Genomic DNA, 72,089 nt, shown 5'->3' with positions numbered 1-72,089 from the left:
TGCAAGAGTGGGAGCCGTAGTTCTGCACGCGGGGGTGAATGATGTGAGAATGCGGCAGTCGGAGATCCTGAAGAGGGATTTCAGGCAATGCATCGCCCACGGCGAGGATCATCGTATCAGGGCCGCTTCCTACTTACCAACGAGGGAACGAAAAGTTCAGTAGACTGTTTACGCTTAATAATTGGTTAATGTCATGGTGTATTGAACAGAAGCTGCTCTTTGTAAATAATTTTGATCTGTTCTGGGAGCGACCAAGGCTCTTCCGCCCCGACGGGCTGCACCCCAGCAGCATTGGAGCAGAAATTCTGTCTGACAACATCTCAAAGACTCTACGCACCATTTGACTAGTAAGTACAAATTTTAACTACAGTCTGTGTTCTTCTCACCCAACTGTTAAGAATGTTACTGCTTTCAAATGCATAGAGACTGTGTCTGTCCCCCGAATAATACAACCAAATAATAATTTATTTAAAAGTCAGAGAAAAAAATCTTATCATGATTAAACCAAAAGACAATATATTTAATGAGCAAAACCAACGCCTAAAGTTCGGTCTACTTAATATTAGATCACTAAATCCAAAGGCAGTTATTGTAAATGAAATGATCACAGACAACAGTTTTGATATACTTTGCCTCACTGAAACCTGGCTTAAGCTAAATAATTATTTTGGTCTAAATGAGTCTACTCCTCCAAGCTACGGTTATATTCATGAGCCACGTCCGGCTGGTCGAGGTGGTGGTGTCGCAACAATCTTTAGAGACTTTCTTACCGTTACTCGGAGAACAATGCATACATTTAAATCATTTGAAATGCTTGCGTTGAACATAACAGTTCCAAACAAAAGTAAAAAATCATTGGTCTCTCTTAGATTGGTTACTGTGTATAGACCCCCTGGGACTTACACTAATTTTCTGATAGAGTTCGCAGACTTCTTATCGGATCTATTGGTTAATGTCGATAAAGTACTGATTGTTGGAGATTTTAATATCCATGTAGACACTGCTAACGATCCATTAGCTGTGGCGTTTAAAGAACTACTAGACTCTTGTGGTGTAACACAATACATCAATAGACCTACTCATCGAGTTAATCATACCCTAGACTTGATTATATCTCACGGAGCCGATCTAACCAATGTCGATGTTATACCTCAAAGCGACGATGTTTCCGATCACCATCTTATAACATGTACACTGCGCACTGCAGAAATCAGTTGTATATCTCGTTATCGACAGGGTAGAACAATCACCTCAACTACTAAAGATAGTTTCGTAAAGAACTTGCCAGATCTGACTCCTCTAATAACCTTTCCAACTAATATAAAATCGCTCGATGACATGACCAGCAACATGGGCACTATTTTCTCTAATACATTAGAAGCGGTCGCACCTAGGAAGTCAAAAAGGATAAATGAAAAGAACATAGCACCATTGTACAATAACACCACTCGCGCCCTAAAAAGAGAAACGCGTAAACTGGAGCGAAAATGGAAACAAACCCAACTAGAGGTCTTTAAAATTGCATGGAAAGAGAGTACAAGCTGTTACAAAAAGGCACTAAAAGCAGCAAAAGCCGAGCACTTCCGTAACCTCATAGAAAATAACAAAAACAATCCAAGGTTTTTATTTAGTACAATTGCTAAACTAACAAACAAACAGACTCCACCTGACCTGGGTATTCCGCCGCACCTTGGTAGCAATGAATTAATGAAGTTTTTTTTACTGAGAAAATCTAAAAAATATGAGACAACATAGCTAAAACCAAACCTCCAAGTGTGTCGGAAGAATTAGTTTCAACCGTCACCCAAAAAGAAAAGCTAGAGTGTTTTTCTCCTATAAATCAGGAAGATTTAATTAAAATTGTTGCAACATCCAACCCGACGATATGCTTATTAGACCCCATTCCGACTACTTTATTAAAAGAGTTACTACCTGCTGTAATTGAGCCCATTTGTAACATAATCAACTCGTCAATTAATCTAGGACATGTCCCAGGACCCTTTAAGATGGCTGTAATTAAGCCTCTTATCAAAAAACCAAACTTAGACCCAAATGAACTTGGAAGCTATAGACCAATTTCAAATCTCCCGTACTTGTCTAAAATACTAGAAAAAGTAGTGTCAACTCAACTGTGTACCTTCCTACAAAATAATGACATGCACGAAAAGTTTCAGTCTGGCTTTAGACCGCATCACAGCACTGAAACTGCGCTTGTTAGAATTACAAATGACCTCCTTATTGCTTCAGATAAAGGTAACATCTCACTCTTGACCTTAGTGCTGCTTTCGATACTGTAGACCATAAAATACTACTAGATCGTTTACACCATTATATCGGTATTCAGGGACAGGCACTGCAATGGTTCAGATCTTACTTAACAGACCGATATCAATACGTCCATTTAAATGGGAAATCGTCAAATCTTACGCAAGTCAATTATGGACTACCTCAGGGATCGGTTTTAGAACCCTTGCTTTTCTCCATATACATGCTGCCCCTCGGCAACATTATTAGAAAACATGGAATTAGCTTCCACTGTTATGCAGATGATACTCAGCTATATATCTCATCAAGACCAGATGATTCCTTTAAGCTATCCAAACTGGCAGAGTGCATCGAGGACATAAAACATTGGATGACTAGTAATTTCCTCCTTTTAAACTCTAGCAAAACAGAAATATTACTTATAGCACCAAAATCAAGTAAACAGAATATCTCCGATTACAGCCTGCAAATTGAAAGCTGCACTGTTACTCCAACAAATACAGTTAAAGACCTAGGCGTTATATTAGACGGCAACCTGTCATTTAAAAATCACATCTCAAATATCACAAAAACAGCCTTCTTCCACCTTAGAAATGTTGCCAAATTACGAAATAGTTTATGTGTTGCAGACGCAGAAAAGCTTATTCATGCATTTGTGACCTCACGGCTTGACTATTGTAATGCTCTACTTAGTGGTTGTCCTGTATCATCGATAAACAAACTACAGTTAGTTCAGAATGCAGCTGCCAGAGTTCTTACTAGGTCAAGAAAATACGATCACATAACACCAGTTTTATCATCGCTTCACTGGCTACCCATTAAGTATCGCATTGATTTTAAAATTATCTTAATTACTTACAAAGCCCTGAACGGTTTAGCACCTACTTACTTAACCGAGCTTCTGTCACGTTACAACCCATCACGCTCGCTGAGATCTCAAAACTTAGGACTTTTGACAACACCTAGAATAACAAAATCCACCAAAGGTGGACGAGCTTTCTCATACGTAGCACCTAAACTCTGGAATAGCCTTCCTGATACTATTCGAGGGTCAGACACACTCTCCCAATTTAAATCTAGATTAAAGACACATCTTTTCAGCCAAGCTTTCACTTAATGCATAGTTAATGAACAGCAGCTATGCTAATTATTCTCTTTATTCTCTTTCCGCCTCTGCCTCGGGATGCCCATCCCGAGGTAGGAAGAAGTTCCACCATGTCCAGGCGACCGACAGATGCCCATCCCCAATTTGAGATTACACCAGATACAGCTGCAGACTGACTGACCATCCCAGCTCAGACCACTACATCCCCAACCAAGAGCAAAGACGGACTATTTGTCTTATTAATACTGAAGTTACAATATCTGGTATTAAATGCTAAACTAAAATCACATGTCACCAGTCTGAGTGCAGCTATGACACGTCATAGGGGATCTGGCCCTCCCGGTTGAGCCTGGTTTCTCCCGAGGTTTTTTTCTCCATTAATCAATCATTGGAGTTTGGGTTCCTCGCCACAGCAGGGCAGTGTTGGCCTGCTCACCGGGAGACTGCATTCATTCATTTATTTATTTATTTAGAAATTAGATGTTATTTATTAGAATGAACTTACTCGTTGTATAAATACCATGCACTGTGCTGTGTTTTAACTTTTCTGTTTTTCCTGTTTGCCCCTGTAAAGCTGCTTTGAAACAATACACATTGTGAAAAGCGCTATATAAATAAACTTGAATTGAAAGTTACAACAGCTCGCTGATCACATCACGGACACAGAGCAACAACACCCGGACTCTGTTATCATTATTCTTGGCAACTTTAATCATGCAAACTTACACTCGAGCTGCCAAAATACAGACAACACATCACATGCCCTACCAGAGACAAAAATATTTTGGACCATTGCTACACCACAATACAGAATGCATATCGCTGTGTCCCTAGAGCAGCTTTAGGACTGTCTGATCCCCTTATCCCAGCCTAAAGGCAGTAACTAAAATCTGCCAAACCTGTGGTAAGGACTGTTAAAAGATGGACCAACAGAACAGAGCGGGTCCTGCAAGCCTGTTGAGAGAGCACCGATTGGAGGGTTTTGGAAGCTGTTACCACCGATCTGGACGAGCTCACAGAGACTGTGACATCATACATCAGTTTCTGTGAGGATTTCTGCATTCCTACTAGGATGATAAACCCTCCCACATAGCAAAAGACTCCGGGGCGGATCCGTCTTCAAGTCAGCTGGTCCGCTGTTCTCTCAGATTCAGTTCAGTCATCCGCACAGAACATGTCCCGCCTCCACACAACGTGCTGTCAACTCGCGACGGACGCTGAGCGAAGTCTGACCGAACGCAGTCACTATCATCTCCTCACACAGTGGAAACGGTGGAGCCGGCTGGTCGGTGAAGACGGAACACGGTAAGAATAGTTAAATATGCTTGATTTGTAAGTTCATGTCTGTTGTATTAAGACCTTTGGCTGTTAGAAATGTATGTTGGTCAAAGCTCAAGCACATTACGTTAATGCACTTGTCCACCATATCAAGGAAGGCTTGGTGACCTGGTGTGTGTGCATTTGTGGTTAAAGTTAACATTTAATGAACACACGGTGTAGCTGCAGCTAGCAAAGGGGTTCACTGTTAAAGCTGACTGGAAAAATATTTTCAATTACTGTCAAATAAATGTCACCAAGACATGTGAAGCCTGACAACATTTAACTACAAACACATTATGTTGAAAACTATAAAAAGGAAATATGAGTGCAGATACTAACTGTGTGTGCAGAAGATGTTTTGACCTCCACTGAGGAAAGTCAGAATGAGGGGATGTCACTGAGTACATCACACTATTTCTTAAAGGGCCGTTTACCCCAAAATGACAGAGTAGACAGCAAATACAGGGACGCATGCAAATGCTGAATATTACTATGAAAATAGAATATAGATTATCCAAATTATTTGTTTTATTAAATACATTAATGAGGACAATAGGAACTTTCAAAAAAGATTTTAATGTTGTGTAATGTTTCCACTTTTTAAACTGACTGAAGGTAGTTAAGCAGTGTGAGGGACATGCCAAAATCACATACATCGAGTCAAAGAAAATTGTTATAAAATGATAAAACACATTTTAAGAATCTTCTTCTAGCAGTTGTAAGTGTGTAAATATTAGTACATTTATAATAAAACCTCTAAAAGCTATTTTGTCAAATACAGGGTGTGTTTAAATGCATATTCTTAAACTGGTTGTTTAATAAGCAGACAACCAAAGGCTATAGATATAGAAAGATGATTTACTACTATTTCTATGAATGGGAGAAACTGTGACGTGCAATATGGCAGAACAAGTCCCATAAAAGAGCCAATTGCTGCTTGTTTAAGTGACTTCAGCTGCAGTCATTAGAAGCTATATATACACTCACACTTACGACTGCTTATGCGCATTGTCGAGTTTAGCCTGAAAAATAAGCTTTTTAAATGTTCATTATTTTGGTATAAAAATACCTCATACAGGTTTTTCTTTCAGCATGAAGAAGTTTTGTTTGTGCAGCGTGTGTCACACAGTGTGCAAATAATATATAGTTTTTTTCACATCTTCCCTTTGTGCCTAAATGGACAAATTCACACAGATGTATCTCAAAATACCTGCCTTTGCACTAAGCATTACAGAAAGAACACATGTGTAACAGTACTGTATATTGGATCCGTCCATTTGTCTTAAAGGGATAGTTCACCCAAAAATGAAAATTCTGTCATCCTTTACTCACCCTCAAGTTGTTACAAACCTGTATGAAATTCTTTGTTCTGTTTAACACAAAATAATATATTTTGAAGAGTGTGAACAGTTCTTGGGCACCATTGATTTCCATAGTATTTTTTGCCTACTATGGAAGTCAATGGTGCCCAAAGTAAACTGGTGTAAGAGTCATCAGGTCACTGAACTTCATCCATAATCCTCTTGGCCTACCACCGGCACACATTCTTCCATACATTCTACATGTTGAATCAGCCAAAAAAAACAGACCGTGATGGCCAATGGTGCAGAACACATCGAAAAAACTTAGTCGGTCGATGTTTAAGAACGGCCCAACGTTGCCTGACAGTCGATAGTCAGCTTGGTATGAATATATGTAATTATTTAACCAGTGTTAATTATAAGAAATTGACAGGATTTTTTTTACATTTCAGATTTCCTCCCTGGCAACTATTGGGGGCCATGACACAAAACGTGTCACATGAAACATCCTTTCCCACATGTTCCATGATGATGTTTGGAGGAGGATCAACTGGAAGGGCATGAATGGGAAAACAATCTTTTAATCAGATGGAGTCTAGGAAAATCCTCATGTGTAAGTAAATGTAATGAAATTTGCCTGGTTTAAAGAATATGCACATCACTTTTTTTGGTAAAAAATGTATCTAACGAGCGAGTACATCATGTATCCTTCTTGCGAAGTTTGTTTTTGTCTTATCCTGAATACACCTAGGGTTTAAATAGTGTTTTACTGTTTAACTTTAACTTGTGTGTTCAGTGTTCGTTTACCAGTTAAGATAAGGACAAGTTTACTACTTTAAAAAGTATTTTTTAAGTTTATATTCATCAATCTTTTAAAAACCCATTTTTTTACAAAAATTATATTTAATTAAATGATTCTTGAGCTACATTAAAAAAAGTGTTATTTTCCTTAAATAAATAAAAATATTTGTACAATTTATGGTTGCATTTCATTTTCTGTAATACAATTGTATACATAAATACAGTCTGTAATGACCTATTTTTCAAGTTTAATTGTTACTGGCTAAAACGGGTGAATTTAGATTTATGTGTTTAAATAATTTCCTCATGTGTTATTAATATTAATAAAGGCAGGCATATTAAAAATGAAAGCAATCCATTCTACCCAAAGTTGGTCAATGATATTTGAAATATTTCTTTAGCTAGTTTTGGCCAGAAAACTATTAAATGAGGGATCTGAAGGTATCTAGAGAGTTTGACTAGATCCGTGGTGGATCAGCTGCTTTATAAACGGGTCCTGAACGGGTCTGCCCCAGATCTGGTCTGGATCCGCCATCCTTATCTGTTCTGGAACCGCTGCGCTGTGCATGTGGACTCCATTACGGATCCGTTTTGCACATCCGTTCCGGAGCTTGTGGTAGTTCCAGGGCGGATCCGTTCTGGAGTCAATTTGCTATCTGACTTTTGTACTGACTCAGAAAGCAGTGATGAACAGCACATAAAAGGACAACATCTCCCCACATTGTCTTAAAATCTTTCAGCTTCTTGCATTGTACAGAATAAAGGAATAAATACAAGAGTGTGCGGATGTCATTGTAATTACTTGTATGATATCACATGGAATGTACACAGTGGCCCAAAGTTTACATACACCTTGCAGAATCCTGAAAATGTTTTAATAAATTGTAATTTATTCATGTTTTTAATTTAGTTCTGCCCTGACAAATTATTTCACATATAGACCACAAAACAGAATAATAAAGGAATTTATAAAACAGAATCATGTTCATGGTTTACATATCACTTATTCTTATAATACTGTATAATGTACCTGGACAATCAATTACAGTTTTTGTGTGTCTGACTGTTGTTTAAGAGTTTTTGTTTATTTAACTTGTACACTGATCTTCATACAAATCCCTCAGGTCCTACACATTCTGATTTTCAGCATCTTCTCCAAGTCTGACCTCTGTCCAGCAGTAACTCTGATGTTGAGATGTTCTTTACACACGGACATATAATAGTTGTGTATGAGTGATTGTTGTCAGTCTGTAAAGATGAATCTAACATTGTATAGTCACAGCTGGACATTGGTCAAACATGCAGAAAATGCAAAAAAATCAAAGACCAGTGAACAGTTTAATGGACCAGGACAAACAAGAAACGCTTAAACAACCGCACACACACACTGGCATTGATTTTCCAGGTTATATTATACAGTATTAAGAATCAGATGTATGTAGACTTTTGACCACCATACTGTATATCTCTTCATAGGCCTGTCTATATGTCATGTGCATAGCAAATTTCAAAGTAAACGTAAGGCAATATGATACTGTATAATGCTTGATAATAATAAAATCATCCTCTGTGTGATAAGAGGAAGCCTCCTCCTGATTCATTAAAATTTTTGTGACGCATCTTGTTCATATTGATATCTTTGGTTTAGCTCCAGCCCCAATTAAACACACATGAAAAATCTAATCAAAGTCTTACTAGAGAAAACATTTTCCAATGTTACTACAAACTTCCAAGGGATGTGTAGAGGCAAGCTAAACTCTAGCAGAATAGTGCTCCTCCATGAGAGTGGACATTCCTGATGTAGTCACTGACTGCGTCTGAAACCTCTAGTATAACAGTACGTACTGAATTAGAATAATATCTACCTATTGACTTATAACACAGTACGTTCTATATAATATGTGTGGGGTAGTATGAATACATTTTGGACATACTGCATCCGCCATGTTTTATTGTCACGTGATGTGACCCGCATGCTCTTTGACCTATGACATATTAACAACAACCTGTACATTTGCGTTGCTAAAAACTCAATTTAGTCACATTTATGGGTACTTGCATTTGAAAACGGACATCTGCCTGAAAGTTTTCCCCTATTTTTTTCAGTAATTTTGGAAAATTTACCGTAACTCGGCTCCAATGGCATCATGGGATAGAGAAGAGTTTTCCGACACACGCACAAATCTTGGCCGAAACAGTAAACCCTCCGGGTATTTATCGCCTTCTGTTTTATGCACACTGAGGTTTCGGACATACCATTCAAGCCTCATACTTATTCTTGCCTACTATATAGTATAGTAACCAATGTAAAAAAATGTTGCGGCAAATAATGTGTGATTCTGTGGGTCCTTGCCTGTCAGAACAATCACAGATCATGGATTCGTTTTTATAACTTACACGTTTTCTCGCATGTTATGCCATTACTGTCAGACCTTTAGTACCTAGGTTGCTCCCTATTACTTTTAATTGTATTATTATTTGTAATATTGTATTACTATAATATTGCTGGGGTGGATAAATGCAAATGAGAACTGCATTGCATTTGCAACATCAGGATGGGCCTGATTTCAAAATAAGCTGCTTTTGTAAAGTATTTAAAATGTCAAAATATTAACTAAGTAAATATTGCATACTTCAGTTCTTTGTCAGATAGCATATTTTTACTGTACATGTACATGCTAATATGATCTCATAAAAATGCACATTTATTTTTTGTTTGGCTTGCACATTAGGTCTATTTATTGTGTTGATTAAAAATAAAAATCACAGTTCACAAGCTCTTTTTTGTGGGAGCAGGAAAGTCAAAGAAGTACAGATCCCATGAAGATGATTGAGATGATTCAAGCTCTAGTTCAACCTCCAGCTCCACCTCAAGGTCCACCTCCATTTCCTCACTTTCATCCTTATCCCCTTCAAGCTCAAAATTGGGAAAACCAAAAACCAAAAAGAAGAGGAAAGAAAAGCACTAACATCCTCTGGCAATGGCAAGAGGTACAGTAAACAGTATACCTTCTCTGTGGGTGGCAGCCTTTGTACATTTTGGGACATTGTGTAACTTTTCTACAAAGAGGAACGAGTACTATAAGAACTAATTCAGCATGTACAAACCCAATTCCCCAAAAGTTGGGACACTGTACAAATTGTGAATAAAAACAGAACTCAATGATGTGTAGGTTTCAAATTTCAATATTTTATTCAGAATACAACATAGATGACATATCAAATGATTAAACTCAGAAAATGTATAATTTTAAGGGAAAAATATGTTGATTTTAAAATTTCATGGCATCAACACATCTCAAAAAAGTTGTGACAAGGCCATGTTTACCACTGTGTGGCTTCCCCTCTTTTAATAACAGTCTGCAAACGTCTGGGGACTGAGGAGACAAGTTGCTCAAGTTTAGAAATAGGAATGTTGTCCCATTCTTGTCTCATACAGGCTTCTAGTCGCTCAACTGTCTTATGTCTTTGTCGCATCTTCCTCTTTATGATGTGCCAAATGTTTTCTGTGGGTGAAAGATCTGGACTACAGGCTGGACAAGTACCCGGATCCTTTTTCTATGCAGCCATGATGTTGTAATTGATGCATTATGTGGTTTGGCATTGTCATGTTGGAAAATGCAAGGTCTTCCCTGAAAGAGACGACGTCTGGATGGGAGCATATGTTGTTCTAGAACTTGGATATACCTTTCAGCATTGATGGTGCCTTTCCAGATGTGTAAGCTGCCCATGCCACACGCACTCATGCAACCCCATACCGTCAGAAACGCAGGCTTCTGAACCGAGTGCTGATAACAACTTGGGTTGTCTTTTTCACTTTTTATTCTGGATGACATGGCGTCCCAGTTTTCCAAGAAGAACTTCAAATTTTGATTCGTCTGACCACAGAACAGTTTTCCACATTGCCACAGTCCATTTTAAATGAGCCTTGGCCCAGAGAAAACGCCTGTGCTTCACGATCATGTTTAGATATGGCTTCTTTTTTTACCTATAGAGTTTTAGCCTGCAACGGCGAATGGCACTGTGGATTGTGTTCACCGACAATGTTTCCTGGAAGTATTCCTGAGCCCATGTTGTGATTTCCATTACAGTAGCATTCCTGTATGTGATGCAGTTCCGTCTAAGGGCCCGAAGATCACAGGCATCCAGTATGGTTTTCCACCCTTACGCACAGAGATTGTTCCAGATTCTCTAAATCTTTGGATGATATTTTGCACTGTAGATGATGATATCTTCAAACTCTTTGCAATTTTTTCTCTGAGAAACTCCTTTCTGATGTTGCTCCACTATTTTTCACCGCAGCATTGGGGGAATTGGTGATCCTGTGCCCATCTTGACTTCTGAGAGACACTGCCACTCTGAGACGCTCTTTTTATACCCAATCATGTTGCCAATTGACCTAATAAGTTGCAAATTGGTCCTCCAGCTGTTCCTTATATGTACATTTAACTTTTCCGGCCTCTATTGCTACCTGTCCAACCTTTTTTAGAATGCGTAGCTCTCATGAAATCCAAAATGAGCCAATATTTGGCATGACATTTCAAAATGTCTCACTTTCAACATTTGATATCTATATTCTATTGTGAATAAAATATAAGTTTATGAGAATTGTAAATTATTCCATTCCTTTTTTACTCACAATTTGTACAGTGTCCCAACTTTTTGTTTGTATATCACGTGTATATTTGCTCTAATATGTTATTGCATTAATGGTGAAGCATGGAAATGTTGTGTGATGTTTTAGAAACAGTAGAGCGCGTGCTTTTTAAATGTATTAAATATGATATTCAGCCATATAGTCTTTTGATCAATGTAAAGAATAGGCCAGTGAGTGTTGTGGAGCTTTTGGGAAAAGGTTTGAGTGATAATATATAAAGCGGTGTTAATATTTGTAGAACACACAGGACTAAAACACAGGATTTATGACTTTATGAGGATGAGAAGGTTCAGGAGTCCAGTGTGGAAGCTGGAGGAGCTGAACACGCAGGGAGAGTTTCCTTTAGCCTACAGTAGGTGGCGCTAATACTCCTGACGAGAGAACGAACATTAAACAACACGAAGAAGAAGAAGCTCAAAAACGAAAGTGAAAATATTCTGAAAATATCCGCCATCTCAGAGGCTCAAACTGTCGTCAAACAAACACAAACTACACGGTAAGAACTAATCGATAAACTTCCCTTCAGCTTCTAATATAATGTCTTTATATCTGATCATGTTTTTATTTCACTTGTTGTCGTGTTAATCGATCTGAACGCTTATTTAAACCGATGAGATGTTGAAGATCCAGACGAGCGCGAGGATGATCATGAAATCAAACATCACAGAATCACATCTGACACACATCACATCATGATAAAAGAGTGTTTGTTATTACACTAGACTATTAACATCTTTTGCTCTGTTTCATGGTGTTTTTGGTCATTCTATGAAACGACTTTACGATCACGTGACCAAAACCGTTATATCCCTGCTGAGAAAAACATTAGAAACACAATAAAAACTATTACAGAAACTCTAACGGTTTCTATTAAAATAACATTATGAACTATTAGCTTTTTCCATTGAAACCATTACAAAATTCAGTTTTGTAGTGTTATTTTGGTCATTCTTCCAATAGGAATTTTTTCGATTTTCTACAGTTTTTTTGGCATGATTCTATTGTTTTTTTTAGCTGGGATGTGTTATGTTTTCTTTTCTTTGTTTCAATATTCTACCACAGGCTTTATTTATTTTTATACAACATCTTTCTGGTTCTCATTAATGTTTCTGATATACATATAAACGTATGTATGTATCTGCACATGGGTGATAACATGTGATGCTATAGGACTTTCTTTCACTATCATATTATACCGATCACATTTTATCTTCCAAGATATGATTTCAATATGATGTCACATAATATGAATGCTTCCAGATAGTAAGGCATCCCTGCAGGCATATCTTTCTCCAAGCTGAAGATTGTTTGCGTGCTGAACTTTAACTGATGTTGACTGAGATCTAAATCAACACGTCAACAAACGTCAATACTGAAAAATGGCCATTAGGTGACGACTAAACACCATGATTTTGGAACACGCACACATGTCAATATTGGCTGTGTGTCTCTATTTATTCAAAGCGCTCATGATAAGAAATGACAGCCTGTGATGTAAGCAACAAGTTCATTTTTACATTAAAGTGGTGCTGTGCAATGGGATTAACACATTCTCAGTGATATGCCTTTTAAAAGTCTCTCACTTTCATTCACACGCACGCCCTGCCTCACTATTTCTCTCTAATAACTTCACTGAAGCAGCACAGCGCACATTTAAAAGACTTTTGAATTACTGCTCTTTCTACTTACTCTTACTCACTACTGACTTGGAATTACTCACTGGACTGCTCTCGTCTCGCATGAATACAGAAGAGAGACTAAAGTGATAAAAACACACAGCAGACTGTAGAGTTGCCCGATAATTCTCATCGTCAGATCGTCCGATCATCAGCCTGTCGATACAGGAGGGGCGGGACAATTATTAGCTTATTCATATTATTAAATATTTATTATTTACTTCTTTTCTTCATTTTTTAACAATTTTTTTAATAACTGACTCACTTTAATTTTCACGGGACATGACGCATGAAAATGACGTTTACTGTCCATCATTTTTCAAAAGTAAATGAGAATGGAGATGGTCGGAAAGAAAAATGTCACAATATTGGCAATATTTCGGCTTCAAACCAGATGAAAGAGGCTTTGACCACAGATATGTAGTATAGAAGTAGAAACATGGCCCCTTACATGTCTGTAACAGCCCATTATATTTCAGAGGATCATTGGAAACTAGAGGCAAAATGCCTGGAAACGACATTTATTCCTGAGGATCACACTGCAGATGTACTGGCTGAAGCGCTGACAGAGGTCATGTGCGACTGGAACAGACTAAAATTGCCTTAATCACAACTGACAATGTAATTGAAGCCATACGAGGGCTCGGTTGGCCATGGCTGAACTGTTTGAATTTGGCTGTCAATTATTCGCTTAAGGAGAAAGCTAAAACTGATGGCGCTTCTGCGGTCTGCCACAACATTAAAGCCGCATTTCCTCAGCTGGAGGAGACGACGAGAGCTCCGCAATGCCCAGAAACTGATCAATTTACCTCAACATATGCTGACGGTACAAAAACGATTGTCATTATTTTATATATATCTTGTGGCACCAACAGTAATGTAAATAAAAAGTGAGAAAAATCAATCATAGTCAGACTAGAAATAATTGTAGGTAATTACAGCAAATAACCACAATATTCATTAAAATGGTTTAGGGATGATCCGAGCGATCGGCCACAGATCGGAATCGGCCGATGATCACATTTCACGACTCGATCGGTACTCACGAACTTGGCCGATCTCACAAACTGATCCTTATTTGAGGACGTATGTTTGTCATGTCTTGTGTAAGAGTGAGCAGAGAGCCTGTGCACTTTCTCTGTCGCCAAACAGACACAATGACAAAAGGTCAGAAGACCAAATCCATGTAGCACATGGCACATGGAATATTTTACCTGAATGGAGTGCGAGTTGTGTTTAATAAACAGCTGACCTTTTCTTCTGTGATGCGCACATGACACAGGTGACATATCCCACACTTTAAATAAACGAAGATCTGTCCTTTCCAATGATAAAGTGCTTTCCGTGTTGACTTGTTTTGTGATTTCTGTCCTAAACACAAAGACACAATGTGTACTTAACGTCTGCTAATGTTCGATTGTTCGATGACATATTTGATTTGTTCAAATGAAGGGTTGAAAGAATTGATATGTCAAACAATGAACTCCGAAGACTCACTATCCTAAACCATCCAATCTGTCACTCAAAACACCTCAGAACGTTACTGTGCTTAGGCCCTTTGGCAACAGTGGCTGATAAGATTTAGTCTAAATAATCCACAGTATTTGCAGTTTATTCATATGAAAATGTGTAGTATATTACCTATAAAATCGTTAGACAGAAGAGGGGTGAAACCAGAACAAAGAACAAGATGGTTTTAGGAATTAATTTAAGTATGTGGTCAAAATAAGAACTGCAATATTTAAAAAAGGAATGGTTTTAAAAGGGGAAGTTTACTTTTAATTGCCCATGTATGATATGTTTGCAAACAGTGACTAGAAAGCTTATATCGCTAAAGCTTTAAGCATCGAAATTAGGATCTGCTGCAAAAATCCAGATGGAAGCATCCATAAAATGATTATGATAAGGCGCATTATTGCCATTTTAATTATGTTGGTATTGTAGGATTGTGCAACACGTTGGGGATCAATGTATGCCATGGTAGTAAAAGTCCTGGAACAGCTTCCTGGCATCAAAAGGGTTTTTGCTGATGAAAAGAGCCTAACGTGACATGGCAGGACATTGCTGTACTAGAAGCGGTCTGGGATGGGTTAAAGCCCGTTGCAGAATTCACTGATGTATTATCAGCTGAGAATTATGTGACAGTCTCGTCTCTGCTGCCCTTGCTGCTGCATATTAAGGACGCCCTGAAGGAGGTGGAGACCGATGTAGAGATAACGGCATGAATCAAACGGCCGATCCTGGAGAAACTTGACTCGAAATATGATGACAATACCCTCCAATTGATGCGCAAAGCTTCCCTCCTTAATCCACGCTATAAAAACGACCACATCGATGCCACACACCTTGATGTGATCAGAAGTCAGCTCGAGGTTGAGATGGTGGAACTCTGGCAAACAAAAATGCAGAGTGGAGGATGCTGCACCCGGGGATGAGGATCAACCGGCTAAAAAGGCCAAAACACTGGGTCGTCTAATCTAATCCATCCAGTAAAGCCATCTATGCCCACAATACCTGCACACCAGGGAGCAAAATCAGAAATCCAATCTTACTTGCAAGAGGAAGTTATAGATGGTAATGACAAGCTACTGGAATGGTGGAAAGTCAATGAAAGCCGCTTTCGGTTAATGGCATACTTGGCAAAAAATACCTGTGTGTTACCGCAACCAGCACCCCGTCAGAGCGTGTGTACAGCACGGCCGCCAAAATACTGACCTTCTCAATCCGGAAAAAGTTAACCGGCTTGTTTTTCTGGCCAATAATCTGAGAGATTGCTGAAGCATATCTTAAGCATGGTAAAGAAAGAAACATACTTGTGTCTTACATCTGTAGATAAGCAATGTTCACTGCACAAGGTCTTGGTCCCTTTTCGCTTATTGAAGCTGTTTGCTTAGTTATTATTCTTGGTGAATAAGCCTCAATAATAATTGATGTGTAATATTTTGTGTTACACAAGTTGTCATTTGAAAAAGAAAACAATGTTTATTTTGTGCAGCATTTAGACGTAAATCTAAGCAATGTTAAACCAAGATTGCGTTCATATTTAAGCTCTTGGTACCTTTTTCGCTTAATGAAGCTGTTTGGTTATTTATTATTTTTGGTGACAAAGCCTGAACATTGAATTGATGTGTAATATTTTGTGTTTAACAAATTTCAATTTTCATACCTGAATGATTATTGTGTGCAAAGTGTTCAGACGAATAAAGTAGTATTTGATTAATATTACTATTACTATTACTACTATGACTAATATTATTATTACTATATATTATTATTGATTTTTTTGCTCTGCCATTGTTTCACTTGCGTATTTAAAGATAAAAAATAAGCACCTTTTCTCAGCTGATTTAAAAATATTTCCTACATTCAAGAATTTGATCAAAAGTGATTATCAAAGAGACTGTAGCCTATACTTGTTGTGTCTATCTTAACAGCGTTTTCTTTTTTCTTAGATAAAACTTAAAACGAATATCAAAATAATATAAAGTTGGCGCTATTAAAATTATTATCATCATATCTACGTGTCTCAGGTGTATGTTTAATGCCGATAAATACGGAAACCTGTGGAGAGGTAAATTCATTGTAAAATGAATTGAAAAGCCAAGTATCGTCATTGACAACATACGATCCTTCACTGACATCATTAACAATCTGCCTGCTGATATAAAGTCATGTAGATGTTTCATTGAGTGTTTCTGTTTACAGATCTGAGGTCAGTTTATCATGATGGAGAACATTGATTCTGAAATGATACAGAAGAAGAGAAAGAGTCAGAAAACAGCCTCATCATCTCCAGAACCCAGTGTTGTGTCTCTGAAGAGTAACTTCTCCATGGGTCTTCCACCTAATCTCAGTGATGGACCAGTATCATCTGAACCTCTGTGAGTAGAAACATGTTGTTGTTTATCTGATGCTGTGAAACTAGGATTAGATCACAGTTTGCTTTGATTTGCTCACTTTCATTTTACTTCAAAATTGTTTGTTGATATATTTTCTCATGTAACAGAAAATTTGAAACATAATAACATTCATGATCTTTTTTATACATCATAATGAAACCATATGACCAAAATCATCACAGTTATCAGTGATTATCACAGTTTTGTTCAAATGTGCTTGAAATGTCCAAAAATACAGACGCACATTAGGTTGTATATTAATTTTACATGTTAAATGCACTTTTTGTTTCATAATCATCAAATACATCACATCAACAGTAATTATTGTACAATGCGGTCGTGAGGTGAAAGTTTCTCTTGTTCAAATTGAACAGTAGCTAAAGTGACCAAATCAGACGTTCATATAAACACAACACAAGTCAACAAACATCTGTCAATGTGCCGTGACAAATCAGATCTACTTCAAGACAGACGGAGTTCAACAGAGCTTCAAACTCATCAGATGACATCATTTAATAGAAAAGATTGGTCTGTCTAAAGAAAGATCAAGTTAACGTGCATCAATATATTGATGTTTCATGATAATTGACAGTGATGAACAGTGGTGGAAGTTTGAATCAGTCAAGTGATTCAGTTTGTTCCTCAAAACGATTCGTTCAGGTTCATTCAGTGATTTGTCCGTTAGTGTCATCCTCACGGACCGTTGTCTGAACGTCTGGTGCATACAGTACACTTCACTGAAAACTATAGATATATAACTAGATGTCACATTCGCAGGTGTTTCTCTGGCCTGATATATTATGTAGATCGTCCTCCTCCAAATACACAAGATGAAAGATTGATTCCATTATTCTGAGATGAAGTCACAATGTTTATAGTTCTTAAGGACGTCCCGATCACACTGTTTGTGCCCCCGATCCGAGTCATTTTAATTTGAGTATCTGCTGATCTGAGTCCTGAACCGATACTTGTTACTAGGTGTACTTGTTGCTAGGTGCACGCTCCAGGTATATTAAAGGTGCCAAAGAATTCATTGAAACAATATGTTCGATTGTTCTCTGATATCTACATAGAAGGTGTGTGGCTTTATTACTTACACAGATGATCCAGAAACAGTTTAACATGTCCATTTACAGCCTCAGGATTTCTCCCTAGAATGAAATGGTCTGTTATCTTATTTGGAAGGGTCATGAATATTAATGTTGAGCTCTGCTCTGATTGGCTGTTTAGCTGTGTGGCTCATTGCTTCTGTCAGAAATGAAGTGGATAAGATCACAGATCACTGCTTACTGCTTGTGGCAGGGCTTCTAATGACAATATAGTCACAATTGTCCCCTTCTTAAATAAATATCAAGAAGCTGAGCGAAGCCCGTGACTCTCACTGCTCTGTGCTTCAAATGGCATTGTAAACAAATATAAACAAGGATTAAGTGGCATATAAACCCACACGATACAGATGCGTCGCGTCTGACTTTATAATGGTGCATCTCATTCTGTTTGATGAAGATGCTCAGCTTGCGCAGACCCGTCTGACTTTAAAACTGTATGAAGAAGACACGCATGAGTTTATAACTGAGAAGCTTGCACTGTACAGACGACACACGCCTGATTGATAACTGCCCAGCTCTTTTGACACTTGAAAGCTATTTGGCTTCTACTCTATGATCACAGTATATTGTATTTTAACACAACTGAATGTTATTTTCATATATTATCTTACAAAACCAGTACAAAACGACTCAGTAACACCAACCAGCTCAAAACGACTCAGTAACACCAACCAGCTGTCACTTCAACTGCTGCTAAAATCCTGATTAATAAACGTGACATAAACAGCGTACACTTTGTAGTGCATTTCGGGGGAAACTATGAGTTTGAATTAATGATGATTATTTATACCTATTTTATACACTTTATCGGATTCGGCAGACCTGATAATAGCGACAAACTAAATTCACGCGTCCAGCGAGTGATCCGCAGATCGTATATCAAATCTAAGATATTACTTTCCTGGCCTTGGAAACATAACACTCTTACTGTACAGTACCACCTCAGATATTATAACGAAATCAAGCAGTTTAAGTGACGTTAACATGTGATAAGAGACACAGCAACAGTTTAATTGTAGATAACAAATGCGGGTTTATTGACAACACTAAAAGGAAAACAAACCGACTGACTAACAGAAAAACAAATGCTAACAAACAAAACATGAAACAAATGCAGTAAAGAAAGGTAAGAAATAGACAAAGTAAAGAGTGGCAGTTTTACAAACAGCTATTCACATCTGCATGAACCATCGAGGATAATCTCCTTTGTAAAAATGGGTTACAGCTTAAACGCACCTTTTTAGGAAATAGTTGATACTTGCATTGGTTCCCTGAGTGTGCTGGGACAAGTTCTGTGCACGTTTAAAAGGTTCTATGAGTCCTGGTGATTTCAAAGCAAGTGGGTGAGTCCGTCTACTTCTTTCTTGAGCCGGATTGGCTGACGAAGGTTGGACGAAGTTAGCTGATGTAAGCTGCCGGATGAACTGTCTCCAAAGGGAGAGACAGGTCTCGATGACGTGCCGGGTAGGAGCGCGGGGACACGAGATGAGTGTTATGAATCTCAGAGGGGAACCCAATTGCAAGGCAGAGGCAGGACGACAGGAGGTAAAGGGTAACAGATTTAATATATATAACAAGACAGAACAAACAGGCAAAACAAAACCCACGAGGGGGAAAACAAGACAGAGTAATATATTTAAACAAAACAAGAACAGGGACTAACTAAACTACAAAAACAAACACTAGAACAACACTAAACTAAACTTACTAAACAGGAACCAGGAACAGGGGACAACGAACAGCATACAAGACAGACAATGAAACAGCTACAGCCAAGGTAGAACGTACATATACAGCGTACAACAGCTTACAGGCAAGACAAGACTTACAGCAAACAATGAACGCGCACAGGACAATGAAACATGAGGATGTTTTATAGGGAGAGAAACCGAGAGGGAACAGGTGCAAGGGATAAACAATCAAGGAAAGCTAATAATACTTACAAGGTAACAGGAGGGTAGGAACGATGACGTAGACTTGAGAGAGATTAAATTGTCTCTCTCCCACATGAAACAGAGGATCCTGTATGATTCCACCTCTAGAACAAGAAATACCTGACAAGGTGAGGTGGAATCATGACAATGAGCATCGATTGCTCCGTTTACGGAAGGTGAGTGGTCCAATGTGATGAGCTGATTTTGGTGCGAAGTCAAGTTTCTTTGTTCGCTTATTAGCTCATTTGCATGTAGGATCACTTAGGAGTTTTGGTGTTGTAAAACTCTTAGAATAAAATAAAATCGATATGATATAAAACATGTTATTGTGCTATACATCATCTTTCAAGGAATGAAAAGAGAAACGTTTAGATATAAAACATGCCAGCATTATAAGTACATTGATCTGAAGTTTGTACACGAATGGAAAATAAACAGAATACAACTAAACACACATGCTTTTGAGGTTATAGGTGAGGCCGAATAACATGGGGACAAACATACAATGTGAGGATATAGAGGTATATCCATTTAGAACATTCTATTGTGGATAAGGAGATAAGACAGACAATTTCAAGAGGAATTAAACTATCTGTCGCCATATGGTGTACTCGTTGGAGGAGCACTCCATCCTTGTCGTGGGGACTCCTTTGAAGTCTAAGGTTGGGTGTTAGAGTCAATCCTGACCAAATGGAGGATGCTTAAGAGAGGGCAGTTGGATCAGACTTGATGGCGCCGGTTAGAGTTGCTATTGAGAGGTGTTAACGACCCCAAATGGTCACCTCTGTTTCAAAACCCACATCTTCTGACCCCTGTTAAATCCCTATTGAGAGGTCAGGATATTCTTACCATGCCCCAAATGGTCACCTATTGTCTAGTCAGATCCTACAACTTACATCGATGAGCAGATATATGATCTATATCTCATGGAGCGCATGTCCTTTACTGCCGTTGCTCTTCTCATCAATGTGTTGTTGTGTTATAAGCACTTTTTTATTTTAAAGGCGAGTGATGCCTCTATTGTAGATCACACTGATGCTGTTACACACAGATACACTTACAGAACACAAGCGTGTGCACCGTAAGGAGGACGAGAGCTCACACACACACACACACACACACGCACACACACACATCAAGCACATAGAGAAAGGGTGTGAGGAAACTCCGTTAACCTTTCATTAAGTCATGATAAACTCCATCAGTCGTCTTCTCTGGCAATAACATCTGTGACGGTTTATGTTTTCACGGCAAGGCAAGGAACGCAAGTATATGTTGATATATTTAATTCACTGTACAGAAAAATGGTTCAGTTTTAATATAAATTCACAGGGAAATTACAAAATTCCACTCGGGTCCTAAATTGCTCTCCTGAAATCAAAGGACATCTCTACGAATGAATGCAGCCTCTTCACATACAGGATCCTCTATAAAAGCACACATGTAATGAATCGATGAGACGGTCTCTGTGTGATCACAATGTGTGTCATGAATGACTGTATTAATGAAAGAATGAATGAGTGAGTTTACACCACTGGTGCTTTAAATGGGAGGAGATGGAAAGAAACTCTGGGTTAACCAAAGATAAGCTGCTCCCGACCAGGTTAGGTTCACAGAGTAAGTTGCTATGGTTACTGACTCTGAGTAGAAATGACCTCCCTTTTAGAAACGGGCTTGAGTTACTCCACTTTCTCAGGTTTGACAGATACCTCACATTCTGAAACGCAAAACCCAGAGTTTGACTCATTTCAGTGTTAATATACTCAGAGTTTTCACTAAACCTGCTTTCTGAAGCGGTCATCAGATCCTCTAAAAGAGTCATTACTTTGACCAAAACACATCATTCATGTCATTATTACTGTACGTGAACAGTCTTGATTTGTTAAATTTGATTGTAATACAATTCAAAGTAGGGAAGGAAGGAGACGGGAACCAGCAAACATTTAAACATTTAATTAAACAACAAAGTAAAGAGACATTTTTATAACACAATAACACAAACCACAACTAAATGCCAGGCCTGGTCCTCTCTCATCAACGGTCCGGTCGCTCGTCCTCTTATGCTCCTGATCTCCTCTGTGATACTCACGGTCTCGTCCCACCTACTTCACTACAATGATTATAGGAATTTGTTTATCATTCACTAACAGTGCTAAACTCTTATTGAGAAAATGATCTGAACAGACCACTGTTTAATCCTGGTGTTTATAGAATAATATCCACAAATCTAACATGTTTTTACAACAGCAACTATCGACACGCTAGATTTTTATAGAAAAATAATTTGTATTAATGTAGTAAGACATTCAGTCTCCATCATCAAAGAAAGAGAGAAATATGAGTCAGTGCATTTCATGAATGAGAACATCACTAACACAACAACACTTTATAATCCTCACATCTGTCAAGCTTCAGAAGAGACCGCTGGATTGTGTTTGAAAGAATGATTGATGTTTTATATACTACACTTATTTCTAGATCAAAGCGTCAGAGAAGAGCTCGTGCAGAACCTGATCTCAGTGATGGATCAGTATCTTCTGACTCTCTGTGAGTAGAAACATATCTGTCTGATTATTCAACTGATGATCACTGATGGAAAGTGAAGCTACAGTGAGACATGAGACTACACTCTTGACATTTGATTTACACATGAACTCCTTCACATTCCCACATTGTTTTCTGTGTGTTGTGTGTTTATTTCTCTGTAGATCAAACACTAGAGGTGAAGATGATGTGAGTGCAGACGTGCAGCAGGATTCTCATCATGAATCAGTGGATGATGTTCTGCAGAGAGTCAAAGACAAACACAAAAGCATCATGAAGAACAAGTATGAGAATTTATTTGAGGGAATCAAAGCACAAGAGAATCAAACCCTCCTGAAGAGAATCTACACACAGCTGTACATCATAGAGGGAGAGAGTGAAGGAGTGAATGAAGAACATGAGGTTTTACACATGGAGAAAAAACACACAACACAACACTCACAAGACACTCCCATCTACTGCAATGACATCTTTACACTTCAATCACATCAAACACACAAGATCAAGAGTGTTCTTACTAAAGGCATCGCTGGAATTGGAAAAACAGTCTCTGTGCAGAAGGTCATTCTGGATTGGGCCGAGGGAACAGCCAATCAGGACGTAGATTTCATGTTCCTGCTTCCGTTTCGAGAGCTGAACTTGATCCGAGAGCATCGTTACTGTCTTCACAAACTTCTGCTGGACTTTCATCCTGAACTTCAAGATGTGGACTCGCAGGTTTATGAGGAGTGTAAAGTTGTGTTCATCTTTGATGGTCTGGATGAAAGCAGAATGACTCTGATGTTTTCAGAACACAGTGAGAAAGTTTCTGATGTGACTGACTCTTCATCAGTGGCTGTGTTGATGTCAAACCTCATGAAAGGAGATCTGCTTTCCTCCGCTCTCATCTGGATCACCTCCAGACCAGCAGCAGCCCATCAGATCCCCTCCAAATACATCACGCATGTGACAGAAATCCAGGGATTCAATGATCCTCAGAAGGAGGAATACTTCAGGAAGAGAATCAGTGATGAACATCAGTTCAACAGAATCATGTCACACATTAGAAGAGCGAGAAGCCTCCACATCATGTGTCACATACCAGTCTTCTGTTGGATCTCATCCACTGTGCTTCAGAAGATCTTGACACAAGATCACAGTGAAGAAATGCCCAAAACTCTGAGTGAAATGTACATCCACTTCCTGCTGATTCAGATGAAGATGAAGAATGAGAAGTATGATCCAGAGAGAGATCCAGAGATCAACAGAGAAGTGATTGTGAAACTGGCTGAAGTGGCTTTCAAACAGCTGATGAAGGGCAATGTGATGTTCTATGAGGAGGATCTGAGAGAGTGTGGGATAGACGTCACTGACGCCTCGCTGTATTCTGGCATCTGTACTGAGATCTTTAAGGAGGAATCTGTCTTTCATCAGAGGAAGATCTACAGCTTCGTACATCTCAGCTTTCAGGAGTTTCTCGCAGCACTCTATGTGTTTTACTGCTGTTTAATGAAGAAGAACTCTGAAGATCTGCAGATGATTCTGGAGGAGAGATATGACTATGACTCTGACTCTATTTCTGATCATGAAAAGAGCAGGTCTGATGAAATCTCTCTGTCTCAGCTACTAACATCAGCAGTAGATAAAGCTGTTAAGAGTGAAACTGGTCATCTGGATCTTTTCTTGAGATTTCTACTGGGCATCTCACTGGAGACCAATCAAAGACTCTTACAGGATCTACTGACACACACACACAACAGCTCAGAGGACATCAACACAATCACACAGCACATTAAAGATAGAATCAAGAAAAGTGATGGTCTCTCATCTGACAGATCCATCAATCTGTTTCTGTGTCTGTCTGAAGTGAATGATCAGACTCTGTACAGAGAGATTGAGAAGTTTGTGAGATCAGACAAACACTCAGAGGAGAAACTCTCTGCCGCTAAGTGTTCAGCGATAGCATACATGCTTCAGATGTCAGAGGAGATGATAGATGAGTTTGATCTGAAGAAATACAACACATCACAGGAGGGCAGAAGAAGACTCATACCAGCAGTCAACAACTGCACAAGAGCTCTGTGAGTATTCACTTCTCATCTGTGACATTCAGTTGTGTGTTTCTCCACATAAAGTCACATGTTCACACGTGTAATATTCAGCTGTCTTATCAATCATCACTATAACTACTGCTTATAGACATTTACATCTCATCATCACTTGAGCTTCAGACATGAATGATCTTTAAATCATCAAACTTGTTGAGCAGAAATATCATGATGATAAATAAAGAGACGATGTCAGATGATGTTGTGTAACTTTGTGTGTCTGTAGGTTATTTCATCCTCTGTTTTAGATGTATTGACTGTGACCTGCATCCTGATAAATCTGCTGTCATAGATGTTCTTCACAACCTTTTAGACAACTGGATTTTGTGTTGATAAAAATGCTTTTGTATCATTTTGTTTTGTGTTTAGGTTTTCCGGGTGTGAATTGACGGATGAGTGTTGTGTAAGTTTGTCTTCATGTCTACAATCATCGACGTCTCTGAGAGAGCTGGACCTGAGTTACAATGATCTGAAGGATTCAGGAGTGAAGCTGATCTCTGATGCTCTCAAGACTCACAACTGTCAACTACACACACTGAGGTCACACACTTTCACTGAAAATACTTTCAAAGGATAAATGATAGTGTCTTTCATACACTAGATGTTCTTTATTCACTTGAGCTGAAATGACTTGTGTTATTTATATTGTTCATTTTGATGTTGGTGTCATTGAAAATCATTGTTTCTGTTTTTGTTTCTGTTGACATTTGGTTCTTTATGTGAGTTACAGCAAATCATTACTAGACACAATTCAAAATATTAAATTAAAATTAATTTGATTCAACTTAAAAATATCCCGGTTGAAAAAAACATCATATGGTGGTTTGGTGTGTTTTGATGCTGGTTTAAGCTGGTCTTGTGCTGGGCTGTGTTTCCCGATAACGTTGTCTTTTATAGTGCTTCGGAGACTCTAAAGGTGAACTACAGGTTTTCCTTTTCTACTTGTGTTTCCTGACTATACCTTAGGAGTAGAGTTGAGACGGATACTCGGCTGAAACGTGTATCCAGTACAGATAAAGCACTTTTGCCTCATACGAGGGTATCATACGAGTAGTACGAGTCAATATCTGTGCTCGGATTGAATAAATCCGCCCCTCCCCTTCACACAGACAGATGTATTGTGTTGCTGACTGTGTCCTCAGCTCTCTCTCTCTCTCTCTCTCTCTCTCCCTCAGTCACTCAGGTTCACGCGTCTTTTCCGTTAACGTTTAGGGTTTCTTCAGCTTCAGGTTTGTTTTTTACTTCGGTTTGTAGTACTTACTTATTAACCAGTAGAGTTTTGATAAACGTGGGGTTTGTTCAGACGTGCTGCTTGGTAGAATGCGACTGTCATGATTCCACTATCATGTCATGTTTATTCTTGTTGTTTGAGTGGAGTCATGGCATAACCTATGGTTTTGTGTGAGATTGAGTGATCTTTCTCGTGTCTAGTCATTGTTCCCTACATCTCGTTCCTCGTCAGCCTCTCCTTAGTGCTAATCCCCAGCACCTGTTGCTCGTTACCATCCTCTGTTTGTCTCCTATAAAGAGTCCTCATGTTTCATTGTCCTGTGCTCGTGCATTGTTGGCTGTCCACGTCCACGTCCACGTCCACGTCCACGTCCACGTCCACGTCCACGTCCACGTCCACGTCCACGTCCACGTCCACGTCCACGTCCACGTCCACGTCCACGTCCACGTCCACGTCCACGTCCACGTCCACGTCCACGTCCACGTCCACGTCCACGTCCACGTCCACGTCCTTGTACCTTGCTCCTGTTCCCTGTATAGTAAGTGTCAGTTTAGTGTTTGTTCCAAGTGTTTGTTTTCTTAGTTTAGTAAGTCAGTGTCCTTGTTTGTTGTTAAAGTATATATATTCCTGTATTGTTTTCCCCCATCGTGGGTTTTTGTTTTGCCTGTCTTGTTTTGTTGTGTTTATTTGTTAATAAACATCCCTGTCACATCTACCGTCCGTGTCTGCCTGCAATTGGGTTCTCACGCCATGTCTCACATTGAGAATCATGACAGCGACTCACGTTGCGTCTCTGCCTGTCTTTTTCAAACCGTCAGCTGTCAGCTCTAACCAGTTTTTAATTAAAAGTTAAAAAAGAAAGTTATGTTGAGATGAAAACTCTTGTTCATTACATTTTACTTCATAATTGCAACCGCATGTGTTGTATTCATTGTTGCAAAACTTATTCTGTATATAGTTTGTTTGTTATCGTGATCAAAACCATTGATCTGAAGCTCAATGCTGATGCTGTCATGTAAATAGTTTTATAATCATCAATAAATATAACAATTTATGATCAACCCATATCAATTGCATGCTTAAAATAACATACAGGTTAAAGCCCCGCCCATCTCAAGACAACCCAACCCACTTCCGGGTTAAATCCCGCCCATTTCCGGGTTAGGCCCCGCCCAGGTCGAGTACAGATACGGATACAGATAATTCATATGGTTGACAGATACAGATACAGATAATGCTGTACTCGCTCATCCCTACTTAGGAGGTTACTTTCCTACGTGCCATGTTAACAGGTGCTGTCCATGGCGGTGGGGCTGAATTAATGGATATTGATCGATCGACAATCAATTATTCACTCTTTATAAAACGCTCAGTTCTGATCCTTGATTCTGATTGGTTGAGCTTAGTTCTAAGCCGTTATCAAATACCCCCATAAATATCGGCTGACCGTATTACATAGCCTAAATATCATTTTATTTCCTTAGTTTTATTTAACCTTGCTAAGCATGTGGAGTAATAAGCCGTGTGATGCAATGTGTAACAGAGCATTTTATAACAGCTGAGGGGTTTTAGGCACTCGCTTCAACGCCCTTAGCTGTTATACAATGCTCTGTAACACATTGCTTCACACGGCTCATTGCTTTAATACAGACTGCTTTATGTGAGATAGCAGAGTTCTTAATAAAAGAAGCACTTTCGAAATAGTTGAAGTTGCATTTATTATGACTCATTGGATAAAAATAGTAAAAAAAGTAAGTCACAAAGTAAATCCAACCATGGTTTTGATTTAATTGTGAAATCAATGTGAACCCACAATCTAATGCCCAAATGTCTCAACACGCTACACTAACTGGCCGTATGGTCATTTATATCAAAGCTTCTCAAGCTATGGCTGATAAGGAGGGTCACGCAAAGCCGCTTGCTGTTGCGGTGCATTAAAAACCTTTATTCCAGCAACTAACAATTACACTTGTATAGTTCACAGGTTTATTGTGCTTGGACAAATGATGCTCAAGTAGCTTGTTTACAGCACCAAGCGTAGCTTATGGCCGCGTTTATTAAAACATTTAAATGTGATCAACATTATCAATCACACTTACAATATCAAGAGCAATAATATAAACAGGTATGCCATAATTGTTCAGCCCTGAAATGTGGTATTTTGATATTGCAATGAAATGTTTTTATTCATGTCAAGAAAAAGAAAAATACTTAAAGGGAGTGAATGTGTGTTTTTTTCCCTATTTTCTCATTTAAAAGTGTGCCATGAGATACCTTTGTTTGGGAACACCTGGTTTATATGATCATAATATAGTATATGTTGCTATAAAAGACATCTGAATTCAGGGGCTGCTCCGTTGAGTTGGTCTTGAGTTAGTAAGAACAACAAGATCTAAAAGCTGATGAATCTGCTCCCGTGGCAGGCGACATTTTTGTAGAATTGTCTCTTCTCATTTGGTAGCCAGGAGACTAAAATGTTCTCTTATGAAAAAGTGCACAGGCACTAACTGACTCTGCAGACGCTCGTCTTTGATTTAGAACAGATATTCACTGCCAAAGTTTGACCAAACTCCCCATAACATTCATTCCTAAGTCTTTTCTGTCGAAAGATTTGCCAGCTAAAGTGCCTTGGGATAATAAGCTATAATTACAAAAGCTTACAACCATCTGTGTATGGCAATTTTATGAATGAAAACACTTCAATACACTGGGTGTATTACTACTTGACTATTTTATTTGTCAAATTTAAACTAAGTTAAAGTAAAAAATATAAATGTAATAATAAATCAAATTTTATATTCAATTATTATATTCAATTGTATATGTGGAATTAAACTGCTATGTAGAATGAACTATCAAAGGCAATAAGGTATAGCTAAGAGCATTCTAGACCAACCTTTCGAGTGTATGACTTACAAAAGGTATAAGACGGTTTACAATGAGGCACAGCTTAAGGTATAACTTAAGAACGATGTAGCGTTAAGAAGATTTCTGGAAACACAGCCCTGGTCCTTGTCTTGTCAAACCAGCATCAAAACATACCTGACCCAGCATATGCAGTTTTTTTCAACAGGCATAACAGTTTTCAATTAAAATGACTCATTTTGTTACAGCCAATTTGACTATTTAGATGATTAATATCAATTATATTTATGGGTTGGTTGAGGATGATTTGTGTTGAGTTACAGTAACATAGCTGAAGATTTACCAGCATTCTTTACAAGGGAGTGGATCATGAGAGCGAGTGCACGGAACAGTTCCACGAGCAAAAACACACCTTTGCGAGAGTGCATTTATATTACATGTAGGCATTTAGCAGACGCTTTTATTCAAAGCGTCTTACATTGCTTTATCCTATACATTTTACATAGGTATTTGCAATCCCCTGGGATCGAACCCACAACCTTGCGTTGTTAATGTAATGCTCTTACCACTGAGCTACAGGAAAGTGCTAAGAATACATGCGAGAGCGCGTTTCTGCTCCGCTTGAGAAAACTCAGTCCATGAGCACAGGACCGTGATGAGTACTCACACAATTCTCTCTGTTCTCTCAACTGCTCAACACTCACTCGCTCACAGAGTTGACTTCTGAGACTTTGGGGGCGGGACAATGGCTGATTTCTCCTCTCCTTTCATTGGTCACTTTTAACACAGTCACACACAGTCTCTGACGTGTATCTTGATGATCACCTTGTTTTAGATATGTGTTGGAATTGAAGCAAGTGACATTTTGATTTCTTACATCTGTCATTGAAATTGATGGTGTATAATATAGTTTTACTTCCATTTCATGTATGACCTTTTCAAATTCAAATCTTCTATAAAAATATTCAATTACATTCAATTACATTTCATTTGACAGTGTAGCTCTTTTCGTTGTTGTAAAGCAGCTTTAAATACATCATAATCAAAATAATAATAATAAAAGTAATAGATTAGGAAAAAATTAAAAGACAGTATTCAATGTTCACTGATGGACCTTCACAGAAATAAATACTTTGTTAGATTGTCAGAAAAACCCTTGAGAGAGACCAGACTCAAGCGGGAGAGCCAGTTCTCCTCTGTCATATTAAAACAGCACTGCTGCAACTACAGAGAGAATGATGTCAACTGTTATTAACCCGCTGAGAAGTGAAAAGAGAAAAGAACTTGTGGGGATAGAAATATTCTGGTAAAATATGAGAATGAAATGTCTTCTAGAGTCAGTTAATTTGAGCTATCTAATAACATTGGTTTTAAACTATTTCTTTTTTAACTTATGTGGATCCATAAAGTCAAGGGCATCAGTAACACTGTAACCCAAGTTTAAAAACTGACAAATAAATGTTTGGTGTTGTGTCAAATGAGGAAGTTTCTGTAAAAGTCAGAGACTGTGTGTGACCGGTGTTAAAAGTGACCAATGAAGGAGCGAGGAATCAACCATTGACCCGCCCCCAAAGTCTCAGAAGTCAACTCTGCAAGCGAGTGAGTGTTGTTATATATTTATATATATTATAAACCACTTTACGTTGCACTATATACATCAGACTTTATTTTATGCTTTGACAATTTGAATGTATATTTTGTCATGTCAATAAAGCACACTTACATCGACAAAGAGAGTGTTGAGCAGTTGTGAGAGCAGAGAGAGAATTGTGTATGTGCTCGTCACGGCCCTGTTTTCGCTTGTGGAACTGTTCTGTTCGCTCGCGGTTCTCATGCTTGTGAGTTTTGGGTCTGAATGAACGCCATAAATGTTACATGTTACAACAAGTCTAACACAAGGAATAATTTGAGGAAAACTAATAAAATTGGTTGTAACAAATTCTATTTTCTGTAAGTGTAGAATTTGTGTCATTACAACTGCTTTTGTGTCTTTTTGTTTTGGTTGTGTTTAGATTGTCCGGGTGTAATCTGACTGAGGAGTGTTGTGAAAGTGTGTCTTCATGTCTACATTCATCAACGTCTCTGAGAGAGCTGGACCTGAGTAACAATGATCTGAAGGATTCAGGAGTGAAGCTGATCTCTGATGCTCTCAAGACTCACAACTGTCAACTACACACACTGAGGTCAGACACTTTACCATTTAACATGATTTGGAATGAATTTGGATTTTTTATCTTTCAACACAATACAGGTCAAATAATCTCTATGAATACATTTATAATGATGTGTCAGGTTCTTAGAGGCCATAAAGCATCTGGCCCACACCACGTCCCAATCAGGTTGATCTAAACCATCCCTTTCCCAGGAGTTAGTAGCTGGAATGTAGGAATACTACATGAAAAGATGTGAGTTATAGTCCTTAGAAAGTAAAGCAGTAAAAGAGGTCTTATAGAGTCCAGCCGCTCCCATAGAGGTGTTAGTGACCCAGAGAACACCATCAGCTTTAACAGCTCATCTCAGTCTGAAAGAGAGAAACAGAAATTATTTTGAGACTCTTGTCTTTAAAAATATCTTTCAGGGTATAATGACCACAATCACAGCAGACTTTAAAACGTCCTGGTTACATCTGTAACCTCAGTTCCCTGATGGAGGGAACGAGACGTTGTGTCGAGAACGACAGATGGGGTTCGCCCTTGAGAACCAATCAATTCTGACTACTATAGAAAAGGCCAATGAAATTTGGCGAATGAAATTTGCATGCCGGTCTCCGCCCCCGGATGTCCGGTATAAAAGGAAGCTGGCGTGCAGTACAGTTACCTCTTGTTCTGAAGAGCTTGAGAGCCTCTTAGACTGCAGCAGAATACGATACGTGTTTGTGGCATAAGGGACACAACGTCTCGTTCCCTCCATCAGGGAACTAAGGTTACAGACGTAACCAAAGACGTTCCCTTTCTTTAGGTCTCTTGACGTTGTGTCGAGAACTTCCAGTGTGTTGGTCAGTGGGTTCCAGTGCTTTCTTGGAGAAAGATGGGTACAGACCGGTAACCTTTCACAGATGGAGGCCTTAGCTCTCTACTGGCGAGAGGCCGTCCGGCTCGGGTTTACACCGGGTAAGCTCAACTTCCTTAATTAGGGATGCGCTGCAGAGGCCACCTCCTACCCATGGGGAGGGATATGGTGGATATAGGTATGGTCCCGTCCTTGGAGGAAAACGCATGGAACCTGCAGACGGAGTAGTTAACCGCAAGGTGGAGGTTCACCTGGGGAAGCTCATGGGTTACAAGGAGTGGGAACCATTCTCATGAGGATACATCAGACGGAACGGCCCACGGAGGGGGTGTTACAGACGTCCGGTAGCACTAGGTCCGGTTAGAGCTATCTGTGATAGTTCATATGGTGTCCCGGCCTAAGGGGGAAGGCTGCTCTGCCCAGCCAACCCCCAGGGGGTGCTTGCTTAGTTATGTATGGAATGCCTGTTCTTAACCTGTGTTTGGGTAAGAAGAGAGGTAGATAGCACACTGACCTAACCTACTGTAGGGTGGGAAGGTGCTTTCGCAGGCATATGCCCCCCCGGATGCCAGTCCTACATGTCGCCACGCAGGATGTGGGCTGACACCGGGTTTACGCGAAGGTTGTGACCCTTGAGAAGGTGTTTGGGCGTAGCCCAACCTGCAGCTCTACAGATGTCTGCTAGAGAGGCGCTTCTGGCCAGTGCCCAGGATGTGGCTATACCCCTTGTGGAGTGAGCCCTCACTGCCAATGGGCATGGGAGATTCTGAGACCGGTATGCCGTCGTAACGGCATCCACGACCCAGTGCGCCAGCCTCTGTTCGGAGACAGCCTTCCCCTTCTGCTGTCCTCCAAAACAGACAAAGAGCTGGTCAGAGCTTCTGAGCTCTGTGTGTGGTCCAAGTAGAGGCGCAGTGCGCGTACTGGACACAACAAGGATGGGGTTGGGTCTTCCTCCCCTATGGGGAGCGCCTGAAAGTTCACCACTTGGTCCCGAAAGGGAGTCGTGGGAACTTTGGGCACGCATCCGGGCCTGGGTGTCAAGATAACGTGAGAGTTGCCAGGGCCGAATTCAAGGCAATCCAGGGACACGGAGAATGCTTGGAGGTCCCCTACCCTCTTGAAGGAAGCGAGCGCCATCAGGAGGGCCGTCTTACTCGTCAGGTGAGGAAGATCGGAACCTCCGAGGGCTCTTGGGGGGCCACGTTAGGGTCCCAAGAGGGTATGGAGCGGAGACGAGGCGGATTCCGTCCTCTCACGCCCCTTAGGAACCAGGTGACCTGGTCGTGCTGCCCTAGAAACTTTCCATCAACTGAGTCGTGAAGAGTGGCATACATACACATTCAGTGTGGAGGGGAAATGTTAGTCTCAAGTCTTTTAAGAAGGAAAACACGATTCCGATCGAGCACCTCAGTGGGTCTTTCTCGTTGAGAGAGACACCAGGACGAGAAGAGGCGCCATCTAGAGGCGTATAGCCACCTAGTAGATGGGGCCGTAGTCTGTGCAATGGTTTCCGCCACAGAGGGGGGCAGCCTGCTCAGGATCTCCTTGTATCGTCCAGAGACCAGACATGGAGGTTCAAGAGGTCTGGTCTGGGATGCCAGAACGTGCCCATCCCCTGAGAGAGCAGGTCCTCTCTCAGGGGAATGGGCCAGGGGGGAGTCGTTGTCAAGAGCATCAGCTCCGAAAACCAAGTGCGGTTGGGCCAGTATGGCGCAACCAGTAACACTTGTTGCTCCTCTTCCCTGACCTTGCACAGTGTCTGTGCAAGGAGGCTCACTGGGGGGGAAGGCGTACTTCCGCTTGTCCCGCGGCCAGCTGTGCGCCAGGATGTCAGGGCATCCGTGCCGAGGGGGGCCTCGGTCAGGGAGTACCAAAGCGGGCAATGGGTGGTGTCGTGGGGGGCGAACAGGTCTACCTGTGCCTGCCCGAACAGCACCCAAATGAGCTGGACTGCGCGGGGGTGGAGTCGCCACTACTGACGAGAGAGCGTGTCGGCTGTCTGGTTCAGTTCGCCTGGGATGTGCGTGGCCCGCAGCGAGCGGATCACCTGCTGACTCCACAGGAGGAGACGTCGGGCAAGTCGTGTTAGCCGTGAGCGTTGCCACCCTGGCGATTGATGTACGCTACTGCTGTCGTGCTGTCCTGGAGGACCAGCACGTGCCGGTCCTGCACGAGAGCCCGTAGCCTTCTCAGTGCAAGCAGCACAGCCCACAACTCTATGCAATTGATATGCCAGCGCAGACGGGGGCCCGTCCAGCGCCCCGCTACTGCGTGCCCGTTGCACACTGCACCCCACCCCTGCAGTGAGGCGTCCGTCGTCACCACGACACGCCTCGTAACCTGCCAGAGGGGGACCCCCGCCCGGAGAAAGGTCATTGAAGATCAAGGGGTTAGGGTGCGTCTGCAGAGAGGCGTCATCACCATACGCCTGCTGCCGGTGTGCCACGCTGTCCTCGGAAACTTGACTCTGTAGCCAGTGTTAAAGCGGTCTCATGTGCATCAACCCGGGGGGGTATTACCCCCGCCGAGGACGCTGTGTGTCCCAGGAGCCTCTGAATTTGTTTCAGGGTGACAGCTGGCTGCCTGAAGTGTTCCAGGCAGTTCAACACCGACTAGGCGCGTGCTGCAGACAGTCGCGCCGTCATGGTAACAGAGTTGAGCTCATACCGAGAAAATGGATGCTCTGCACTGGGGAGAGCTTGCTCTTCTCTCGCTTGACCTGTAATCCCAATTGATCTAGGGATTGAAGCACCAGGTCCCTTTGTGTACACAACAGATCTCGCAAGTGTGCCAAGATAAGCCAGTCGTCGAGATAGTTTAAGTACCTGCAAACCTTTTTCCCGAAGGGGAGAAAGGGCGGCTTCCACGATCTTCGTGAAGACCCGTGTAGACAGGGACAAACCGAAAGGGAGGACTCTGTTCTGATATGGCCGCCCTTCGAACGAAAACCGTAGGAACGGCCGGTGTCGTGGGAGGATCAAGACATGAAAGTAAGCGTCCTACGGCCGGTGTTCAGGGTACGCAGATCTAGAATGGGGTGCAACCCTCCATCTTTTTTTTGGGAACGATGAAGTAAGGGGTGTAAAACCGGCTGAACATCTTGGCTTGAAGGACGGACTCGATTGCCTGTTTCGCCAGAAGGGTGGAGACCTCTGCCCGAAATACGGAGTCGTCCCTGCCTCTGAGAGAGGGAGAGATGATGCCCTGAAACTTGGGAGGGTTTCTGGCGAACTGGATCGAGTAGCCAAGACGGACCGTCCGCATAACCCACCAAGACAGTGTGGGCAGCTTTTCCCAAGCTCCCTGTGACAGGGGGACGGTCTGCTTCACCATTCCCACGGGGGGTGGTTCAGCAGCTGGTGGAGCTAACCATATGTCGTGGGGGTCCCCGGAGGATAGGTTGGCTCCGCCTTTTTGCCTGCTGGCGGGACAGCTGCACGCACTGTCGGTTTGAGAGTGGTGACAACTGTCGTGTATGTACGGCCCTACGCCTATCCAGGTCGTGAGGTCGGGTTGCCGGGCACAGTCCAGTTGAGTGTGCGATCGGCTGCAAATACACCTTGGGAGAACGGAAAAACTCTGTGAGTAAGTGGGCGCCAGGCCCTTGTAAAGGGTCCGGCTTTCGTGACGAGGCAGTTGAAGGGGTCCTTTGCTGCCTGGAAGCAGACGTCACGCGGGATCTCGGAAGCCTGTAGGCGGCCGCGGCGCGGTAAAATGTTTCTAATCGCCACTGTCTGCTTGTTCACCGTCAAAAACTGCTGAGCGCAATCCTCGACGGTGTTACCAACAACCCACCCTGCGAGATGGGTGCATCAAGAAAGCGGACTTTCTCTGTGTCACTAATCTGTGCAAGGTTCAGCTGGGGCTGTCAGTGGCGGCACGGAAGACCCTGCATTATACCCGGGTCGGCCTTACCCTCGTGGAGCTCTCTCAACGCCTTGGCCCGGCGGAACTGCAGGATGGCCATGGTGTAGAAAGGAGGCAGCCTAGCCCGCGGCAGCGCAAGCCTTCGACACTAGTGATGCCGAAGTCCTACACGCCTTGGACGGTAGACGTGGCCGATTCCCCCAAGTTCCACCTGGGGGATCTCGACGTAGCCTTTGGCTGCCCCACCATCGAGGTACGTGGACACGGTCTCTAACATCTCCGGAACCACCAAGATGCCCAGGGGAAGATCGCTGCAGGTTGGGATGATCCGCTGCTCTACGGGAGACATAGTCCCTCCAGCATGTCCTAGGTCTTCCCCGGGGTCTCCTCCCGGTGGGACATCCCCGGAACACCTTCCCGGGAAGACGTCCAGGGGGCATCCGGAAAAGATGCCCGAGCCACCTCAGCTGACCCCTCTCGGTGTGGAGGAGCAGCTGCTCTACTCTGAGCTCCTCCCGAGTGACCGAGCTTCTCTCCTTATCTCTAAGGGACCGCCCAGCAGCCCTGCGGAGAAAGCTCATTTCAGCCGCCTGTATCCGGGATCTTGTCCTTTCGCTCATGACCCACAGCTCATGACCATGGGTGAGAGTAGGAACGTAGATTGACCGGTAAATAGTGAGCTTCGCCTTGCGGCTCAGCTACTTCTTCACCACGACAGACCGGTACAGCGACTGCATTACTGCAGCAGCTGATGACAGAATTCCAGATGACAGAAATTATTTCAGGGGGATTCCCTAACTGTCTGGACCTTTTTTCTTTGGCATCGAGTCCAGGACCAGTTTCACTTCATCAAGGGACAATTGAGCATCTTCTGATAGTGTTCATCAAGTTTAGGAAGATGAAACTGCTGAAGGACAGATAGAATGAATGAAATGAGCCCACCCACTTATCTCTAAGTGGTTGTACTGCAAAGTTATTCAACATAATAAATTTATAATGCCTTATATGGGCCTGTTCCCTGTCCCATGTTAAGTCAATGGGGAATATTGCCAGTATATGTCACTCTTAGGTATGAGTGAAACGAACCAACCCCCATGTCTCTACGATGTTCTGATGCAGAGATATAGGCATTACAAAATGGTTATTATGCTAACCTGTTTGGTTGCTATGGGCGTGGCTTACCATCTGCCTTGCCAGTATATGTCACTGTTAGCTATGAGTGAAACGAACCAACCCCCATGTCTCTACGATGTGCTGATGGAGTGATATTGGTATTGCAAAATGGTTGTTAGGCTAACCTGTTTGGTTGCTATGGGCGTGACTTAGCATCTGCCTTGCCAGTATATGGCATTCTTTGCTATGAGTGAAACGAACCAACCCCCATGTCTCTACAATGTTCTGATGTAGATATACAGGTATTGCAAAATGGTTGCTAGGCTAAGCTGTTTGGTTGCTATGGGCGTGGCTTAGCATAACGATGTAACTGTGATACTGATTGGTTGCCTGAGTGAAATGACCACACCCCCTTGTCTCTAAGTGGTTGCACTGCAAAGTTATTCAACATAAGAGATTTATAATGCCTTATATATACACTAGATGATCTTTATAAAATAACGTTTGTGTCTTTTGTGTCATTGTGTTTTGTTTGTGTTTAGATTGTCGTTGTGTAATGTGACTGAAGAGTCTTGTGTAAGGTTGTCTTCATGTCTACATTCATCAAGGTCTCTGAGAGAGCTGGACCTGAGTAACAATGATCTGAAGGATTCAGGAGTGAAGCTGATCTCTGATGCTCTCAAGACTCACAACTGTCAACTACACACACTGAGGTGTTTGTCTCTACACACTGATGTCACAATAGAAAAGTGAAGAGTGTGTTGACATGTTTGTGTGTGTTTGTAGGTTGTCAGGTTGTATGGTGACAGATGAAGGTTGTTGTTCTTTATCTTCAGCTCTGAGTTCAAAGCCGTCACACCTGAGAGAGCTGGATCTGAGCTACAATCACCCACAACACACAACACTTCAGCTGCTCTCTCACACACTCAATGATCCAAACTACACAATCAAGTATGACACACAACATACACATGATTCACACACACCAGACCAATGTCACATCATGTTTCTGTCTTTTATGTGTGTGTGTTTGTGTAGTGTGAGTCATGGAGGAGAGAGAAGAATTACAGCAGGACCACGCAAGTGTAAGTCTACACACACACACACACACACACACATGCACTCACCTGAGACACGCACACAGACAACTGAGACACAGAAACATGCCTGAGACACACACACCTGAAACACACTCAGACAAAGGCACACACATATTGCTTTTGTGTTGTTGTGTTATAAATGTGTCTCCTTGTGTTCAGATGTGTGTGATCTCACACTGGATCTAAACACAACACACACACATACACAGATTGATTTAGTGATTGTTGTGTTGTTGTGTTATAAATGAGTCTTCTTGTGTTCAGATGCGGTTAATCTCACACTGGATTTAAACACAACACACACACACACACACATTGATTTAATGATTGTTGTGTTGTTGTGTTATAAATGTGTCTTCTTGTGTTCAGATGTCTGTGATCTCACACTGGATCTAAACACAACACACACACACACACACACACACACAGATTGATTTAGTGATTGTTGTGTTGTTGTGTTATAAATGAGTCTTCTTGTGTTCAGATGCGGTTAATCTCACACTGGATTTAAACACAACACACACACACACACACATTGATTTAATGATTGTTTTGTTTTTGTGTTATAAATGTGTCTTCTTGTGTTCAGATGTCTGTGATCTCACACTGGATCTAAACACAACACACACACACACACACACACACAGATTGATTTAGTGATTGTTGTGTTGTTGTGTTATAAATGTGTCTTCTTGTGTTCAGATGCGGTTGATCTCACACTGGATCTAAACACAACACACACTTTCCTCAAAGTGTCTGAAGAGAACAGAAAGATCACACGTGTGAGACAGCGTCAGTCGTATCCTGATCATCCAGACAGATTTGCTGGTGTGTATCCTCAGGTGTTGTGTAGAGAGAGTCTGACTGGACGCTGTTACTGGGAGACTGAATGGAGCGGATCAAGTGTTTACATATCAGTGTCATATAAAAGCACTGAGAGGAGAGTGAGGAGTGATGAGAGTGGGTTTGGACTCAATGTAAAATCATGGAGTCTGGAGTGCACTGATCACAGACTCACTGCACGTCACAATAGGAATCAAACACACATTAGTGTCTCTTCAGGTGTGTGTAAGAGAGCAGGAGTGTATGTGGACCAGTCGGCCGGCACTCTGTCTTTCTACAGCGTCTCTGACACACACACACTCACACACTTACACACATACTACACAACATTCACTGAGCCTCTCTGTGCTGGATTTTATGTGAGTTTTAACTCCTCAGTGTGTTTGTGTGACATAAACAGCCTCTATAGAGCCTCCTGTTAAACACAAGAGAGACACACACATAACCACATGAGTTATTACACAAATAAAGTAAAATCTTTCTCTTCTGCTTTCTTTCATCTGGACATTATGGTGTGTGTGTGTGTGTGTGTGTGTGTGTGTGTGTGTAGAGGCAAGAACTTTGTGTTAAGAACAAGAAAATCCAAGTACAAGTACTGTATAGAGTGTGTGTATGTGCATTGTGTGTTTGTGCATTAGTCTTCGGCATCTCCTCCAGTAGGCTCCATGTTTAGGATTCAAAAACAAAATAAAAAATTTGAGCAGAATTATATATAAATATATATATATATATATCTATATATATATATGAAGAGTTTGTTTCCAAAACGCTATAAATCCATTTTCAAGAATCATGTTTTTTGATTTTGCATTCCAATTAATATCAATCACACTGCGGTTAGTTTTGATTTAAGCCATAATAACTAAGAAAATACAACACAATAAAAGAAATCTGGGAAAACCCATCACATGTTGCAATGTTACATATTACAGGTTTTGATATCGTATGGGAATGGGTTTGTTAAATACGTATCATGCCTTGTATGTAACAAAAATGATGTTTATCAGAAGTCGGCTGAATGTTACAATTTGCAGGAATGTTTTATGTTAACGCGGTCACTTTCTCCCACCCATCGGCTTTGAAAACATTGTGAAAAAATGTAAACATTGCGGAAGAGATGAATTAAACTGTCCGAATTCAGAAAATATCATTTTGATTCATAAAAGTAATAAAACTGCTAAGTGGAAGCAATCCTTAGGCTACCGGTCTGTAGTAATCTATGAGTGATCTCTGCCGGGAATGTCCTTTATCATCAGCTTGCTACTATAATTTGTTATTCTTTCGCAACAAAAATTGCATTCTTCAAATTGAAGTCATTTACACTGATGATAGACCTGATGTTATATAGAATAATTTATTTAAAACTCATTTTGACAAAAGAAGACAATGGACATATTTTATGATATTGCTGAAATGTCCCAGCTTGACATCCGACGGTTGTTTGTATATTGTACTATGCCAAGATGCTGATAATCATAAATATTTTATAAATTTGTCATGCCGTATGAATATATAAGATCTTACACATATGTCATGTCCAATTAAGAAAAGATTTTGAATTATTCACATCTTGACATAGTCAGTAGGTTATATGTTGGTTTCAGCACCAACAACACTGGCCCAAAGTTAACTCTGATAGACTTCTTCAAAGAATCAAAAATAAAAGTCCCTCTACAGTAGATTACATTTAAGAACATGCAACTGTTTGTTTCTGAAGACTTAAGTCTGATTTCATGGAGATCAGTTTGGTACACATCTTTGAACACTTCTTTGAGAAGGAATATGCATATAAAAGGAAAACCATATATTGCCTTAAGGCCAGTGGCAATGTGCGTGTGTCTGATGAAACCATCTATTCGCAGAACCAATTTTAAACTATCTTTAGACCTGCAGAGCAATTAAAGTGGGCTCACCTATTACAAGCCTAACTTTATGTTGGTCAAGGCTCGGTTTTTGTTCTCAAACAAGCCCTTTTTTTCCTGTGACGGAGCATTTTGTCATCTCTTCTACCTTGAAGACAGAGTCCATCACAGATCTGGTGAGTTTTTTGTAGCTCTCACATCTTTGAGTGTATTCCAGAGCAACAGGATTCATTAACTCTGTAACTGACTTGTTCTGTAAAAATGAAAGAAGATAATACATTTAAATATGTTCATCTGTTTCTTTAAAAATGATTATTTCTGTTTTACAGATGAAGGCTTCTGGATTCTGAATGACACGGGGGTAAGTACTAGATGACAGCCATTTCATTTTGGTTGAACAAAAACAGCATGGTATAAAGTTTATATCACCTTTTCTGACTATGTATATTATACCTTTATCCCTTCGGTCTGTTTAAGAAAATCTTCTTGGATGCTAGAAGTGGCCACTGAGCTGCCTGAAAAGCATCTTTTACTGCTTAAGTCTCTGCAAGTCCTACAATTAGATCAAAGGAATGCACATTTAACTTAAAGAGATCATCAACTGATAGTAAAAAAATACCTATTACAGTAATACTGCAAAATGGTTCCACTTTTTTTACCCCCTTGCAGCTGAAGGTTCAACCTTTTCCTTTTCCTTTTCTTTAAGTCTCTCCTCAAGGTCCTTAATTTCATTTTTGTAGTCTTTCTATTGGTTTAGAAAGAGGAAGTTTAGTGGGGAGAATATACAATAGAAAAAATATGGTTAAATATCTGTCAGCAAATAATGATTAATAAGAATTCTTTGTCATTCCAAAATCTTTTGTTTCACAGATTTAATATATCTCTGTTTGTGTTCAGCAAAACAATAGAACTGAAAGTACTTGAGGATGAGTTTAAATCTAGACTAAAGACGCATCTTTTTAATCTTGCATACACTACACTTCCATAATATTAATCCTCAAAGGATCTAGGCTGCATTATTTAGATCAACCGGAACCAGGAACACATCCAACAACAAAATGATGTACTTGTTGCATCAAAGAGTGCAGAACAGTACTCTACTCTCAGCCAGTCTTGTCTTTTTGTTCCAAGGTTACCGCAGGATGCAGTTCATGCCCAGACCTGATGGCAGAGCTGAGAATGGGAAGCGAAGACCTGAAAAGAGCTGAGATGATAGAGCTGGATAAAGGATGCAGCAAATTTACACGATTTTTCTACAACACTTCAAATGTTATTATATTGTTAATGATAATCTTAAATCTATAATTTACCTTATTAGTAAGTTTTTTTTTTTTTATTTAGCCTTGTTGGGCAAGCACTGTTGAGCTTGTGCAGAGGCAGCAGCTTTTGCCAGAGGGGAACTGGAATCCCCTGGTTGGGCCTGGGTTCTCCTGAGGGTTTTTTTCTCGATTGGAGTTTTGGGTTCCTCGCCACCGTTTGCATATTGTTTTGCACTATTTGCCTGGCTGGGGGGGCTGCTTTAGAATTTAGACATAATTAATATTGCATATAAGAATATATAGTCCGTTTAATATTTGAACTGTGGTTCTCTCTCCTATGTGTGCTTTCACTGTGCGTGTGTGCGAGTGTGTTTGCTTGTGTGCGTCTATGTCAATGTGTGTATGTATGTATGCATATTGTGTGTGTGGAGCATTTGTATGTCTGTCTTTTGTTGTTTTCACCTTTTTCTTGTTTTTACAGGTCTATGCCTTCAGTTGTTTTTCTTGTATTCAATGTGTCATGTACAGCTGCTTTGTAACAATGAAAATTGTGAAAGCGCTATATTAATAAAGTGGAGTTGAGATGAGTAATTAAACAGTTTATTTTCTCCGTTAAAAAAATGTAGTATTATCAGGGCTAGAAAACTTTTTTGTCCTGGATGTAACAATTCCAGAATATGGTTTTGTTAGCTGTTGGTTAGGAATCCGCCAAAAAAATCAAGTGTTGGTAAAAATGGTAAAACTAGTCAGAAAAAGATATGCCTACTTTTAGCACATAATTAAGTGTAAACAAAGCAGGTTATGTCACCTTGGGTCGTTTTGGGGTCCAGTATGAATCATCCTGAAAAACAAGTAGATGGAGTGGTGAGTATTAATGATGATGAGTAAAGGATAATGTACAGGGAGCCGGTTGTTATCGCAGAAATAAGCTCTGACAGCGAGATCAGGACCTGATGCCAATCTTGAAGATCTTGTATCATGCTGAAAGGGTTTATTTCGTGATAACAGTTGGCTGCTTGCACATTATCTCACTTATTATATTTCTTACCTGATAAATTATTGAACATGTAAAAATTATTTGAAAAATTTTATTAGCTCATTTTTAATATAGACCTTTCCCTTTATTTTCAGTGTTACGGTAAGACACGACCATCAAATGCAATGAACCCTTAATTTGGTTTAATTTGTAAAAATAAAAACAGAGATTTTATTAAAAGTCATAATTATAATTAATTTTGTGTAGTATTAAACTGCACGGGTCAAAATTATTTGCAGCTCCCAGGTTACAGGGTGTTACTAGTTTGAGCAATTGTTATCTGAAAATGACAACCCTTGCGGTGTCGCAAAGACCCATCAAGTATTCCAGCGCTGTGTAATAAGTAATAAGCCTAAAAAATATGTATACAAACTCGGGTGTAAGAGCATACCTCCAACTCCTGGTTTTGAGGACTTTCACCCTTATCATCAGAGGAACCATCATCCACATTGGAAAGTGTAGCCTGACAAATTGGAAAGCATTTTGAAAATGCAGAACAATTGAGAAAAAAAGGAGTAAAAACAAAGATATTAAAAGAGACAAAAAAATGGAGAATACCTATTTAAGGGGAATGAATATTCCATATAATATAATATAATAGTGTAACATACCTCTGGTTTTGATGCTGTCCACCTTTTGTGTGTCTCTATCCACTGACGTTCTGCCTTTCTTATTTTCCCAAGGCTCTCTGTATAAAGAAGTGATTGACACATACTGCATTAAAATGTCTGCACATAATCGTGGGTAACACATTTTTATGTTGAACTTTATAAATATACATTATAGCAGTTTTAATTTAGCATAATAAAAGCATTTTGTAGTTGACAAAATAATTACAGTAAATGATTATGCAAATATTAACAAAAAAAGTTATTTAAAGTGATCAGTTTGTTGAAGTTGTCATATTACTGGACAAAAGTTGCCATGATAATTTTCCTGTTAAACCCTATACCAGTATTGTTCATTACTTTAAAACTTAAATAAAAGCATACAATAAAGTTGAAAAAACATCGTCATAGACTTCACTGTCATATGTTTTAATAGTTAGTTTGTTTAGAAGTATGTCTTTTACATAGTAAAAACGAAATTTCCTATCAGAACAACTTTCTGTCATTTAAAACTCTGTAAAAACGACCAGTCCTGACTGGAGACTGAAACACAGTCTAACGTTACAAAAAAGTAATGTAGGCTTATTTCCATTCAGCCTGGATTTATTTTGACTTCTCTATGATACTTTATTACTATAGTATATTATGTCACCAACATAAAATTACAACTACTAAAAAGCAATTACATAATGTGTTCGCTGGTTAATATTTATAAATAATAACTTACCGTTTATACTGAGAACTTGGCCCGGAAAAGCTTTCCAACCGCCTTTAGGTGGCTTTGTTCCTAATGCGCCGTGTTCCACCAGGCCGATCCTCTTGGGGTCAGTTAACATTTTTTTGTCAACACTTACTTTATTTTCTTTAATCCATTTTATAAGCACTTTCATGATTGCAGCTTTAGCTTACAGTAGTCTCTGTCTGACTAGATTTACCTTAGCATGAAAGGTGAAAAGAGCGCTAATTGCAACCAATCATAACAGATCAGAGTCAATCAGATCATCCAATCAAAAGTCAAGTTCTTATTTGCTCGAGCGCATCCTGGAGTGAGGTGCGGGTGACAGGCGTTTATGGTTTTGCAAAATGGAGCCGTTAAGGAAGAGGAGGAAGTTACATTACAGAAGATATTTGTGCTACTACAACGAGCCTTAACCACAGACGACAAGATATCATATGGCTAAAATTGGTAAATTAATTGTCTGGCATATTAAATACATCTTCACCATATAACGCGAGGACACCACACGAGCGACTTTTAAATGTATTTGAAGCACGCATGCGAATGAACATTAATTAACTATTAAGCGTAAATACTAAAGAATATCTCTAGTTTAGTGAGAGTGAAAACAATAATGTGGCCATCTTAAAATACTTAAGATAGGGTGTCCTGGACAGCTAGCATAGAACCAAATGTCGATTTAGCCCTTTGCAACTACGTCAACAGCGCCATGTTGCTGTCAACAAATGAAATTGAAAATAACGTTACAGTTTTCCCGAGTTCCACGTAAATACTACTGAGTCGATATCAAAACGATGAAAAACTGTTGTCAATGTAATAAATGATTTTACAAAGTTATTTAATTTTTACACTCCGTATTCAAATCATTATATGCGAAATGTATGAGTCAGCTTACGAAAACTAACGTTAGACGTTTCTGTCTTATAGGTATATCTGTCTGATCACTTATATATGTATTAAATGAAGGGAGCAAAAAATAAATATTCATTAAGTCCACCGAAAATGTGCTTCTGACTTTGTTTTGCCATATTTTATTTGTACTTTAAAATACCTAGTTACTAAGTTTTAAATTACAAGACACCTAATATTAGTCTCTTCATTTCAGATCCCCTTGATGATGATGAGAGGTCAGAAAATATAGATGTAAATTGAAGTCCTGTTTATGTATCTGTTGGAGATAAAAAAACACAAGAAACAATATCTGTGCAGTTCTCATTCTGATTGGAGTGAAGATGACCAAATTTTTTAATAATAAAGAGTTAAGAATACATTTGAACATGATAATTATTATCGTTACAGTAGTGTTTCTAACAGGATTTTGTGTAACCAAAAAGACTCTATGTCTTCAAATCTGGGTCATATGTGCATCAAAAATGGCTTGGCATACAGAAAGAAATGTACCCAGGTGCACCGGCTAGAGAGCTTCAGAGGCTAAGTGACACTCGCTGGGCATGTCGATATATGGCTCTAGACTGCCTGCCATTAAGCGAATCTTGCAGGACATAGTCCAAGAATACAGTGGTGACAGATCTGTTGAGGCTAAAGGCCTGCTTGCACAGATAGATTTACAGTTCATTGTGTGCCTTGTTACCCTCCAAAAAATGTTTGGAGAAGCAAAATTTCTATCAGATATGCTACAGTCTTCATCACTTGACCTATCAAAGGCTGTTGATTTAGTAGAAGCTGATGGACTTTTATGTCCTGCGTGGTCAAAAATTGAAGAGGAAGGCAGCTCAAATAACTCTAACAAATGTTGAAGTTTAATTGATCAGAAACAGCGCGCTGGACAATCTCAGACACAATGTCTTTCAGAGATTCTGCCCCGCCTCAATGGTTTACAACATTTTTATATGTGTATGTGTGGGTGTGTCTTCAAGCTTGCTTCGGACAGTGGCCAACCCCTGAGCCCCTCCACATTTGCTGCTTTCTTTGTGTCCAATGGAGTGATGCTTCATCTGATATTTTCGTAGACTACTCCCTTCTTCTTTTACTATCTGCAAGATAACACACTTCCCCCACCCAGTTTCCACATAAACTTTGTTTCTTAGACCCCACGCTATATGGGTATGTGCGTTGATGTGTAGCATACTCTCCTGTCCTCCTTTCCTGCCTGGAATGCTGCACACACACACACAACACTCACATCCTGTTGAAAATACCATTTTGCACTAATATTTTGAGACCCTACTCAACATAGTAAAATAATGCAATGTTATATAAGGTAAGCAGTAATAAGTAATAATCATATAAAAACACACTCAGAAAATGTAATTGATATAAACCCTTAGATAAAACATATAGAACCCAGATAAAATATATAAAACCCTTCAATCCCTCTCTTGACCTCTGAAAGAGGTCACACACACATTATTGTCATCACCCTTAAATGGTAAGAAACAGACAAATTATACTTAACATGTAAATTGTAAATGACATATTAAATTGTAATTGATATATAATTGTAATTGATACAAAACATTTCCTCATACATTGTCTTTGTCCTCCTCCTCACTGTCATCATAGAAGTGGTCTGTGGTCAACAATGGCATAACATATGGTGGGGGCTCTCGTTTTTCAATTGCAGTAACAATTAGGCGGTTACATAATGATCTAATGATCTAATACACGGCACACAACAGCAACATCCGCAGGTGACCAAAATTCCCACAAACACAGCCATAGACACAATTATATGGTTAAAATGAAAAAATAATTCAAAGTTTATCATACCTGGTAAAATCAAGACTCACAGTTGCAGTGTGGGAAGTTCTGGTTACAGAAGCTTCCCTGAGTCTTTTGCCAATGCACCTTTTATACCCAAGAATGATGTACTGTACTCAATGTTCATTGTGGATACAATGGTCACTGTGAAATTTAGTTTAACTCGTGGCTGACGAGATCATCAAACGGGATGCCAATTTATCTGTGAACAGGATTCCCCGATAAAGCAAATCCTCCTAGAGGAGTGCAGGTAATTGATTAGAGTTAAACAGTTTTAATATACTCCATGTTAGATTTAAAAAAACTAGACCCTTTCACCCATCGCACCATGACCTTTAAAACAATACCAAACATGAATCATCAAACTTCATACTATGACAATAAATGATATACACAGAATAAAGGGTAAGCATTTTCCTAGTGATCAGGGCCTGAAGAGATGAAGGGGAGAGGTGTGATAAGAAGATGGGGTTCAATTCTTGGGAATCAACAAAACCTTAGGGGAGGGCAGGATATCATTCCTCAGAATCTAGCAACAAATGGTGTTTGATTGTTTAGTCCCAGCTTTACAAACAACCTTAATTCTTTGCACTTTTCCACCTGCCTTACAGTTCCTCCCCTGACCCCTTGGGGCAATCTCAGAGCAGTCCCAACGGGGACACAGTTAGGCATTTTTTGGTCTTTGTGTATCATTTATTACCTTAGAAGTCTCTGTAGAGCTGGTACTGTGCAGAGCAGGTGGATCTTTGCTGTTCTTTTGCCCAGGTTGGTTTCCACCTAAGTCAGATAGTCTGCAATATAATTTGTTGTACCAAGTCCATTCAGTCAGAGCCCATGTGCTCTGTTCGTAGAAGGTGTCTTCCCACCGAAGAGAAACATCTGTGTGTAGTAGTATCCTCCCCATGATATTTATCTGACCCTTTTATCCTTAGGAACATCTAAGTAGAAGGTATGGTTTGCAGCGCAGCTCCATACGTTAAGGAATTTATCTCACTAATAACACATCATTGTGTATGAGACACCTGAACAGCATCTGCATAAGCATACAACAACTGAACACTGATGATTTTAATAACATTGGGAGAAGATTATAAAGGGTTACAACAAAAAAAAATATATATATATATATATATATATATATATTTCATGGTACCTGGTGCGAGTGGTGAATAAGGTCTCAATTTCATCCAAAGCCACATAAAGTGATCCCATTTGATTACCTGATTCTTCACTACTATAGTGGAATTTAGATACTCTGAGTATTTTATAGGAAGAGTGGCAAAAGTCAATTTAACTGGCATATTCTCCAGTGGTATACATCATAAAATAATAGTTTATAATTATATCTTTTAAATATATTGCAACAAAAATACAAATCTACAGTATTCATATATATGTATTTTCATGTATTTATAAAATCCAGATACAACGTTATGCATAATATGGTATAGTTATATAACTTATTTTAATAACCATAATAGTAATTCAGAATACTCAAATACGAGTTAACCCTGCAGATCTATCATTACAAAGAAGTATTAGGACATATTCTGAATCTCTAATATAGCTGTTGTCAAAAAATTCTGTGAATGTTGATGTGTACAGTACGCCATTTCATGTTCAATGGTCAAAATCTGATTGAGAATTGCGAGGCCGATTGCAGAAGCGCCAGCACTTCAGATCTAACCACTCTTTAAACATATCATTAGACATATGTTAAAAACCAGTGTGCTATCTGGTTTGGAACAATGCCAATAATTTCAATTGAAAATTGCACAAATTTTCAATTTCACCTCTCTTCATCAGAAATCAAACCATTTACCATACATAAAACTATAAACATGCAGATTTACTATGTACATTGCAAGGTTTCACATAAATCAACAGAATTGTAACAACAGGTTTTATCTTATAATTAAATTAGCATCATGAGTTTGTCCTATGTGTGAGATGCTATACAGTTGTGTGTATGCATGACAGGCTATAGATCCTTCTTATGTATCATATTTGAAATCTAGACTAATCATCCTAGGCGATGTGTAGTGTTTTGAGTCTGGATAACTTTTAAGAATATGCCAGATAATAATTTTATGAGGTTGTAGTGGCGAAAGTATGTCCACAATGCTATATGTTCATGTCTTGGAGATGGGTACCTACAACAATCTGTTTTGCACAATTTGGATCCGGTGCTACACCGGGAGGCCGTGTAACTACTTCTGTGATGTAACTGTAAAGTGTGAATGACCCCTTGAAGTATTATCTCACCCATCTCCTCCATTTCAGGTTCTAAGACACCTCTCTGGTATCTGGACTCTAAAGGAGTCATAGTGATCAACCTGAAAAGAAAGACTTTAGGATAACAGACAGAGATACATTTTTTCTCTCAATTCAGTCAAATCTGTGGGTTAAATATCAGTCCATATGTTGTGGTGCTGTCTGTTTAGCTATTCATTTTTTATGGCACTACCCACACCTGTCCATTTGAGATCTTTGAGGCCTGTAAGGACTAGGGAATTTCTGTGTGATATTTAACAGATGGTTCACTATCACTTGTGCCATGGTATCTATAGTGTTAATGAAAAAGTATAAAAAGTAAACCCCCCTTTTTGGCACCGGGTAGTGGACCAATCAAATAAAAATAGAAGAATTCTATGAGTCTTTGAATCGGTTTGACCCATAAAAGTTAGAAATGCATGTGATGCTTCACTTTTCACCATATTTATTCTAAAATATTACTGCAATGCCTGCCGCATATGCACAATCTTCACTTACACAGTGCACTAGAGGTTCAAATGTCACCTTTCTTCTATATAACCAATGTTCCTTTTTCTGCGCTCCCTTGTACTTCACCTTCAACACCCTCCCTCTCTTGGACCTGAGATCTCAGGTCCACAGCCGTCTGTTCCAGAGACCTGTTTGGGGAATAACAAGCAGCACAAGGAGACAAATGGTACCACATGTCGCCTTTCCCTTCAAGTGGGACACAATGCGATGTTCGGGAGGTGACACGCAATGTGTTGACCACCGTGGTTTGCTCCACCTCCTGTGGAAGGTCTTCAGTCGAACCCACTCCATTGGTCGTGTAACAGGTTCTGGTTCAGGTCCTGGTGTGACTTTCTGGGAAAAGTGTTAGATCAGAGCAGTTATTTTGTCAAAATATGCACAATGTGACAACGGTTTGATGGTGTCTGGTCTCAGCGGTGTGCTTGGTCCTGGAAAAGATCTACCTGTAAGCAATTTAAATGGTGTAAAGCCTGAAATTCTGTTAACAGAAGAATGTACAGACATTAATGCTGGAGGGATTTCAGATAACCAGGTCAATTTTGTCTGTGCACAGATTTAAGCCAATTTCAGTTTCAGAGTGAGATTCATTCTCTTCACTTTGCAATTGTTCCTTCAGCACTATCTAAACTTTGTCGGCCATGCAATGAAACAGGGGGTGTGTGGTGATTTATTAACTGTCCACACTCCTCTTCCCCCTCCCCTTGCGGAATTTGTTCTCCCTGTTCTTCTCCCTCGGTGGCTAACTGTTGTGCTGTTCCACTGACTAATCTTGTTAGTTGGTGTAATTGCTGTCTTATTTCATTTATATCAAACATTGTGTGAGGCAATTCTTTACTACGTTTCCTTGGTTTAATAACTTAACCATAACTTGCTACAGTTTTGCGTCATACGGTTGTGGTTTTGTCTATAGTTGCAAGTCTTGATATAGTTTTGGGGGTGGGTAATATGCTGTTTGTTCCCTGACTCCCTGACTTCTTTGTCTGCACATTTTCTCCCCCCTCTCTTTTAACCGGACTCAGAGCAGTGGCCTTAAGCGCAATGCATGTCCATAGTCTTAATTCTTCCTTCATTTTAACTTCTTTATTTTTATGTTTATTCTTTTTTAACCACTTTATATATATATTTTTTCTTCATCAACATTTCTCTTACGTTTGGCGCCAATCTAACCAACATTTTTTCCGGATCTACCCATCCATTTTCAATACACATCTGACTCCATTTCCCTTCCCAAATTTTCCTTTCCTTTTTCTGATTTTTAACCACGGTCTGGGCTAACACCATATTTACCACATGTCCCCTTTGGCTTTCCACTAGCAAACACCCATATTCATCACATTCTCTATCAAATTCTCCCTCCATTTTTTTTAAGTTATTCAATTCTCTTAATTATACAGTTATCAATTATTTTATTAGCATCTGTTTTCTATCAATTATTCTAAACAAAATATTATTTCCAATTTTCCGTAATTTCCAACACGCAATTTCATACACATAAATTACACATAAATTTCAAATGTGCGTAGGGACTCTAACCCCACGCTCTAAAGTAGGACTTTAACCCTCTGCTTTAAAGTAGGACTCGAACCCACTGCTTTATAGTAGGACTCGAACCCACTGCTTTATTTTAATGTGCCGTAAGACTATAACCTACGGTCAGCTGTGGGCCTTTCATCCACAGTCTTCTAAATTTAATGTGCGGTAAGACTATAACCTACGGTCAGCTGTGGGCCTTTCATCCACAGTCTTCTAAATTTAATGTGCCGTAAGACTATAACCTACGGTCAGCTGTGGGCCTTTCATCCACAGTCTTCTAAATTTAATGTGCCGTAAGACTATAACCTACGGTCAGCTGTGGGCCTTTCATCCACAGTCTTCTAAATTTAATGTGCCGTAAGACTATAACCTACGGTCAGCTGTGGGCCTTTCATCCACAGTCTTTTATTTATTCTGATCAACAGATATCAACACTATCTATTAAATGGAACGGAATACATATCAAATTCAACACATGAAATTTAGAGTGTCCAATATGCAGAAGTTCGTTTAAACAGGTTTCTGCTTACCTTTTTATTTTGGTCGACCGTATGTTGAACCCAAAATCGTTCCGTTCCGAATTTTCGGTCCTTGCCGTATTCTACGACTATCCTTACTGCCTTTTTTCTCCAATCACGTCGGGGTCACCATCTGATGGACTTTTTTGTCCTGCGTGGTCAAAAATTGAAGAGGAAGGCAGCTCAAATAACTCTAAGAAATGTTGAAGTTTAATTGATCAGAAACAGCGCGCTGGACAATCTCAGACACAATGTCTTTCAGAGATTCTGCCCCGCCTCAATGGTTTACAACATTTTTATATGTGTAAGTGTGGGTGTGTCTTCAAGCTTGCTTCGGACAGTGGCCAACCCCTGAGCGCCTTGACCTCTGCTACTTTCTTTGTGTCCAATGGAGTGATGCTTCATCTCATATTTTCGTAGACTACGTCCTTCTTCTTTAACTATCTGCAAGATAACACACTTCCCCCACCCAGTTTCCACATAAACTTTGTTGCTTAGACCCCACGCTATATGGGTATGTGCGTTGATGTGTAGCATACTTTCCTGTCCTCCTTTCCTGCCTGGAATGCTACACACACACACACAACCCCCACATACTGTTGAAAATACCATTTTGCACTAATATTTTGAGACCCTACTCAACATAGTAAAATAATGCAATGTTATATAAGGTAAGCAGTAATAAGTAATAATCATATAAAAACACACTCAGAAAATGTAATTGATATAAACCCTTAGATAAAACATATAGAACCCAGATAAAATATATAAAACCCTTCAAAGCCTTAGTTCAGACTTTGAATGACTACAGGGATGAGTCATTTTTTGATGACCTATGGAATGAAGTGTTGAACACAGCTGAGCAATGTGATACTGCAATACAGCCACCTGCAAAACGACCAAAAAAGCTGAGCTCTCAATTGAATGCAGACTGTGTTCAGTGGGTCAGAGGCCTTTTCTACCCTGTTTTAGATCAGATGCTTAATGAGCTTAACAGAAGGTTTTCTAGTAAAAACTGTGAAATAATAACTTGTATCCAAACTCTAAACCCTACAAGTGATGTGTTTCTCAAAGAAAAGTCCCTGTTTCCATTTGCTAGAATGTATGAATCAAATATTGAGGACTCGGGATATGAACTCCATCAGTTCAGAAGAATTTTAGAAAGGATAATACAGAGTGGCATGCAGAAGCCCTCCAGTGTAGTAGAGCTGCAATTATTCATTGAACCGTATAAAGAAGTTTTCTTTGAGCTCCTTAAACTATGCAAAATAGCTGTTTCAATCCCTGTTAGTACTGCATCTTGTGAACAGAGTTTTTCTGCACTAAAGCTGGTGAAAACCTATCTCAGGCCCACAATGTCAGATTACAGATTAAGTAATTTAGGTGTTCTAAGTATTGAGTCAAGGAGGGAAAAGGCCTTAAATCTAGATGAATTTGCTGATAATTTTGCAAAAAAAAACCTGTATAACGTAGAATACAGTTAATGTGACTCATATTGAATATGTAATGCAAATGTAAAAACAATTAAAATGCAAGTTACTGTGACTAATACTGAATGTGTAATGCAAATGTAAAAATATAATGGAAATGCGATTACAGTTACTGTGACTAATACTGAATGTGTAATGCAAATGAAAAAAATTAATTGTTGAATGATTATATCTATGGTATTTTGCCTGTTAATGCCTGCACTGCAGAAAATGATATGACAACGATAAGGTCTAAATGTAAATGGCCCCTCTAACAGTACACCTTGCCCCAGCCTGGCCCCCCCAGTTGAAATGGTCAAGAACCGCTACTGGTCTCCACGCTCGCACTTACAACTCTTTCAGTCGGACGACATTGTCATCCTCCCATATTAAGTGAATCTGAAAGTCCATCTTTTACACCACAGACAATAAACAACTTTTTAAACTGTACAGATTGAATTATATACGACTTTTAAACTGCTGATATGCATTCAGAGCTTCACTGTTTTTTTATATGAAAAAGTGCATGTCACGTCTCGTGTGGACGTGGCAAAAAAATGCATTGCAAATGGCACTGAATATAACATCATGTCATATTCAATACTATTATTCTATATTATTAAACTATTCCAGTGGCACCGTTTCAGAACAAGCTTATAATAATGCTATATCCAGAACAAGCTTACAGTAGGTCTTGTTGAGGTTCCATCTAAAATATGCAATGAGAGTTTTTTAGGAGGACTAAAAAAAAGGATTTTTAATCAGACCACAAATAATACTTAATATAAAGAACAACACAAACATTCGAGTCAGTATATGATCATGATGTTTATATTGTTGAAGATATTTCTGAGGAAAACATTGATATCCAAATGGTCGGGTGAAAGTCGCGTCTCTGTAAGCCGGTGGCAGCCAGTTTCTGGTCAAGTCCTGCAAATTGTACATATATATTTTCAGATGTCTTAAGACTTATGTGCGTTTTAGCATTTGTTAAACATTTTCAGCATAATTGAACAATTCTGCAAAAATAAACGTTTCTAAATGGCGCATAGTGTAACCACGTTAATTTCCAGTTCATTTCTATAGCATCTTCGGAAAAAAAATAAGCGAAATCATAATCAAAATAAGATTAAAATTACGGAAGAATAAGTAAACTTGAAAAGGGAAAATTTATGAAAAACACGGTATAAATGCATGGAATGTTTACTTTTTGTTGCAAAACTTCCGTTGTCACGGGAGGAAAACAAGGATCCAGTAGCAGGTGAATAGTTTATTTGCAGTGACAAGTGTGAAAAGTGATCAAACTAGTGGTAGTTCCCCAGCTATGATCCTCCGTGACTAGAGCACTGCTTGAACAAAATTAAATCCGCCTCTGATAGATTTTACCGAAGTCCGGTAATTAATCCACACCCGCAAGAATAACGGACATGCACAGCAAACTTGGACCGTAGACGTGCTGGGATAGAAAACAGGCAACGATCTGACAATAGAACACAGTTAACGAGAGTTTGAAATTAGTTTATGCTGTAAACGCTGTTAATGCCTACATTGTAAAAAAATTCCTGTAGAATTTACAGGAATTTACTGGCAAAAAAGTTGCCAGTAAGGTCCTGTAAAAATGTTGGTAATTACTGTAAAATGTATTACAGTATAATACTGTAAAGCAATTTACAGTTATTTGTTGTATATGAAATAGTTATTTGTAGTATTTTTTACAGTAACATTTCATTAAACTTGTATTTTTTTTTACAGCAATATTTTGTAATTTCACTAATGTACAGTATTTACCTGGCAATCAAGTTACCCATAAAATCCAGTAAATCAATTTTACAGCAATATTTTGTAATTTCACTAAAGTACAGTATTTACCTGGCGATAAAGTTGCCAGTAGAATCCTGTAAATACCCCCAATATTCAAGAAGATGCTGTAATAGTTTAACATTTAAAAAGCTGAAAAGAATCATTTTAACAGTAAACTGTTTTCTATTATTTACCATTGTGTTGATGTAAATGCATTAAAACATTTAATTTAATTAAAAAAAACGTTTAAAAAAAAAAACACAAAGTCAAAGCTGTTGTAGAAATATATTTATTAAAATAATAGGCAAATTACTGCAAGACTGGTAACAATTTTACTTCTTCAAGTACAGAAAATCTTTTCCATATCAGTCACATAATGACTACAAAGAACTTGTGAGACTTAAAAGCAAGATTCTGGGTTCAATTAAAGTTAAAGGGAAAGTTCATCCAAAAATGAAAATTCTGTCATCTTTCTGTTTACTCACCCTCAATTTGTTTCAAACCTGTATGAGTTTCTTTCTTCTGTTGAACACAAAAGATGATATTGTAAAGAATTTTGGTAACTACACAGCTGAAATTAAATGGCTGCCATCAACTGTTTGATTACCAACATTTTTCAAAATATCTTCTTTTGTGTTCAACAGAAGAAAGAAACTCATTCAGGTTTGGAACAAATTGAGGGTTCGTAAACAGAATGATTAAGGAATTTCCATTTTGGGGTGAACAAAGCTCAATCAACAGAGTGGCATTATGGTTAAGTCGCATCTCTTGTTAAAACTCACATTTCTTCTTTTTGTTTAAATATTTGTGAAAAACATAAAAAATGATTACAGTCTGATTGACATCATTCCCTATAAAAACATTTTAACTATTTTAACTGAACAAGATTATACAAAGAATTAAGTGTCATTTTATAGACATCTCCTCATGTAAAAATGTTTTCATATATATACACATTTGACAACTCACATGTTCAACCATTCAAAGTCCATTAGCCTTCTGAGAAGAGTAGACACATGAGGATTGACAGTGTTGTTCTTCTTCTCTGATCTCTTTCCACTTTTTCTGTCGGTCTTGGTACCAGTGGATGGGTTGATTCCAAGAAAACATCTGCACAAAAATCAGTCAGAAAAACACAAGCAGAAGCTTTAGGATCATGTGCAGACTAATGAAAACATACCACTTTACAATAAGCATGTTTTATAAAGGGTTAGTTCACCCCAAAATTACATTTCTGTAATTAACTACTCATTCATCTGTAATTAATCATCTACTGACCTTCATTCATTTTCAGGAACACACATTAAGATGTTTTTGATGAAATCAGAGAGGTTTCTGAACCACACATAGACCACACCATCATTACAACTTTCAAGGCGCAGAGAGGTAATAAAAACATCATTAAAATAGTCTATGTAACTACAGTGGATCAACCTTAATGTTATGAAGTGATGAGAATACTTTTTGTTCTAACGTAGCACCTGGAATCGCTGCACTGTGTTTACATTAACAGCGCCAGAGACTGACATAGAAGAGATTGTTGAATAAAATCGTTATTTGGGGTTTTTTGCACACAAAAAGTATTATCGTGGCTTCATGACATTACGGTTTATCCACTGAAGTCACATGGGCTATTTTAACAATGTCTTAACTGCCTTTCTGGACCTTGAAAGTTGCAATTATTTTTCTTTCTATGTGGGGTTTAGAAACCTAAAAAAATTCTTCATTTGTGTTACGAAAATTAGGTCAGTAGTTAATTACTGAAAGAAATTAAATTTTTGGGAAATTTAACTAATCCTTTAACATATACACATTTATATTTAAGTTAACTGTTACCTGTAAACAAATTCAAGTGTGCAGGATGCCTCGTGCTGGTACACCAGATTAAAGTTGTAGTAAATTGCAAACAAAGCAGCAAATCCAGCCATAAAATTGGGGTGTCGATTCATAACAACTTGACCCTCAATACTCAGCAACCACTGGGTTGCAGTGAGAATTTCCTAAAAATAACAAATATAAGAAACACTTTATAAAAATGTATGCTAAAATACAACAGACAAAATGTATCAAGTAATTTAAAGATTTTGGATTTTTATTTCCCTCCCCTCATTGATATGGCCTTTTAAATGCCTAATTAAGTCATTCAGAGTTGTACATGTGAAATGACAATATCCAATCTGGCAAATCAGTGTTGTGTTTATTTGGTCAAATCTGGCACCTTTACGAGACTTCTGATAACCTGTATGGTCTCTATATAGATGTGACTTAAAAGCTGCAAATTTGGTAAATGCACAAGAACATTCAGGTACACCACAGGTAAAACAGCAGTTTGGAAAATTACTGTGACCTTTCATATGCTTGGTAAAACCTACAATGGTATTGCTCTCATGTTGACACAATTTACAGTCAAACATTTCTCTTTCAGATTTAGGTTCAAGGAATATTAAGAAGACGACAACTATGGGAACTTTGAACAGAAAATAAAATGATTTCGAATTTAGTTATGAATAAGGGATTTGTTAAACACTGGTTTTACATGCTCTCAATAAGAAATCCAAACAAGTGAAATAAATGAGAAAATAGCAGCATCAACGATGTTAAAATCATATATATATATATATATATATATATGATATATGTTTATCATCAGCAAAGCTAACTGCACGTGCGCATTTAATGTAGTTTTGTCTCAACAGCACTTCAGCACTTTATGTCTTGTCTTCCAAACTGAAAATGCTAGTAAGAAATCAAAACTGGTGATATAAAGGAGAAAATAGCAGCATTTAACGATGATAATATCATATAGCCTTTACTAATGTTTTTCGTCAAAAAAGCTAACTGCACGTGCGTCTAGTTTTGTCTCACCAACACTTCTTCAGATTTGTCTGGTCTGCCAAACTGCAAATGCTCTAAAAACACTCTCTTGAGAGCAAAGTCGAATAAAACTGTAAAAATCTGCAGCATTCGTCCATATTTACGATGGTTTTACCTTATAACAGTTCAGCTTCGTCGTCTCGGCGCTGTTACGGCGCGCCCCTCACGATTCTATGACTCGCCTGAAATTTAAAGTTAAAGACACATTCCTTTACTAAATAAACGTAACGTTTTGACGGACAAAAATATTGGAATCAAACACTTTTACATCTTACTAAATGTCCTGATAACACACAGTTGTTAACAAGTCGATAAAATAAATAGCATCTCACATCTGTTCAAAATATGAATCGCTAAAACAGCATTAAGTAGTACATTAGATCGTAATATTTATGGACGTAAATTTAAGTTAACTTACCAAAAATTGAAAAAATAGTGCCTTTTATATTCAACTCTTCTTGCCCTGCTCCAGTCCACCAGTTTTCAAATCTTAGCCCGCGCAATCCCATAATGCCACATCACAGTTCATTGTTGTAAAACCATATGAACTACAGTGAGAACACCTCTTAGCTGTAAATCAGTTTACAGTTGACAGGGAAATATACTGTTAACAACTGTAATACTCTTTTTGACCCATAATGCATTGCGAATTACAGTAATAACTTGTAAAATGATAAAACAATACATTTCAGTAGAATTTTGCTGTAGAATCTACAGCAATTTTTTACAGTGTACCAGGTGCCGCCAAAAGACAGCGCCCAGGTTGCAGAGGCAACGTTAACGAGACACGTGCAGAAGTTAAGAAATTAGTCTGTTTGTCTAAAGTTCCGTGATATAACATGATCAAGAGCACAGTTTACAATTAATATATGTTCAGTGAATTAAATGGTGATTTTAGTGACCACCACTTGATTAGAGTCTTATGCATTGCCATATGTTCACATGCACAACTACAACACGCCAAAAAGTCTAACACGAGTCAAGGGACAAGAGCCCAACTCAGGGAAACATTACGATGATGGTGACTCTTGTTAGCTGGGAACGTTCCTAAAATATTAAAGTAGACACACGTTCTTAAAAACCAAGGAATGTTCTGATAAACTTTTAGGTGGAAAGCATATCTTTTTTTAATGCGGTTAATAATTTTGAATGGGTTACTATAAAGAAACTAAATAATTCTAACTATTTGAATTTGAATTTATAATGATATTCCTTGTAATCTGTTGCCCAGTTTTTTTTAGCATATTCAGTAAGTTTGCTTAGTTTACTTTGCTACGCATGCAAATAAATTAAATTTTACTTCACTGAACTTAACAGGATACTGGGACGCATGCATTACAAACATTAATGGATGTCTTTGCAGAAAACGGGTAAAAATATGCCTTTCAATTATTTTTCGTTTTTCAGTTCAGACTTTCAAGTGAAATAAGTAGTATTACAAGAAAAACACATTTATTAGGCCTCACCCTCTACTCAAAAATTCAAAATGATTCTTACACAAGACAAGGTACCGGAAAAGTCTCCTTGAACAAAACAATAAAACATGCAGAGAGGTTCGACTAAGATCTGAACTTTATTACAAACATAGACATGCACAACGTTTAAAGTAACAGAAAGTAAAATGAACATTGAGGTGGAAACAAGAAGACAATGAAACAATAACTATCTTTAAGATGTTCACCTGCTCTACTCGTTGTCTTCTCTCTCTCTCTCATAACCTGTGTCTCTTTTTCTTTAATACGTTCACCTGCTCTAATCGTCGTATTCTCTCTGTCGTCACCTGTGTCTCGTTTAAGTTCTGAATTTGCCAATTGATTGACGTGGCGAGGCATATTCCCAATCATTGACCGAAATAAAAAAATTCCCGGCAAGAAGTGACATTTAACCTGAGTTTGCCCAAACAAGGATGGCTAGTCCTGCCAAGGTTCAAAAGGCAGACGAGAACACACTGGAAGGGTTCCTCTTCAGCGTGTCTCCCAGGAGAGAATCAAGAACGGGAACCCATTTTTCAGAGCCGTAATTCAATCTGCCAGGCAGGAGTACCACGGAGTCGTGTTTGTTTTTCTATGGAAAAGCCAGCGTTGTTCATGCAGGTGGCAAAGAACGGCAACGTTGTGAGACTGCGGAATGTCAAGCGGAGTTTGAGTAAGATCTGTTGTCTTATAGCCTATGTGGTTCCTTTAATTGCGCTCACCCGAAGGGCTTAACGAAAATCTTTTGCTTGTTCCTCAGGCTTTTCCGATCCGGATGGTTACGACATCTTATGCTCCTTTAACCAGCATGGAAGTGACGAGCCTGCCGTTCCTCCCCTGTGCGCCGCCGAGCTCCAAGAGGCGCTCAATATAGCGGAGGTGAAAGCCCTCGGACCGAAACAGAAGGTGAGAATGTTAAAACTTAAAATGTTATAATGCTTAAATGTTAATGTTTCTGTGCGTCCATTGACCGAAATGGACAGAGCCTCACACTTTCTTTCTTTTTTGCAGGTGGGAGAAGTTTTTGGAAAAGTCAAACTCAACGGTTCTGTGAGCAAGGTAGTGCCCGTCAACTGCTCAGATTGTGAGCTTAAGGAAATCGTTATCAACGACGGGACTGGCGACATGAAGGTGACCCTGTGGGACCCTTTTGCGAATCCCAAAAAGGCCATGAAATCTTACGCCTTCAAAAATCTGTGCACCCGGGACAGAGGGTACATATACCTGCGCACAGGCCCGTCCAGCGTCGTCGAGCCGATTACCGATTTTACCGAGTCGGAAGACAAGAGCGAAACTAGCCAGCAGGAATCGAGGTCAACAGCGCTTTTGAGTGCCAAAGTGAAGGGCGTCGAAATCACCATCCAACGCCGGTGTCCCAGTTGCCGAGCCAGACAGACGGCGTTCATTGAAAAGTCCGTGTTGCACCGGTGCAAGGGCTGCAGGCTGAAGCAGTCATCGCTGGCCTTCGTTGCCTACTTCTCGGGAAAGGCCATAGTCGGGACGGACAACGGCGAAGTCAATGTGGTCCTCATCAGCTCGGCGCTGTCCATCTACTTGCGGTGGGCCGCCCTGTGCAGTATGTTGAACGACGCAGAGGCCATCGAAAATCACCTTCTGGTGTTACCCGGCCTAGACCTGACCATCAATGCTGATTGGTTCCTTTTGTCTATCCAACGAGCTGTTGAGCCACCTGCCCCTTCGGAGGAGACTTTAAATAACTCTGATGAATTCCTTCAGGAGATGCTGGAACTTGCTGAGGTTGCAGACCACCTGCCTCTTCACACACAGCCAGTGGTACTTCCAGCACCTGAAGAGACGTTGAGTGAGGTACAGTGTTTGTTCACAAGATTCCGTTTAGTTCGTTCATGTTTGGCAAATGACTTTGCCACAAATGTCCGGTTTGAAATGCCGTACTTTAAATGCTTTATTTAGTACGTATTTTTGTTGAAGTTCTGCTGAATGTTTCTGTTCGTGTTTCTTGAACAATGTGTTTAGAACGTTGTTTTGATGTTATTTGTAGGTGATAAATGTAGGTGATAGACATTGGTTAAAGAGTTGGACTTGTAACCCGAAAGTTGTGAGTCTTAGGGCTCCCAGAAAATATAATTGGGGGGAGTGAATAAACACCACTCTTGTTCCAATAACAAAAGGAGCCATTGAGCAAGTGTGACTTCTGCGTTTAACGCAAGCACCCACTGCAGTTTCTAGTTGGGGAGACTTAAAGCAGAGTGAAATGGGAAAATAAGAAATTAGTTGAATCAGAACAGCACTTCTATACACCACTGCAGTGTGCGGTGTAAGCAGTGGTGGAGGAAGTACTTAAGTTTAGTACTTAAGTAAAAGTACAACTACCCTGCAAAATATATACTTAAGTAAAAGTATAATTACTACATCAACATCTTAAGTAAAAGTCATAAGTACATACTTTTAAATTTACTTTAAAGTATTTTTTTAAGTAAAAGTACAATCAGTTATCTCGATGTCTGGGCAGTTCAATTGTAATAGTCACAAACAATTTATATTGTGTACTGGAAAGGGTTGTTGTGCAAGCTCTCTGCAATACTGACACACTGTAAAAATCTGGTTATTTACTTATTACTCATTAAATATTAATTAAGCTAAGCCAATTATGACATACAAATTATTTTATTTTTACTATACTGCAGTAAAAAAAAACTCAAAAGTACACAGGTGAGTGTTATTCTGAACACTTTAATCAAATTTGTATGACCAGTTTATTCTGCTCAACAGCAGTTGCTTTAGTCCTTTACCTTGGCCTGCATGGGGAAATTTTTGCTAAAACTGCATTTGAGGCTTATACTCCATTGATGACAGAAAATCCAAAAGCATTACGCTAATAATGTATAACACATTAGAATGAGAAAAAAATAAGCACCAAACAAAATTTGACAAGGGTGAGTGCTTCTCTTAAAACATGCAAGCAATATTGCTATTTAGAACTCTGATCAACCTAATATAACATTAACAGGACAAAAAAAAAAAACAATGAAGTCAATATAAAGGCAGATGCTACGATAAGAAACTTAAAAACAAAGGACCTTCAAATAAAAATTTTGGCCAGGCAATCAAAGGTCAAAAGGGCAAAATGCCCCTATAGAACATGAGAGTATTAGAGCCCTAATACTGTATTTGGTTCCGCATAGCATTACCAATAGTTTTTGTTCAATTTCAACAAAATTTGGTTCTCAAAGTTTTTTGATACTAGCCTGCCTCTTTTTGCAGAAAAAATGTGCCCTGCTGTGCTAAACATTCGTTTGCATGCTGCTGATGGGAGCAGTGGTGTGTTGAGCTTCAGGGACAAATTAAAAACTGCGGGCACTGACTTGAGTATGTCCACTGAGGTAGAAGTGTTGGCCAGATAGGCATCCAACTGTTTTGTGGTTTCGTGGACATTTCCCTTCATAAGGCCAAAAAAGTCTTCCTCCTCAGATCCAGAATGGCTACCAGGTGATGATAAGGCTGACTCTTCCTCCATGTGTGTCTTGATGTAGTCCATGCCTGCACACACACACACACACACACACACACAAAAAATCCAAACATGAATGAAGTGTATTTCTGTCTAGCCTTTTAAAAAACATATATTGGTTAAAATGAACCACTACCCATTATTCTATTAACAAATGAATGCTTGACAAAGAAATTATTTAAATGACTTACCCAACTTTAGCAAGTTTTCATTGCTTGTCCATGATGTGCGGAACTTAGGAAGTAAAATTGCAGCAGATATGAGTTCTGGGTCATTCATCATTTTTCCAAACCGCTGCTGTATTCCTTCCTGAAGAGCAGAGATCAGTGGCTGGCAGAACTTGGATGAAGTTTGGAGGCGGTCCAGCTTCACAGTTAGGAGCGCTATAGTGGGTACCAGCCATCCCATGTGGACATCCACCTCTCCCTGCAATATGTTGAGTGCCTTAGAGACTGGGCTCATGGTTGATGCATAGTCAGACAAGAAAGCAAGTTCTGCAGGCTGAACCTGTAAAACACCATGTGAGAACATGCATAATGTCAGCATGATAAGCATAGGCTACACTATTTCAGTTCAATTAAATGGAGTAAATCATTAGTAAACAACATTATTTTACACAATCAATAGCCTACCACATCACAACTACGTATCTGCTCCATGACAAACTTACATTGGGACGTTAAGTGCAATGGTCACTGCTCTGACTGCTCCTTCTCCACTTTCCCTAATTATCCTCAGTATTCGCTCAACTGCAAGGAAGAGAGAGTTCCACCTGGTCTCAACTGGACGGATCAATTGCAGCTTGCACTCCCTCTCAATAACCTCTGCAGCTGTAGATGACCGGGAACTCTTATTCCAAAGAGCTGAGCACTTGGCAAATGCTGCACGAGATACCTTCTTGTACATAGCATTTGATTCAGCTTTTCTAGCATCTACGGTTGAGATCAAATTCTGAATATGACAGGCACAACGGTGATGCTTTGGAAGCTGTTATTCAGAACACTCATCTTCTTCCTCCATCAAAGCTTCCACTTCAACACCCTCTGTCTCCTCTTCTGCATCCTCCTCTTCACTGTCATCCACACCTTTACTCTCATCTGTAATTGAACTTCCTTCATCTTCACATGCATAAACTCGGAAGGCCTTAATAAAGTTTGAGGCATTATCTGTTGTGGTCCTAACAATTTTTTCACGGATGTTATACTCACTATGAATATCATTAAGCGCACTGGCTAACACATCATAAGAATGTGTCCCTTTCAGCCTTTTACAAGCCAGAGCCACAGACTTTCTTTCTAGGGTATCTGGCTCTATCCAGTGGGCAGTAGCCCCAATGAAACTTTGCCTATGAGCGGTCCAACAGTCTGTAGTTGTGGCAATATACTTAACAGTCTGCATTGCATTCTTCAATTTTTCTTTCATTTGCTTTGTGCACTTATCAATTCTCTCTCTCAATGTTGTACGTGACATGACTGTGTAATCAGGTTGAGTACAATGTATTAAATCAACAAACCCAGTCTGTTCTACTACTCCAAAAGGGTGCAAACCCTGGACAATAAAGTTAACCACTGCAAGGTCTATGTTCTTCTGAGATACTTTGATGTCCTCAAGTTTTCGCTGCTTTATTGAAGAACCTCCATCAGCAAACAATGTCCCCTTCTTTTTAGAAGTTGCTGCCAAGTACTCCTTCAGAAGTGCTCTGTGCTTTCTCTATAAAAGATAGTGACAACAGAATTAATACACATTTAGCATTAGTAGTATTAGTATTTAGTAATATAGTCAATCTACAACCAAAATAAATCTCACAACATAATGTATTTTTTAAAATATTTTTTTTATAAATACAAATATTTTTTAAGGGTTCAAGAATTAATCTAAACCACTACTAGTTAAGTGCAAGTGCAAACACTAACCTTACATTTTACTAGCATATGATATTACTTTGTTATGACTGGCAACATGTAAGTAAGTACCACATAAGCAAAAAGCTACTGTATTTGCCATGTTTGGACCCTAAAGTTACAGGATTTTAGATTTACGTTAATACAAAACCACAGTGCATACGCAAATTTTTTAGAATTTGCAAACATATGGGGCACTGAAACGCGAAACCAACATATGTTTGCAAATTCTAAAAAATGTCATGATATTGACAAAAAACAACTGTCATAGTGCAAAATTGTTCCCAATCGAATCAAACCAAGATATAGTTTTGCCTGCATGCTTACTTGTAAATGTCAACTAAATACCCAATGTTGAATGGTAAAGAAGCTAGAACATATGTCCATATGTATAAAAAGTTTGAAACTTTTTTCATCGAGTCAAAACAAACAGGTATTTTAGCCAACTACGAATGTACAGATATATAGCAGTAGTTTGCTCATATCCAAAAATGTAACGTACTAGCAAGCTATCGTCCCTGCTGTGCTAATAACCAGCTAATGAAGTTGCCCTGTTAGTGCTAACGTTACCACTAACTGGCTATGTTATGTTATGTTGACATCCGTTTTTCTATAACAGTCATAGCACCATTTCATAGCAAGTTTGTAACTTAAATATTAATAACTAGCATTGCATGTCTTACCTCTATATGTTTCTTCAAATTTAAAGGGGAGTTTTTAAACGCCAACAGTTCTTTGCGTTGAGGTAGGCACTTGACACATTGAAAACGCCAGGAGTCATTCTTTGAACCTTTAAATTCAAATAACTTGCTTAAATAAGGCCAGGGATGTCTCTCAGAATCAGAGCTGCAGGGCACAGGCTCAAGCTCCGTCGACGTTGTTGGCTCTTCGTCCATGTTTGATATTGGTGTCCACCGTGTCCTTCGATTTACACACTTCCGCTTGTGTTGTTTCAAAACGCGCGCTGAGCGTGTGAGTTCTTTGACCAATCAGATCTCCGATCTGTTTCAACGTGCATTGGCCAGCAATGCCAAAACGTCAGTCGACCAAAAAATGTGTATGCAAGAGATTCGGAAGGATGTAACGACACGCATTTTAATAATGTAGTGGAGTACAAAGTACAGATAATTGCTGAAAAATCTACTTGAGTAAAAGTAGGTATGCATTATTTTTTTTAATTAAGTAAAGTATAGATACATAAAAATGTACTTAAGTACAGTAACGAAGTACAAATACTTTGTTACATTCCACCACTGTATACAGACTATTTTACGATTAGAACGGTTAGGGAACATCAGCAAACAACGTGAAACTGAAAATAAATACTTCAATGTTATCCCATTTGATTTTTTTAGATTTGATTTTTTTTTTATTGTTTAATTGTTTATGAAAAAAATCTATTCATTACCCAGATAGGACACTCCACCTGGCTTACGTTAGTTTACATCTGTATTTACATCTGCAGTACCTAGTTTGCTCATCTCCAATACCTCTCAGAGATGTCTGAACGTCTTTAATATGTCTGATAAAGATCTGGAGATCTACTGCTTAAAAACATCTGCTAAACATCTTATAAAGAGCAGCTTTACATCTATTCTAAATCATACATATCTTACACACATCTTCTAGATGTCTATAAGATGCCTGAAAGCAGACATCTATGAGCTGTATTGCAGATGAGGAAACTATGTTATGTAGATGTCTTGCAGATGTAAATGCAGACGAAGTAAGCCAGATCATGGTGTAAATTGAAATTAACAAAGACTAAAATTAATAAATGTTGTACAAGTGTTGTTCATATTAGCTAATGCATTAAGCAAATTTGAAAAAAGTAGAATCTTATTGTAAAGTCTTACCATGTCATAGTTAGGCCTGTCGTGATAACAAGTGTTTTTTTAAATAAATTGCATCAGAAATGATTGCGATAGCTTATATTATCACCGTTTTATGAACATTTTAACTCACTGATTGTGTAATGATTATATATTAATAAATCTACACTCTTTAAAAGAACAAAGTGCAATTCAATTCAAGTTTATTTATATAGCGCTTTTAACAATGTGCATTGTGCCAAAGCAGCTTTACAGGAGCAAACAGGAAAAATACAAAGGTAAAACACAGCACAGTGTAAGGTGTTTATAGAAGAAGTAAGATCATTCTAATAAATAATATTAAATTAAAAACTATCCCGGTGAGTAAGCCAACACTACCCTGCTGTGGCGAGGAACCCAAACTCCAATGATTGATTAATGAACAAAATAAACACTCAGGAGAAACCAGGCTCAGCCGGGAGGGCCAGATACCCTCTGATGTGTCATAGCTGCACTCAGTGACCCCGACCAAAAACCACTAAACAAATATCAACGAGGAAGAGCACACCATCTGCAACCCAGAAAGTCCCACTCGCCGAAAACCGTGTAGCTTCAACCCCGTCCCATCCCATGATCGACACCAGAAAACAGGGGAACCACGAGGGAAAATAGTAATGGCATGTTGAAACTTAATTCCTCTGTTGTCCGACATCGACCACAAAACCAGACCCACACAGTCCCAGCAAATGAATCCCCCCAACCACAACCAACGAGCCCCCTCACTCCCCACAAACACCCACCCAGGAACCTCCAATCAGGGCCCCTGAATGCAGCTATAACTTCAAACTGCTGACATGTGATGTCAGTTTAGCATAAATACCAAGTATTGAAACTTCAGCATTAATGTGACAAGTACTCCGTCTTTGCTCTTGGTTGGGCATGGAGTGGACTAATCTGGGGTGGTCTGATGGTCGTATTTCTCTTGGGTGGTGGTGGAATTGTGTTAGATGGAGCTGGGATGGTCAGTCAGTCTGCAGTTGTAGGTGGCGTAATCTCTAGTTGGGGATGGGGATATGTCGATCATCTGGACCTGGTGGAATTTCTCCCTACCTCGGGACGGGCATCCCGAGGCGGAGGCAGAGAGAGAATAATTACGTACCTGCTGTTCATTAACCCTGCATTGTGAAAGATTGGGTGAAAAGATGTGTCTTTGATTTAGATCTAGATCTTTAAATTGGGAGAGTGTGTCTGACCCTCGAATAGTATCAGGAAGGCTATTATAGAGTTTAGGTGCTACGTATTAGAAAGCTCGACCCCCTTTGGTGGATTTAGTTATTCTTGGTGTTACCAAAAGTCCTGAGTTTTGAGATCTTAGAGAGCGTGATAGGTTGTAATTTGATAAAAGCTCAGATAAGTAAGAAGGGGCTAAACCGTTCAGGGCTTCGTAAGTAATTAAAATAATTTTAAATTCAATACGATACTTAATGGTAGCCAGTGAAGCGATGATAAAACTGGGGTTATGTGATCGCATTTTCTTGACATAGTTAGAACTCTTGCAGTTGCATTCGGAAAAAACAGTAGTTTGTTTATTGATGATACAGGACAACCACTAAGTAGAGCATTACAATAGTCAAGTCTTGAGGTCACAAATGCATGAATAAGCTTTTCTGCATAAAATATTTTGTAATTTGGCAACAAGGTGGAAGGTGGAAGAAGGCTGTTTTTGTGATATTTGAGATGTGATTTGTAAATGACAGGTTGCCGTCTAATATATCGCCTAGGTCTTTAACTGTATTTGTTGGAGTAACAGTGCAGCCTTTAATTTGCAGCCTGTAATCGGAGATATTCTGTTTACATGGAATTTACTAGTCATCTAATGTTTTATGTCTTTGATGTACTCTGCCAATTTGGATAGTTTGAAGGAATCATCTGGTCTTGATGAGATAAATAGCCGAGTATCATCTGGATAACAGTGGAAGCTAATTCCATGTTTTCTAATAATGTTGCCGAGGGGCAGCATGTATATTGAGAAAAGCAAGGATCCTAAAACCGATCCTTGAGGTAATCCATAATTTACTTGCGTAAGATTTGACGATTTCCCATTTAAATGGACATATTGATATCTGAAGATCTGAACCATTGTAGTACCTGTCCCTGAATACCGGTATAATTGTCTAAACGATCTAATAGTATTTTATGGTCTACAGTATCGAAAGCAGCACTAAGATCAAGAAGGACTGAGAGTGTGATGTTACCTTTATCTGATGCAATAAGAAGGTCATTGACTACACTGAAAGGGAAACAAACCAACCAACTATCATGAAAACAAACACTAACATTAACAAACATGAAATGTAAAAGCAGTTAAGGAATGAAAGAAATAGATAAAGGAAAGAGTGGCAGTATTACATCAGATATTCACATCTGCATACACCATCAAGAACAATCTCCTTATTTAAAGGGGTAAAAGCTTAAATCGCAGCTATTAAGCAATAGATCATATACTTGCATTGGCTTCTTGGGTGTGCTGGGACAAGTTCTGTTGCACGTGAACAAAGTTTCAGATTCCTGATGGGTTTAGAGCAAGCGGGTGAGTCTGTTGGATTCTTTCTTGGGACCGGATTGTCTGATGAAGGTAGAACAAACTTCCGAAGCAATCTGCCGGAAGAAGCTTTCTCCAAGCTGTCTCGACAGGTGTGCGAACACGAGATAGCAAATACCAACAGACAAAGTTTCCTCCGTCCACAGATGTTTTAAGTCTGGGGTTAAGTCCAAAGCGATGATATGATTTTGGGCTCGAAAACATGCTTCTTTGTGCGGCTTATTAACTCATTTGCATTTATGGTCGCCTGGAATTTTGAAGCTCTAATAATCTTGAAATAATATCAAATCAGTATAGTATAAAATACATTACTGTGCTATACACCATCTTTTAAGAAATGATGAGGGAAACATTTAGATATGAAACTTGAAAGGATTATAAATACAATGACCTTTAGTTTGTACAAGAATGTAAATATAAACAGAATACAACTAAACACACATGCTTTTGAGGTAATAGGTGAGGCCATATAACATGGGGACAAGCATACAATGTGGATATACATTTCGAACCATTATTTTGTGGCTCAGGAGAGAACAAGAGGACTTATTCAACAAGAAATGTATCAGTCTCTCTGCCATATGGTGAGTGTCTTTTTTTACCTTCTCCCCGATGGTCCTTTGAAGTCCAGGGGAGGGTATTGGAATCTGTCCTGGTCAGTGATGGATGTGGTAAAAAAGGCAATTTGACCCAAAATACCTGGCGCCGGTTTGACTCCTGCTGAGAGCTTGTAGTTTTATGGACAACAGATGGCAATCCCTGTTCTACCCCATATTCTACACTGAATTAATTAAATCCTGGCACACCTGACATTGATTGTGAAGGTAAGAACTTTTACACTTCATTCATTCCATATCATATATTCATATACTCCACATCAGATTCTGGAATAGACCTGTGTGTCTATTAGGGCTGTGTGATTTTGGAAAAATAATGTAATTGCGATTTTTCTGACAGAAATTGCCACTTAAATTTGATTTGCGATTTAATTTAAATGTAAAGTCAGGTTTCAGCTCAATATCCATTTGCTAATATTCTAAACTGTATAGATCAGGGGTGTCCAAAGTCGGCCCTGGAGGGCCACAGTCCTGCAGAGTTTAGCTCCAATTTGGCTCAACACAACTGTTTGGAAGATTCTAGTCTGCTTTGTGAGACCTTGATTAGGGTTGAAGCTAAACTTTGTAGGACACAGGCCCTCCAGGACTGACTTTGGACACCCCTGGTATAGATTGATGTTGGGAGTAAAATAAATTCAGAGAAATGATTCTCTCTTCGTTTTGTTTACTAATAAGGTCTCTGTGTTGTTGCAAATAAAGCTCAATATGGTGATAATATCATCATTTGATAGTAATAATCTACTATAGCGTTTACCGTAGTACAGTGTTTTTCAACTCCAGTTCTCTGACCCATTCTTTCAAAATGTTTAGGTGTCTCCCTATTTAAAACACCTGATTAAACTCGGCAGCTCTTTAGTGCCTTAATAGGCCATTTTCACAAGGACTTCACTTAACTTCTGCCTTTTTCGTAAATCAACATACAACCGTCTGGTAACAAACAACAAGAAAAAGAAGGCCATGGCTGTGTGACTGGAGGGCCGATGAATTCCGAAAATGTACAGAGTTGCCGGTTTATGGCAAAGGGATAGATTTAAGAGCCAGATTCAAAGGTTGCCTGGCAAGCATCAGCTGGCTGGAAACGCAAAAAGGCTTCACCTAGTGCTTCTTCATTGCGGAGCTGCAGGTACGAGCGAATGTGTACCCAACAGCTGAGTCCGACTCGCAGGCAGGCCCAAAACAACAGCCTCATGCAAGCTCTGTTCATCGAGATTGGAATCGGTCTCCCACATCCTGGGGCAGTCTGTCATGGTTTCACCGCTCCTTGTCAGGTATTTCTTGGTTTAGGGGTGGAATCATACAGAATCCTTTGTTTCATGTGGGGAGAGATGTTTTTGACCTTGTGGCCTTCCATGCTCGTTGCATCATCGTTCCTACCCTCCTGTTTCCTAGTTTGTGTTAATTAGCTTCCCCTTAGTGTTTGATCTGTGTCACCTGGTCCCTATCTATCATCCTGTGTTTGTCTCCCTATAAAACATCCTCTTGTTTCATTGTCCTGTGCTGGTTCGTTGTATGTAGCCGTCGATGTACCTGTGTATCATATCTTGCTCGTGTTAGTTCAGTGTCATATCCAGTGTTTGTTTTGTTAGTTAGTGAGTCTCCTTGTATACATTATTATTTACCCTGTCTTGTTCTTCCCCAGTGTGGGTTTTGTTTAGCCCGTTTTTGTGGTGTTCTTTATTATTAATAAATCCCTGTTACCCCTACCAACCATCTCGTCTCGTGCTTGCCTGCAATTGGGTTCTCTTCTCCCCTGTCTATATCGTGACAGAACAACCCGCCCGTACTGAACCCAGCAGGCAGTTACGGTCGAACCGATGGATGGTCCAAGATCCTGCCAAGCCCATACCTTGTTTGGTTTCAAGCAGAACGGGAAGTTCGTGAAGGACTTTGCCATGGACTTCCTGGCGTCAGCGCAGTCCTCGGGGTTCAACGAGGCAGAGCTAAAGATAATTTTTAATAGCTGCCTTGATGAGCCCCTAGGACCTGCTGAAATGCGGCAGCTGAAACCCCTAGGTTTAGTGGATACACTCCAGACCTTGTTGGATCGAGAGTGGTCCAGGGATGCCTCCAGGGATGCCTCCAGGGAGAGTTCTCCCACAGGGCTGGTCACCATCCCGGAGGACCAGGTCCTGCAGATCGGGGTCTCGGGCCTCTCCTCACCTCCCGTACCCTCTTCATCGTCCACCAGCCTCACTGGCAAGCGGGGAAGGCGCGAGTCGTGGGACTCCCCGTCCGACTCAAGTGCGGGGTCAGCCGAGGTTCCC

General features: G+C 39.5%; 3 protein-coding genes and 1 long non-coding RNA gene across 7 annotated transcripts; 2 read left to right on the top strand and 2 right to left on the bottom strand.

The window, feature by feature from the left end:
- Positions 1-11,858: 11,858 nt before the first annotated feature.
- LOC130429969 (NACHT, LRR and PYD domains-containing protein 12-like) lies at positions 11,859-39,216 on the top strand. 4 transcript variants are annotated; one of them, XR_008907709.1, is made up of 10 exons: positions 11,859-11,945; positions 16,831-17,006; positions 22,546-22,614; positions 22,776-24,671; positions 25,068-25,238; positions 30,807-30,977; positions 37,329-37,499; positions 37,623-37,737; positions 37,825-37,871; positions 38,589-38,682. XR_008907709.1 is itself a non-coding variant. In XM_056758826.1 (10 exons), the coding sequence occupies exons 2-10, from the start codon at positions 16,849-16,851 to the stop codon at positions 39,149-39,151; spliced, it is 3,345 nt and encodes a 1,114-aa protein (XP_056614804.1). In that variant the 5' UTR covers positions 11,859-11,945; positions 16,831-16,848; the 3' UTR covers positions 39,152-39,216. The 4 variants fall into 4 exon arrangements, 3 of the variants coding, with proteins under 3 accessions (XP_056614804.1, XP_056614803.1, XP_056614805.1); XM_056758826.1 differs by having other exon boundaries at positions 37,395-37,499; positions 37,573-37,737; positions 38,589-39,216; XM_056758825.1 differs by having other exon boundaries at positions 37,573-37,737; positions 38,589-39,216.
- Positions 39,217-47,366: 8,150 nt separating this feature from the next.
- LOC130430534 (uncharacterized) lies at positions 47,367-47,918 on the bottom strand. The gene is made up of 2 exons (XR_008907838.1): positions 47,655-47,918; positions 47,367-47,483 (listed from the first exon to the last, which is right to left on the bottom strand). It is a non-coding gene; the product is annotated as an uncharacterized LOC130430534 (long non-coding RNA).
- Positions 47,919-60,019: 12,101 nt separating this feature from the next.
- On the top strand, positions 60,020-61,455 carry LOC130430653 (uncharacterized). Its single transcript, XM_056759806.1, has 4 exons — positions 60,020-60,077; positions 60,165-60,310; positions 60,416-61,231; positions 61,438-61,455. The coding sequence occupies exons 1-4, from the start codon at positions 60,020-60,022 to the stop codon at positions 61,453-61,455; spliced, it is 1,038 nt and encodes a 345-aa protein (XP_056615784.1).
- Positions 61,456-61,953: 498 nt separating this feature from the next.
- Positions 61,954-64,247, bottom strand: LOC130430136 (uncharacterized). The gene is made up of 2 exons (XM_056759119.1): positions 63,086-64,247; positions 61,954-62,923 (listed from the first exon to the last, which is right to left on the bottom strand). The coding sequence occupies exons 1-2, from the start codon at positions 63,447-63,449 to the stop codon at positions 62,571-62,573; spliced, it is 717 nt and encodes a 238-aa protein (XP_056615097.1). The 5' UTR covers positions 63,450-64,247; the 3' UTR covers positions 61,954-62,570.
- Positions 64,248-72,089: the final 7,842 nt, after the last annotated feature.

This window comes from Triplophysa dalaica, chromosome 10, assembly GCF_015846415.1.
Source record: "Triplophysa dalaica isolate WHDGS20190420 chromosome 10, ASM1584641v1, whole genome shotgun sequence".
In the NCBI taxonomy this organism is placed as follows: Eukaryota; Metazoa; Chordata; class Actinopteri; order Cypriniformes; family Nemacheilidae; genus Triplophysa; species Triplophysa dalaica.
Note: the sequence above shows the minus strand (reverse complement) of the source record. Positions and strands in the feature narration are given on the sequence as shown.

Excerpts from the sequence above, each read along its gene's own strand:
- LOC130430136 (XM_056759119.1), bottom strand. The coding sequence starts at position 63,449 with ATGCTTATCATGCTGACATTATGCATGTTCTCACATGGTGTTTTACAG. Across the intron at positions 62,924-63,085 it reads TGAAAACTTGCTAAAGTTGG|GCATGGACTACATCAAGACA; the intron begins GTAAGTCATTTA and ends GTGTGTGTGCAG.
- LOC130429969 (XM_056758825.1), top strand. The coding sequence starts at position 16,849 with ATGATGGAGAACATTGATTCTGAAATGATACAGAAGAAGAGAAAGAGT. Across the intron at positions 37,500-37,572 it reads TGTCAACTACACACACTGAG|GTTGTCAGGTTGTATGGTGA; the intron begins GTGTTTGTCTCT and ends GTGTGTTTGTAG. Across the intron at positions 37,738-37,824 it reads GATCCAAACTACACAATCAA|TGTGAGTCATGGAGGAGAGA; the intron begins GTATGACACACA and ends GTGTTTGTGTAG.
- LOC130430653 (XM_056759806.1), top strand. The coding sequence starts at position 60,020 with ATGCAGGTGGCAAAGAACGGCAACGTTGTGAGACTGCGGAATGTCAAG. Across the intron at positions 60,078-60,164 it reads GAATGTCAAGCGGAGTTTGA|GCTTTTCCGATCCGGATGGT; the intron begins GTAAGATCTGTT and ends CTTGTTCCTCAG. Across the intron at positions 60,311-60,415 it reads CCCTCGGACCGAAACAGAAG|GTGGGAGAAGTTTTTGGAAA; the intron begins GTGAGAATGTTA and ends TCTTTTTTGCAG.